General features: G+C 37.9%; 1 protein-coding gene across 1 annotated transcript; it reads left to right on the top strand.

The window, feature by feature from the left end:
- The first annotated feature begins 22,624 nt into the window (after nt 1-22,624).
- On the top strand, nt 22,625-59,515 carry EMC2 (ER membrane protein complex subunit 2). The gene is made up of 11 exons (XM_086880335.1): nt 22,625-22,796; nt 29,285-29,398; nt 30,050-30,114; nt 34,412-34,497; nt 37,280-37,337; nt 48,132-48,217; nt 48,382-48,441; nt 50,956-51,037; nt 52,188-52,298; nt 53,183-53,287; nt 59,107-59,515. The coding sequence occupies exons 1-11, from the start codon at nt 22,709-22,711 to the stop codon at nt 59,191-59,193; spliced, it is 942 nt and encodes a 313-aa protein (XP_086736461.1). The 5' UTR covers nt 22,625-22,708; the 3' UTR covers nt 59,194-59,515.
- Nucleotides 59,516-72,089: the final 12,574 nt, after the last annotated feature.

Genomic DNA, 72,089 nt, shown 5'->3' with positions numbered 1-72,089 from the left:
TCATAGAAAGGCAGGAATTCTTGCCAGAATCAGCCAACTAAGAACAAGTGGTCATCAAAATAAGCTTCCACTCATGTCATATTTTAAAAAAATTCTGTAGAACCTAGGACAGCCTGAGAGTGCTACAACTCATGCCAAAGGTCCTGTAGCACACAGTAGCACAAAATGTAAGGGTTCAGGTTATGGGGGTGAAATCCTACCCAAAATCAAATCAGTACACTGAAATGTGCAACCTTGATAGAAACACTGTCTTCCTCTGGAATAAAATATTAGTGTTGCTGTTGATAATGCTCATTTTCCCCAAGCAAGCTGCATCATGAGCTGGTCTTAATTGAGCTCTACACTCAGTCTAATCAATCTTTATTAAGGAAAAAACAAAACAACTTCACTGTAGTTTTGGGAAAATTACGTAGTCAAAAGATTTGAAAATAAAAACGTGATTTTACAAAAAGTGAAAGCTACTGATAGGGAAAGAAAATTGAGAAAATATCTATTTAGTCAACTCCACTTATCTTGAAAGAAGACACTTGGTAGCATCTAAAACATTAGACTGACACCAGCAAATCCCTTGATTATTCATTGCAGCTTCCAGGAGGCCAGCTGCTACTTTTGCCACTGAGTCATAGGTATGAGACTTCATTACTCTTGAGTACACATGATGCCTTGCTTGGCATAGTCATAGCCATGTCATGAAAATTAATAAAAAAATATTTTTAGATCATTTATGGATTCACTGATATAACTTTCTCATTTAAGCACCTCTCATCTTTCATGTTCTGTGTCAATTTTCCTAGGTAGAAAGAACAAACCAGCTTTGCAGAAATATTCAAATGAATCTTTGGTTCTGATTATAAAAGACTATCTCTGTGGGTAGGTCATTAAAGAGTCGCTTTAGTGAATAAAGGAGTCAGATATTGTAAACCCTTCCCAGCAGCTCTAAAAGAAGAATTGTGCTTTTCCATGGTATTTTTCCACTCCAACCTCACCAGATGTAGCATACATCATATTTGTAGTTTCAAAACAGCTGTGAACACTGTGTGCCAAAATCTCAGCTGCCCTGGCATTCAAATGATATTTCACAAGACATACAAGTGGCAATACCAAATTAAAGGAACAAATAGTACTGCAGAAACATCTAATGGATTGGTGGAAGAGTAAACCAGATCAGTGGCACTCCTTTCTGTTTACCAATTCAACTAAAGTACTTACATCAAGGACTGTCCTTCCCAAAAATATCTACCTCCTTTTTTATAATTTTGGCATTGCTGAATACTTCTTTTCTCTTGGTTCTAGTATCGGATAATGTTTATTTCTTCAAATCCTATTTCAAAAATATCATCCTAGGTAGAATTATTTCTTCAGTCATCTACTAAAATCAGCTTCTTCCTGCCTTCCCAGAAATTTACCACATTGACCAAAACATGAACATTGTGATAGCCTAGCTTGTTTGTTATGTATCTGAAGGAAGACATTTATCATTAACCACGTGAAGTTCAGCTTCTCAGTCTCTCAGCAGAAGTGGAAGCAGACAAGGGCATCTACTGTAATGTAGCTTTTGCTACTGAGCAGGAGTTACTTCCAAGACAAAGAGTCAGGAGTTTTTGGAAGGGTATTTGTTACTTTTCTGTGCTATTCCTACATGTATAGGAGCAAGATCAATCTCCATGGAAGAGTTTATTTCTTTTTGGCATCTGGGTAAGGCCTAGCTCCTCCAGTGCAGAGCTGATTAGCCAAATTTACCGGCAAGGGATTGTTGAAGAGTTGCATTTATTTAATCTTTAGACAGATACTGTAGGATGAGTTCTGCTGCAAATCTTGCATTATGTAAATCAAAAATTGCTTGTTAGCTTGAGATCATGGAAACATGAACCAAAAATCTGACGGTGATCATATCAGTATTTAAAGTCCTCCAGAGAGCAGGCAGTCACACAGCTCTCTCCCTCATCCTCCTGCTTCATCTTTTGTGTTGTGTGTAGCCTGCATTCAGTCTGTTGTCCCTCTCCCCCTCATTGCTCTTTGGTGTCAACCAGAAGCCAGCTGGCTGGTCCACCCTTCTTGAAGTCAAAGTCACTCTGGTGAGTACCAGAATAACACAGAACTCCCTCCAAGAGGCCCAATGGCTGCCTTTCTCCAGTCAGGCACATAGGACCTGCCAATGAATCCAAATCATCTTGTTTTACAACCACAGAATGGAATACAAATGCCAGAGTCGATCTGTTGATAGTTTTTGTCTACAAAGTCTGTGAGACAAGGCACAGCCACCTCCCCTTTTCCTTCCCCGTTGTCTGTTGTGTGCACACCATGCAGCGGGAAGATTCTGCAATACATCTTAATGCACTTGAGCTCATCCAAATGCTCCATAAGGCAGAAACTGAGGATGGGAATGGAGATTTGGCAAAGCAAGCTCTGGAATCACCCTTTTCAGAGCCAGACCCTAAGATGGAGGTGCATGAGCTGCCCATGAAGCTGAGCAGCTCACGATGGCTCTAGTGGGCAGCAGTGGGTTGAGTGAAGGTTTCCTAGTGAAACTCATAGGTGCAAGGAAAATGCTACTCTCAATGGAAAGATACAACCACTGACTTACCAGCAGTTCATATCAAGTCTAAGAGCAGATGAAAAAGCATATTCATAGTGGAGGAATGAAAATGTCTTATATCATGGGTTCCAGTTCTTCTGCTAGATGTCCTTTTCTCCAAAATATTCTAGTGACTGCCACAGCAATAGATTCAGAATAACTCACTGACCAGTTTCCAGTATGGCTCGATGTGAACTTCAGAGTGGGCAGGCTGGTTATGGCTCAGTACAGCCTAATGTGGCCACAGTGCCCAGGAAGGTCTGGCCCTTTCCCCTAAATACTTGGTTCCATGATCCAATGTTCAGTTATAGCTGCAAATGGGAGTTGTTACTTTATGATTGCTGGTTGTATTTACTTCGAAAAAAAAGTGTTTTAAGAAGATAAGTGTCTAAGATAGTGCTGCAGCTAATGGTCTTACGATGTGGTTTGTGAGAAGAAAGAGAGAAGGCTGTTCTCAGCCAGGATCCATGGCCAGAAAAATCTTTATCCCAAAAATTCAGGACAGGGATGAACAACAAGCAGCACATGAAATTAGCATACACTCAGAAAAGTGCTTTAAAACATCTTCTTGCAATGAATTGTTTTCTCAGTTAGGCCTACTATGAAAAATGTAGACTTCTTTCACCCTTTTCCTCCCTATCAAAAGTTTTACATGGGTTTTAAGCAGTGATAAATACTACAGTTGCTATAATCCCTTAGTCTTGACTGATTTCTATGTGTATTGTATGGGGTACATTATATGCTGGCTTTCTGAGGCTGGTTTCCTGTCATTAGTCAAACATCATTTCATCTGGAGGAATGGCTGAACTTGCAGATGAAAGGTAGGACTGATAAAAAGGACAGGGCAATCATGTTCTCACCCTGGTGAAAATCAGGAGGAAATTCAATTCAATATAATTGATCAACATTTCCACCAGTGCCACTTAAAGCAGAATGTAAAGCTAAATGCAAATGCATTGTTTTACAGTGGTAATTTTGCACACTAATAAGAAAAAGTGAAATAATAAAGAAGTCCTGTGTTACACAGGGATTACTCTGTAATCAGTATTTCTGTTTTTCTTTCAGGTAGTTTTTCAAATTCTTAGAAAATAAATTCTCTTTCATCTTCTACATGGTTTAGCAGAGAAAATGGCAAAAGATGACACCTGGGACCTCTCCTACTTTTTTGGTGCTAAGAATTTGGAAAAACCTTTGGACAGGAGGTCATGAAAGATGCTGTCAGAAAAGTTTAAAATTATGGAAAAAAATACGTGGTAGAATATTTGTCTGAACACATTCATAAATCTAATACCTTTAGCCCTTTAATATAATGGTAAGAGTCAAGGGCCTAGTTAGAAATATTTACTTGAATACATTTCTTCTTGCCGGATACAGTGATTGTCAAATACACAGAAATGTGAGTGCTTTCTGGGAGGACACTGGGGTGGTCTGAAAGACACTTTTTACTTTCCCATCTGGCACAGGGCTTAAGAGGGTTAAATGCATAGCCCTGCTGAGCCCAGATCTGTGACTATCCGTGACAGTAACAGCTTTGGTCCGATCAGACTGTCAGTGGTGTCACAGTCACATTCCAACTCTGTCATTCTGCACTGAAGAGCAAACTGTTGACAAAAGTCATAGGAGAAAAGGCATATGACAGGATTACATCTGATTTGACTGCAGGGACTTTTTATTTTGTTGATTTTTATACCACTTCAAAACTTTGTGTGTTAGATAAAAGATGTTGAAAGGCAAATGAGTAAATCAGATTCTGTGTATGAACTACTTAGTGGAGAGACTGAAAACACTCCTACTGGGGTTACAGCAGATACTGGCATTGATACTGCAATAAACCCTTCAAGGATTTCCCTAGCACAGGCTTCCCAGGGAGCATGGCAGTATCTGTGCTTAGGAAGGGTTAATAGAGCCTGGCACAGCTAGGGTGGAGGGTAACTGAAAAAGAAGACATTGCAGGCTATGGCTCCTGGTGAGAAACATCTTTCCTGGAGTGTGCTGGAAGTCATGAGGCCAAAGGCCAAATGACTTCATTCTTCTCAGAAGAGGCCATGACACACATCCTGGAATGGTGCATGGAAATTTCAAAAACATCTTACATGGGCAGAGGCCTCCTACAAACACCAGGGTGAGCTCCAGAACATTTTTCACTTAGGTTTGTCAATTTAATAACCTGACACATCTCTCTGAACAATCAGGGGTTAGATATTCAGCTAATACTTGTAGGTTGCCCCAATACAACCACATAGTTTCATGTCTCTTTCTACACTCCCTATAGATCATCCAAACAAGCTTTTTTACCCATTTAGTGAATTCTAAATGTCAACCTGTAGAATTTCAAGTCTGCTTCTTGATAACCTTGATAAACATGCACATCTCTTACACAAAGGAGGATCCCTTCTTAGAACTGATGTTTTAAGGATTAAGTTACAGAGAAACTGCACTCCATATGGGCAACACAAAATAAAACCAAATACAACCCAAAGTGCAATAATGTCAGAAGAGAAATAATTCGAATGAGGTGACTTGTTACAAACTGCAGACTATTTGGAACAGAAGTCCAGTCCAACTTCTTTCCCCCAAGTCCTGGAAGGCTTAAAGGCTCAATTAGTTATGCTCTGTACAATGCTGTGAGATCCTCATGTAGTGGTCTGTAAAACAGCAACTCTTTCATCTTCCACCACAAAATCATGTATTTATGCTTGTATGGAGAACAGAAATGAGGAGCCACTGGAAAAGGTGAGAGGGACATGTAGGATCTTGGGTATTGGTTAAGGTCAATAAGTAATGAGTGTATTATACAATTATTTCTTTCATAACGTACCTCTACTTTTAATGAAAACAGGGTAGTGTAGCAAATCACTTCCTTCAGTGGAGTTATGCCATTTTGTACTAATAGAAGTTGATGGACATTCCACTTTCTTAACAAAAAGGCATACTTTTTTGGGAATTCATAATCTGATAATTTCTAGGAAGAATAAATGGATTTGTTTTTTCAAAGTCTGTCAATATGACTACTACAGTAAACCAAAACAATTATCTAAACATTATGCTCTTAGAATGTAATTCATATACATCTACATAAGCATTTAAAAAAATAAAGAAAAAAAAGAAAGTACAAGACTCCATCACGTCCATGAAGAACTTCAGTATAATAACTGATCGGCTTTGGAAAGCATAGAAGCCCATGCAAAGGAAAAAGTCTTTGTTGGGTAAACTCCTGGAGATTTTTTACAAAACTTTACAACACAATACAATCTAATTTTTTCTCTGTTTAACAGTCATCTAATGACTAGTCCATATAAATCCATTTTCTGTTCTGTCAGTGCTAAGTGTGCTCATTTGGTGGTGAGAGCCCTGAAGCTGTAGTCCACAGTGTTTGAGGAGGCTCTCTTTTTGGAAGACAGACAGGTGGGAGACAGCTCTGTAAGGTTCACTGCAAATTCCAAAGCCCCTCTGAGTCTTTTATGTGGGAAGAGTTTTATCTGGAAACTTGAAAAACAACAGCAGAGAGCCTGGCACCAGCCCTGGGGGACTGGAGACTCATTTCTCCAGCTCAAAGGCACAAGAAAGTCAAGCTCTTACTGGGAAAGTATTTCTTATCTCTCAAAACCCTGGAGTTGTGGTTTTGGTTTGTTTTTTGGTTTTTTTTGTGTTTTGCTGGGTTTTTTTGTTTTGTTTTTGTTTTAAATTTATCTGTATATTATGATACATTTTTCAGAAATGCAATCACATCTAAGCAGAATGAGCACAGTGTCTTCTTGTGTTATACAGATTTTGAAGCTGTGTGAGATTTGTAATAAGGTCAGGAAACAGTGTGAGAAAATTACCTGCAAGTACTTGCTCACCTAGAAAAAAAGTACTGTCAAGTTTGGCATAAAGCAATGTTGCAATGTTCCCAGAAATACAAAAAGCATTTGTTTTGCCTTGCTAGTGGAGCAGGAGCCTAGGAGTGAAAAACTAAGGGGAACCCCCAGCTACTGGCAGCTGTTACACTTCCATGACTTCAGTAACAATTTAAGGCAGCTGAGGGTTTCCCACATGGGTCCTTGCTCCCTGCTCTGCTACTGACTTGCAGCCTCAGTTTACTAATTCATGAAGAAATGGCTGCAGTAGTGTTTTTTCATGATTAATCAGCAGTTCCCAAAATATTTGAATATCATAGTGGAATAAAGCACTAATAGTTTAGATCAGTTTTTGATGTGGTATGAAAATGAGGATGTTAATACTTCTGCTTCAGATCACTCTTACAGTTAAAACCAAAAGAATGTGCACTGCCATCCTTCCTCTTGAGATAGACAAATGTATTCACCTCTACTTAGAGAAAAAAACCCTTGAAATAACCATAAATTGCTTCAGCAAATTACAGTCTAGACTTGCTGATTTGTTTTAACAACACAAGATATCAAACCCATATGCAAGCATTATTGTAAACTGCTGTTCCTAAATGCCTGTAAATGCATTGTCCTGTGGACTAAGTATCACTGCAGCCAAATAATTACTTAGATTTAATGTGGAATTTGTAACAGGAAAGGAGTATTCACTGTGTCATTTGTAGTAGTCTGGTTTTCCTCTCCCCCTGACATCTTTAGACAATGTGGCTGGGTCATCACTATCGTTTGACAGCAATGCAGCTTGCAGAAGATGAGAAGGCAATTTGTGGTTACATAACACTGACACAGACAGTGAGCTGTGTACCTTCAAAAGGGAAAACGAAACAGGAGTCAGCCTGCCTTTCATCATTAATGCTTTTTTGTGGTTGTCCAAGTTTATAATTCGTAGTACCCACAAAATATACTCATTTCCTGCAGAACAACCGCTGTGGAACGCATGGAGGATTTACCTTTGTGGTTTCCCAGTGATTGAGCTTTGCCTCTACCTGGAAGATGGTGAATGCTGCTCTGATTACAGTGGTCTTTTTCCCATTGACAGGCTGCTGTGTTTAGCCAAGCACATGTACATCAAGCACAGGGCAGTCACAAGTTCCAATAGTAATTTCCAATGAAAATAACATAAAATAACAGTGAAAATAACAGATGGAACCTTTGCTTTTCATGGGCCAAAGGTTTTTACAAACTATTAATTATAAAACAGATTGGTAAAACTCTTCAAGATTTTCAAAGCTCTGGGTAAAGTCTTCCAATTTTATTGTACCTGTGACAGTGTCTTCTTTGGCTGGGACCTACCATTTGTGTCACTGGGTAGTTAATTTTGGGAACTGGAACTATTAAATGCACAGAGAAATTGTGATACTGGATTTTTGTAGTAAATTAGTGTCCTGTAGAGTTCAAAATGAAATGAAAAAATGTCACACACACACACACACACAAAATCAAGTAAATTTGTTCCCTACAGGTGAAATGTTGCAAAGTGCATTGCAAATGGAGCAACTTCACCTGCAAACAAGGCATGCCCATTCCCTGCCCTCTGCAGTGTAGATTTTGTGGGATGTGTCTGTCTCGTGTCCCCTGTACACTGCTTTCCCAGAGTGCACAGGCAGAATGAGGCCAAGGTGATATTCTAACCAGACTGCTTCTTCTGCATACTGACCTTTTAAATGCACTGAGCAGTGTAACATCTGACTAACTGCACTTAGCTCATACAGGAGTTTCCCCTCACCCCCTCGGGATAAGGCAACAATTTTGGGGAGAACTTTGTTCTGAACATAGCAACAAGGCACTTGCAGTCTTCTTTATAAAATCACTTTTTCAAACTCACTTGGCTTTATCAAACTCAGCAGATAAATAATGTATGTCCTTCCCATTTCCTATGTGAGATCATGAGTGAGGAGCTGCCTCTTGACAGATGTCCAGTGAGTATTTTCAGAAGTGTTTTTTCAGTCAAATGTAACCATTATAGCTGTCCAGTCAATTTAACAGTGGCATCTCAGTTTTCAAACTTCAGCCAAGTTTTCCCATAGCTGTGACTAAAGAGGTTCAGTTAGAACTTCCTAACAGAACAAAAAGAGCTCTTTTCCTCTGCTTAAAATTACTTTAAAACAATATTTTTTCACCTACAGAAAAGTAAAATATGATGCCTTTCAAGCAGGGAAGGAAAAAAATGAGGACATTTTGATAGTCTGAAGGGAGGAAAGTAAAATGAAAATATGTATGGCACAAATCCTAAGAACTTTGTTTAGAATTATTACAGACACTGAGGTACAACTTCTTTTGGCTTCCATGGGACATCAGGATTTGGGGCAGATCCTTTCCTGCAGAAACAAATGGCATTTGTGTCATTGAACAAAGATGGAAAATGAGAACAGTAAGAAGGCACTTGTAATATATCTATGTATATTAGGTTTGACCTAAATTATAAATTTCATTTATGTTTACTAAGAACTTCTATCACTAACTATATGTAAAACTACAAGTAGGAAATCCACACAAATTACAAATGATGAGTTACAAACAACCTCTAGTACCCTAAGCTGTAATTTCTAAGGAACTCAGACATTCCTTCATTTTTACAATTATGAAAATGTTAATTGTCTTGCCTAGTAGCAGGAAGAATCGGGACATTAAAACACACAATCTATCTAAACATTGCCCACTTCAATATAGGTTTGACCATTTCACTTGAACTCCTGCAAATGCCTAAATATAAGATCCCATCATTTTATTAGTACATGAACTATGCTCTATGCATAACAATCTCAGGAGAACACAGGGTGACCCATAGGATCACCTAGGAAACTATTTGTGTTGGAAATAGACCATGTTCTCTCTTTATAACAAAGGTATGAGGCAAGACACAAAATTTGCACACTATAGACCCACAGGATATAACACTTGGGCAGTATTAGCATATTGGGTATTGCTTCTGATTTATGGGAAAAATATACTGCAATGCGTTGCAAACTCTTCCAATTTATAGAAATACAAATTAAATTTATATTTAATTTAATTAAGTAGGATCAAGTCCAGTAATTGCAGGACCAAATAAATTCCATACATTACCTTTGGATCTCTTCAATACACTGAACATGAACTACTTTGTGAGATCTTACTTGCCAGTTTGTCAGAAGACCACAAAACATCTTACCTAAACTGTAAGTAAATATAAACCTAATAAAATGCAAGATGATACTGAATCTAATAATAAAATTCCCTTTAATTACGACTTTCTTCTATCTCACTCTGATTTTCAGAAGCAAAATATATTTTGAGCAATTGAACTACTTGTCTCAGAAGTGATCCAGTGACAACACTTAATATATGGTGAGATTCACAGTTGCTATTTTTTTTGTTAAAATTTGAATATTTTCAGCTCAGAAATAGCTTGTAGTTCATGTAGGGGAATAAGTTCTTGTTCCTTTCCACTTAATGTCCCTGGGGTTTCAAGGAGTGATACCTTTGAGTAGAATGTTGGGACTGAAACTTTTGTTTGCTCTACTAAGATATCTCTGGTACTCACTGCAGAACTACTGTGCAGTTGAGGGGAAGACAGTAACAGCTATTATTTTTAGAAGCCATCTATTTGACAAGAAAAGTGCTGATGACTAAATAATTTGTTACACATGCACTACTCCAGATTCTGCTTGTCTTTTGCAATCAAAGCTCTCCTTGATTTGTCTAGGAAAACTGAGAGTGCAAGCACAGACAGTTCACTCCCCTAAATATTTAAGGACATATTTTTCTACTTCTCTTCCCATTCAGCAGGAGCATACCCTGGAAATAATACTTATCAGATCAGTCATGTAGTGAAAAAACATTTAATGAAAGTGAAAATTTTTCCTTTAGATTTATAATAGGCTTGTGCAGGCAGAATAAAATAATGAAAACTCAAAAAAAAACAATGCAATGAAAATCCACATTATAATTTAAAAGCAAGGATGCCATAAATCCTCTGCCATTCACAGGTCAGTATCTGAGTTCCATTCCTTTGATCTCTGCCAAATCCCTCAATTCACATTTGTTGGTAGTCTTATTCACTCTTCTAAAGGATATTCAGTGACTACATCTAAGTTAGTAAATAGAACATTTCCCAGGAAATTAAGTGCCTCCACTGTTAAATTGCCAGGAGAGCCCTTGTGATGGCTGTGCCAAGGGGAGGGAAGGGGAGGTGGGGGTAGCTGCTAGAGAAGTAGAAGAGATCTAGAAAATTGCAGAGAAAAAGGATTATCTGCATAATACAGTTGTGGGTTGAAGGTAACCACTGAGCATTCAACAGAAGTTTGTGCTATATCCAGTCACCTGCTAGGCATCGAGGAAGAGAATATTCAGAAATATGTCTGGAGTCCATAATGAAGTCAAGAGAGGCATGCAGTGGAAGAGGAGAGGAAAAATCAGGTTTGCAGATATGATCTGATGAGAAGACCCAAAATACTGGTCTGTGACTGGTAACAAGCCATTACACGACCAAGTGAAACAGAAGGTGGAAGAAAAAGGAGCTTCTGTATCAAGAAGTAGAGAAGAAATATACTGGGCCTAGTCAATGGTCACATCTTGAGTAGAAATCATCAGGATATTTAGGAGATTATCAGAAAGAATAAAAGGCACAGTGATACTCAGAAAGCTGGGAGAAGAGGAAAAAGTGGAACTTCAGATCCAGGCTAAAAGAAGGCAGGTCTGCCCTACAGAGGAGTCCTTGCTAAAGATGAATATATGTGCAATGGCAGATGACAGAAAGATAGAACTGAAAGAGGAGCACTGTGTGAGTTTCAAGCCTCAGAAGAATAGGCCAGCAAGCAAAAGGATCCCTGTAAGTACCACAAAATGTCCCCAACCCGTTCATCACTTTAGGAGCACCATGACAATGTTCCTGTTACAATAGCTGTGAAATGATTGTATAAACTTAAAGAAAATATTCACAGAAATGTTGTAAAGAAAAGAAAAAAAAAATCCCACAAAACCAACAAACCAAAAAGAACAAATCATGTGGCATGAAGCAACCACCACAGATCCGTCAGAATAATTTCTTAGAATGTGGACCAAATGTTTGCTAGGCAGACAGATTATCAGAGAGCTGGTGAATTTTCCAAGATGTTCAGGCCAGAAGATCTGCAGCACAGTGACAAAATGGGAGACATATGGAAAATCCATTGTCCAAAATGATCTCCTATCCCTTAGTCAACATGAAAAGTCCACCCATCACTCTGATATTGAAGCACATGAATTAGAGGGCTTGGACCAATAAAAGATCATGATCTCAAAGTCAATCAAGACTATCATGTGTTCTTGAAAACCTCTTGCATATTTTAGTACAGATTTGTGATGCTTGTTTAAAAGTTTTCAACCTCTGTGTAGTAAGTACTAGAGTCTGGCTTTCAGAGACTGGCAGTAAGGCAATACATGGCATAAATGTACTCGTTATTTGTCCTTTCACCAAAGAAGTCAGTGTGCAAGTGAGCCATAAAAGGTTCCTTAAGAGCCCTGAGAACTATGGAGAAAGCTTATGAGTATCAGCCTGGGAGGCATTGGCAAGACATGCAACATCTGTGTTTGGAGCAGATAAGACACACAGACCTTTGGACAAGCTGAGATCTTTATTCTCTCCCACTAATAACATTCTCAATAGGGTGCAGGTGCCTTCTGTTATTTTGAGGAATTCCATTTAGCTTCTACTGCCAGGACTTAAGAAGCCAAATATGCGCAGAGCACATCCACCCAGTGCACACTATTACATCTTGTAACAGTTGCAGAATGGTGGTGGATAATTCACTTGGAAAGCTGGAGGCAAGAAGGCATGGTTTCCAGAGTCACTCAAATGCCAATACTATAAATACTATACATATGATGATGATGATGATCTGCTTTACCTATATACAACATATGAGAAACTGGAGGTAATTTTGTTTATTATCAGAATAATATCTGAATACTGATGAACTTATTAGCTGATGTGAAAATCTGGAAAGGACTCCCAAAGGCAGTTGAGGTCCCAGTTCAAGAGACTAGGGAAATTAGGAAAGTCACACGGGAACTTTAGGGTAAAATAATTACAATTTTTTTACCACTTTATGATCAATAGCATTTTTATAGCACCTTTTGTTATTGAAATTCTTCACATTTTTTTCCTGCTTACTTTTTCTCCCTTCACAGAAAAGCATGAGGATGACAAAAAGTGTTTTACAAAAAGCAACACCACCTGTTTTATTATATGAAATGTAACACATATACTTCTTTCTCCTCTGCATATATACACCAAATAAATATAGCCCATATGGCACTCTGAGTACGTATGTGCTCACATTCATGCCACACATAGTTATCCTTTCAAGAAGTCACCTGCTAACTTGTGCTATCCTGCAAACTGGAAGCGCTCCTACTGCTGCAATACTGCACTGAAGAAGATGCTGATCTGTAGGACAGATGTTATCCCTGAAAAAATTCTAAATCTGGTAGTGTATAAAACATTGATTTTTCTGCTAAATTAAGTATTGATTTAATTGGAGCTTTTTCTGCCTCCAATTTTGAGATCATGGAACACTATTTCTAAGGCTTGTACATATTGCTTGGTGATTTGCAATATTTCAGTAATGCCTTGAGGCATTCTTTTTCATTGCAATTGCATTTACAGCAATAAACTGTTCAACAAACACTGAGTTTTATTAAACTGGCAAAATATGTGATAAAGAAATCTAAACAAGTCAGCTGTGCCAAAAATAAACAAAAGCTTTATTTTAAATGCTAAAATAATGTACAAACGAGGTTCAACAAAACTAAAATGCAGAAAAATTCCAAAACTGCAGTGTGTATAAAATTAAAGTTCAAGAGAATAGTCACACTATCCAGCTGCAGTTCCACTACAGCAGGGATTCATCATTCCATGCGTAAGGAAATCCTTAGCCATTTTCTCCTATCCATGGCCACAGTGCATTGCTCCTTCAGCTTAACTGAGAGACTGGAGCACCATTCCTGAGCAGGAGCAAATGACCCTCCTTTTTTAAAGCTTTTTTAGGGTTAATTTTCACCTGTCTGTATTGACTGGTTGAGAAGCAGAGAACAGTTGTACCAGCACAACTGAGGATACACTGTGTTCTCAGGATGACAGCTGGACAAGACAGGCAACTCTTCACACCAGCCTTGCTGCCTGATCTTCCATGTGTAAGTATGGTTTCTCTAGAAATTACACCCTCTGCAATCTTTCCCCTTTGCTTTCTACTTTCCCTTCCCATCTTTTCTCCCATGAACAAGTGTGTAAGAAGAAGAGGAAGCAATAGCCTTGCAGGTGCTGAGCTTCTTCAGCACCCATGGAATGACCCTCAGGGTTCAGCCTCCAGCCATCTGCAGCAGCACTTCCATATTTGTACTGAGCAGCAGGCAACTCACCCCACAAGCCTCCATGTGGAGGCTTTCAGTGTGAAATAAAATAGTTCATTCACTGTTTTGTTTTCAGTTGACTACATATAGTTTCTCCTCATTTCCTCTTGTATCCTGTCTTGAATATTACAAAGCTACAGTTTTCATTTTATGGTTTTATCAAGACTACAGATGCCCAACATGGGTAATGCAGAGGTGAACAGTGAAAGGCAAAGCAACTATTGTCATACTAGAAGGTATGTTATTGTCTTTTCAATCAAGTATTATAGGCACTCATAGAAACATGAGATCCATCCACTGATGTAATCACTCCTATTTTGTCTGTTCTTAATACCCTTCATTGACAAAGGCTCCATAATTTTCCCAAGCAGTCACTTACAACACTTAATTTTCTTCACTGTCTTTTTTTAACTTGGCGGGTTGCAATTCTTCTGCAAATGGAACATAGTTATGACTGATACAAAAGATCTCTTTCACTAGCCAGGGCTTCACAGCTTTCTTTTATGCTGATCATCTTGTTCAGGACCTAAATATTTCAGAGGTTCCTGACGGGAAAAGCATGGTGGCTCTTTGTGCCAGTGAAAAACTTTCTTCAAGGACACTCTTTTACAAGTCTGGTGACTGCAGAAGATACACATAAACTAAGGGGCATGGTCATTTCTTTAATCCACCAATTAATAAAAACTGGCAAATGTCACTTCTTTATAATAGCTTGAGGAACGAAGAACATCACCAGGGTGAAGAAAGAAGATGCTTAGGATCATTGTGTTGAGAACTTTATTAGAGAGATCTCGTAAAAGCGGTTTCTTCTGTCTCATTTTCCGTGGCTGTAGCAAGGCTTAAGAAAGGACAGGACATACCCCTTTAGAGATAGTTCATCTAACTAAACACAGACATTGTCAATGAAGACATCTGCAGATGAGTTACTCTTCTCAATTCCCTTTACAGTTAATGGAAAGAAAGAGCTGTGTTTGGTTGTGGTTCAGCTTATGCCTTGGACACCTTCTATTGGATGAGACGTACCCCACAAATGCCTAATTTGTTTCAATGAGTACAAACTAAACCTGAGACAAATAGCTAGTATATAGACATCTAGACCATATGTATTTAAAGCAAAGTGAGAGGAACCCTTCTGCTGCTGACTTTTAACAGGAACAGTTTCCATGGACAGAGTAATTTTATTTGCAGGCAAAATCACAGCCTTGTTTTGATTAACTTTTTTTCTGGAGCTGCAGTCCATTAACACTCACTCATGCAGATTGTAATGATGCATTGTATATTCTTTTTAAATCTTATATAACAGCTCAAGTGTGTAACAATGTAATGGTAATTAGAATCACAATCTGGACTATTATGAGGCATTTTCTGCTGGGCTGTGCTTCTAAAATGTAGTTTCTGTCATTTGGCAGCTACACTGCCAAGAACAAGCAGCAAGGTGGGGGAGATATGTAAACAATTTACCAAAGTTTCTATCCCAAATCAAAATTAGTGACAGCCAGAAGAGTCAAAATCCTCCATTTTCATCATCAATCCATGAGAAAACTTCCTCCCCTCCGAAATTTTTCTTCCAAGATCAAACAAAGAAGGCAAATTTGAGACTTCCTGGTAGCAGAGGGTGCAACTTAGGCTGCACTACAAAAAGTATCTGTGAAGAAACTCCCCCGGCCATCTCATGGAGCAGGCTCAGAGCACAGAGGTTTGCACTTGCTGAGGGGTACCTGCTATTGCAGTGCCCATGTTCTACTGCTGCTCTTCTAGTCTGTTTCTGCCTCCACAAAGAAGCCCCAAGCTGAAGAACAGAATGAAGCAAAAAGTAGATTAGCATTGAAAGAGTCAGCGAGTGTCTAAATTCAGGATTTTGTAGCAGGGTAAATACTGAAGACATTCTTGGCCCTTTAATGAATTTCATTTGATTCCCAGCTGAGCTGTTTCATATGTGTGTTGTGCTTGTGGCTTTGATAAAATAAAAACACAGCTGAGGCGGCTGCTATTAATACTGATGTGCTTTACTACTGCAATGACTGTGTTCACTGGAGCTCCTCCAGACATGCCCCACTCTTGGACACAGACTCTACTTTTCTAACCTGTGACTTGAGTATGAGAGCAACTGGTTGGACTGGTAAAACAGCAGCTAGCTGGCAGTGTGGAAGCTCAAAAAGGTTGGCCAAACAGCCTCAAACAGTTTGTAAGGAAAATGAGGCATTAAATGACAAATAATGAGGTATACATTACCACTAAGTTTCTAAAAAGCCAAGACTTGGAGAAGGACTGGAATACCTAGAAAAATCAGTGTTGAAAGTGCATGATGTGAGCAGCACATAAGAGAAATGTTTGTGAATACTAAATATCAATATGGTTGAAACCAGGAGTAAGGACTTTCCATTAGGACAGTTAGATTATGCATGAATGGGGAGTAAGTACTATGTTTTGCTTTAGGAGTCTAGGTAAGTTACATGAGCTCCCCATATTTTAATTTTCGCATCTGTAATACTGAGATGAGAAACATATACAGAATCTGGTTATTTTCCTCTGTATGGGGTGATGCCTTGCTCAAGAAACGGTGTGGAAGTCATTTCTGCCTCTGCTGAAGCAAGAATGTATTATCTAACAATGACAAACTGTCACCATCATTTTGCCTTGGCAGGCAGAATAACTGATTTCTTTTTCAGGATAAAAACACAAATCACTTTATCCATGGATAAAACATGCTGCTCTACAAAGAGATCATTTCCTCTCCAAATCCAGTGGTTGCCCAGACAAAATCATCTCAGAAACACCACCAAAATAATGAGATGTAGCTGAATACAAGGAGAGAACTCGAGAAAGGGAACGGAGTTAATAAATGAGGATAGGGGAAAGCACAGGAGAATTCTTTGTGAGACAGATATGTGGCTCTGAAATGAGAAGATTTTCAAATGGTCAGGATGTCAAGAGGGCGTTTAAGAAACATTCTGAAAGCAGACTTCAGCCCAGAGAGAGTACTGTAATTCTCTTAACTTCAGTACAATTTATTTCAAGTCAGTCAAAAAAGATCCCAAATGTATATGACACACTACTGCAGCTATGAGGAGATGATTGACTGGGCTGGGAGATGAAGAGGTGGATGCGGGACGGAACATCTGAACCTCCATGACAGCTGCCTGCTGTGTCCCCTCCGTCCCTGAAGGAAATCCATGGGACGTGCTGGGCTGCAGACCCCCAGATCCGAGCGTCTCCTCTGCCTCTCCCCAGCCGGCGCTCGGGAGCTGCCACGTCTGCTGAGCCGGGAGCGGGCCTTGCTCAGCTCCCACCGCCGCTCGTCCTCTTTCCTTATACAGGAGAGAAACACTCGTCCCCGCCGCTGCAGGCACGACATTTCTTTCTTCTGCTCTGCCCTATCTCAGAGGGGCACTGCCGCCTGCAAGCACGGGCTGCCGAGCCCTTCTGAGGAGCGAGGGCACGGCGCGGCGGTGGGGGAGAGAGAGGAGCGCTCGGTGCGCCCGGCCCGGCTGCGGGAGCGCTCCGTGCCGGGGCCGCGCTCCGGACACCTCTGGCCCCATTGCTGGCACACACCGGCAGCGAAGGGGGCTGCCTGCCTGATGTTCCCTCCTCAGCTCCCGCCTGACCCCGCAAAGGCTTCTCCTAAGTAGCCCACTTTAGCTATAAGAAAAAACAGCTTCCAAATTTAAGCCTCGGCAACATAGTGACCACAGGCACAGTTAAGACTCCGCAAAAATTCTCAGTTAAGTACGTAGAGAAGTGTCTTTAGGAGAGGAATTTCAAGGTTCCGTACACTCCGCTAGGAAACACGAAATTACGCTACCTTTCTCTCTGGAATCCGAAACTTGGATCTGCTGTGTTTGTTCACCTCGCTGCCATTTTAGAATCAGTCTCAGAAGGCTCTCAGGGTACGGTTTCGAGTATCAAGCCATAGAGGAAGTGTTGTTTGACTTGCTTAAGGATCACTAACACTGTCAATTCATCAAGTTGATTTATATTTCTTTTCCCCAGCTTTCCAAAATTGTCTCCCCTTTGCCTTTTCTCATGGCACACCGAATGATGTGATTCTGACATGTTCTCCATTTGTGATCGTCAATAGCCAGGAAGATTTATAGCCTAAGGTTAAAAAAATTCCTCTGGCTATGCTCTCCTCTTGTTCTTTAGCTTAGGAGTCACAAACAGGGAATTAATCTTAAACTGTCTGTAAATACTAGCTGGATTAAAAATTCAAAATAATACCACTTTGTTATGTATTTTTCAATATATAATATTTTGTGTTTGTTAAAATAATATGAAAAAACCTCAGATTTTTCTGGATGACTGAAAAATTTTACTTGCCAGTTCTTATTGTGGTGATGCTGTGATAAAACCTAAAAGTATGTTTAAATGTTCTGTATATATTACTCATCATAGTAACTCTCTTAAAGCAAATGTATTAATTTTTTTTTTACCTAATTTTTATCACTTTGGTGAGTTTTAAGTTGGATGTAAGAAAATATGTGAAGCTCTAACATTAATAAATGAATGCTGACTATGATAAGACTCAATCACCTACATTAAAGCACAAAGTCCTTAAATTCATTATTCAAATTTTTTGAATTCCCTATATTTCTCATCCATTTATTTAAGTGGGATAGTCCCACTTCTGGGACTGATCTTTAGCATCACTAAACAGACAGAAATATCTTTCAATGCTTCTCACATAAAATGAAGTTTGTCCATAACTTGCACCTTAACAAGCAAATGAATCATTGATTGACACAGAGGATAAATTCTCCCTTTATTCATTCACAACACACACAGCTCCTACATGTGTATGTTCTTCCTTGCATCATGGCTGTCCTGGAGTTATTTTCTCCTATGTCCTACTCACTTGAAGGATGCCACCATTGTTACATTACTACACAAATGCCCCAACATTACTGAACTAAAATGGGTTCTAGATGCCATTTATTAGGTGATGAGCCCAAATGTCTCTATATGCCCCTTATTTCATGTACAGGACACAGACTTCCATACTCTGCTACACTGGTAAGCTTCAAATTAAACTATTATGTTTTTCTTCCTTAGCAAGTATCACTTGTCTGAACAGTAATTCTGACTGGATTATTATTGAACTGACAGGCTGGTTTTACAATAAAGAGAAATGTTTTCAATAGTTAACACAGAAAAAAAAAATTACTTTTCTTTCATTTTCATTTGGTTAAATGTAGAACTAGCTGTGGTACCAAAAAAAGTAGGTGGTGAGTTGTCTGCACTTTAAAATAATGCCCTCAAACAACCTGTGCATTTACAACTTACTATGGGAAATTGGGATCCCTACCTTCCTACTTGGTTCCTGCAGAAGTGTCAGAAAATAACAAAAGAGCAGAAAATGACAGATCCAGAAAAGAGATTTCACATGACTATTCCCTTTTTAGAGCATTTTAAGCTTTCTTAACAAAACACTTTGAATTAAGTGATGAAGCTCCTTGGCATTAGAAAACAGCTTTGAAAACCACTATTTTAGTGTCCAAGAAGAAAATGCTTAATACCAAAAACATTTCTGCTTCCAACTATAACAGTATCTGGCATAATGTGATATTGTAACAGAAATTCCCGTCTCTTGGTGAGTGTGGATGGCTTTCTGCTCCACAGTAAGAGCAGAGGTATGCAGTGGAAGGGTCAGCTTTGAGCTTGGCAGAACACAGCATATGTGATCTTAGGCAAGTCATTCGAGACCACATCCAAGAAAGGCAGCAGGCAACACTTACAGTGCATAACTTCAGGGCCTGGTCTCCTCTTACAGTTCAGGTGAAAGACAGCATAACTGGGGAATTGTGTAAATCTGGCTAGGAGAGAGATCACTGAGAACAGTAACTGGACTGAGTGCCTGTGGTGTACCATCACCTGCCTCTTGCCAAGAGTTGTGGGCAGGTGCACAAGCGTAGAGCTAGATGTGCAGGGAGCCAAAGTCCAAACCCCGTCCAAAAGCTTCAAACACACATTTCTGAGCTTTCAGCTCCTTCAGCTGATTGTTAAAAGAATCTAAATTTTGGATTTATGTGCCTTGAAGTTCTGTCTGTCCCACATTAGGCACTCCAGCAGCACTGAACTCTCCAAGTTAATTTTTCTTTTTACCTCAGCTATTTCAGTCTTACCCATAATGTGCAGAGCAGGTGTGTGCTAAATTCTTTTTGCACCTGGATCTTAATCATTCTGTATTTATCACTTAACACATAGAACAAGCATATCAGTTCCCTACTCAGAGAAATGAGCAGAAATGTATAAATATTTTTGTAAAGTGCTCAGATAATACAGACACAGGCATTCTAAAATTAGATGGAAGTACAGCTATGCTACACAAGGTCTAAACAATATAGTCACTTACAAGATCAAAAACCACTTTAGAGGGACAAAAAATCAGGCACCCCCATCTTTCTAGACCACCATTTGAATTCCAGTTGAGGCCTTTTAGATGTCAAAGTTGTGATATATAATTACACTGTAGACAGTATTAAGAATTAGTAGTTTATTCTAGTCAGAGGAGGAACATAAATACAGAAAGCATTCTTTGATACTAAGGTTCATTTGTTGATGGAGCTAAGGGATTAATTTTGAGTATGGAGTCTGAATAGAAGATCTTGTCAGAATTAAATGTCAGACAATTAAGTTTGTAGTGCTATTTTCTAAAAGCCAGTTTCTTTACTATACATTAAAAATCCATCATCTTTTTTTTTTTTTTCTTTTTTTTTTTTTTTTCAATATCTTCAGCAGAGCTACATCTATTTCTTACCAGCTATAAGTATTGAAATTGGGAGCCTTATTTACTAAGAAACATTTCATTTCTGCAGCAGAAGCTGTGATACCAGAAGGCAAATAGTGGAGAGGACAGAGAGGTGGGCACGGCTGGCTCCACTCCTGTCTGTAGAACCTGCCAGGGCTTCTCTGACCCATGGTCAGAAATCCAACCCGGTGGTAGTTCATGGCCCGTGGGGTGTCTGGGGCACACAAAGAGTGTACTGGTTTTGCACAGCCTGGTTTTTGGTAGCGGGGGGACCACAGAGGTGGCTCCTGTGGGAAGCTGCTGGAAGCTTCCCCCGTGTCCAACGGAGCCAATCCCGGATGGCTCTGAAGATGGACGTGCTGCTGCCCAAAACCAGGCCAATGAAAGAGGTTGGTAACGGCTCTGTGATGATATATTTAAGAAGGAAATCAGAACAAAGTCAGGTTTTTCTCCTAATCAGAGAAGAAGAGGAGGTGAGAACACGTGAGGGAAACAATACGGCGACACCAAGGTCAGTGGAGAAGGAGGGGGAGGAGGAGTTCCAGGAGCCGGAGCCGACATTCCTCTCAGCCCATGGTGAGACTGTGGTGAAGCAGCTGAGGCCCAGGGATCCATGGGGGATGCAGGGATCCATGAGGGATGCAGGGATCCATGAGGGATGCAGGGATCCATGGGGGATGCAGGGATCCATGAGGGATGCAGGGATCCATGGGGGATGAAGGGATCCATGAGGAATGCAGGGATCCATGAGGGATGCAGGGATCCATGGGGGATGCAGGGATCCATGAGGGATGCAGGGATCCATGGGGGATGCAGGGATCCATGAGGGATGCAGGGATCCATGGGGGATGCAGGGATCCATGAGGGACGCAGGGATCCATGGGGGATGCAGGGATCCACCCGCAGGCCGTGCGGGAGCTGCCCACGCCGAGCGGGTGGAGGCCTGGAGGAGGCTGTGATCCAGTGGGAGACCTGGTGGAGAGAGCGGGCCCTGCTTCCAGGCTGGAGCAGCCTGTCCTTGGAGGACTGCACCCCGTGAAAAAGTGACCCATGCTGCAGAGGTTTTGGGAGGCCTGTGTGCCCGTGGGAGGGACTGATGTTGCAGCAGGTGAGGCAGGGATACTGCTCGTGGGAGTGGAGCCACGCCGGAGAAGTTCATGGAAAACTGTCTCTCGTGGGAGGGACCCCACGGTCTCACAGGGGAAGGACTCCTCTCCCGGAGCAGTGGAAGAAAATCTCGGTGATGAACTGACCAAAACCCCCATGCCCTGCCTCCCTGCACTGTCGGTGGGAGGATTTCCCCGACAAGGAAAAGGGAAAGGAAGTGTTTTAAGAGCTTATTTTACTTCTCATTATTCTCCTCTGATTCTGTTAGTAATAAAATAACTTCGCAACCTTAAGCTGAGCCTGTTTTGTCCTTGAAGGGTTCTCCCGGTCCTTATCTCACCCATGAAGCGTTCCTGAATTGTTTTTCCCCTCTCCGCTGCCCAGCTGTGGCACGGGAGGGTGAGCGAGTGACTCCCGTGGGTACCTGGTGATAGGCCAGAGTCAAACCCCGACACACAGAAACCGATGGTTCACCCTGGAAGGTTCATGCCCCTCTCCAGGATGCCAGGGGCAGGAAACACTGGCAGTTCTCATGCTGAACCCGCACAGGGCACCTCAGCGCCCGGCGTGTGTTCAAGGCGTACAAGCTTATACCATACGAACTGGTCCTGGACAGTTTATGCGGGCTGTAACACAGGAAATTTACCGGGAGGCTTAGTGCCACCTGCAGTTTGGGCTCAGAGGTTTTCACCCCAGTGCACGAGGCTGGTATAGGAGCGGAGCGCCGGGGGCTGGGGATCACGCGTGTCCCCGTCATGCGCTCCCGACGCGAGCAATGGCTACCAGAGCCCAAAGGCCCGGCGGGACCGGTGCCCGCTGCCTGACGCGCTGGCCCTTCGGAGGCTCCCCTCCAGCGGGGCGAGGCTCTCTCTGCCCGCCGCGACAGGGACGGAGGGGACGGAGGGGACGGAAGGAGCCCCGCGCTGGCCCGGCCGGGCTGCGCGGCGGCTGCGGGCGCCAGGCAGCCCCGCACCATCCCCGGGCTCGGCCCCGGCGGGCCGGGCCCGCTCCCGCCTCCCGCCAATGACGGCCGGGGCCGTCACCGCGCTGCGTCACGGGGCGGCCGCCAAGATGGCGAAGGTGTCGGAGATGTACGACGTGACTTGGGAAGGTAACGCCGCGCAGCCGGTGGTCCCCGCCCGGGGCAGGGACCCTGCCCGGCCCGGCCGGCCCCCGGCCGCGGGGAGGGGGCGGCGCTCCCGGAGCCCCGGAGCGCGGCGGGCTTGGACCGGCGCCGAGCGGCCGGACAGGCCCGAGAAACAGCAGCGAGGGGCGGCGGTTCTGCCGGGCGCCCGGCTCCTCGGGCTGTGAGCGGCCGGACTGCAGAAGTGATGACCTGCCCTCGGCCCCTCGGTGCCCGCAGGTCCCCCGCCGGTGACGCGCACCTGGTCCGGAGCGCCCCGCGCTGCCCCGGTGCGCGGAGGGCCATCCTCCCCTCACCTCCCCTCACCTCCCCTCACCTCCCCTCACCTCCCCTCACTTCCCCTCACCTCCCCTCACCTCCCCTCACCTCCCCTCACCTCCCCTCACCTCCCCTCACCTCCCCTCACCTCCCCTCACCTCCCCTCACCTCCCCTCGCTGCTCCGCGGGGACAGACCCCGCATCCCCAGGGCACAGCGGCAGCCGCTGCGTCGCTTCCCGGCCTTCTCCCTCTGGGTACAGCGCTCACCAGCAAAAATGGGCTCTTGGCAGGGTCAGCAGTTTGTGTCATAGCTCATCCTTTGGTCAGCTGAAAATTACCTAATAGTCTAGTAAAACTCGATCATAAACGTTTGTGGGGAAACTCCAAGAAGGTCTGAAGTGACAAAAGTTTTTGAGAATCCCACCCTCTGGGTCTTTATAGATTTCACGTCTGCTCGATCACAATGGTGATTTATTTTTCATATAGCAATACTGTCTGAGCTTTACTTGATGTTCTCAGTGGTTCTTTTTTTATAACTGGTATTCACATAGGAGCTCAAGACAGAACTCAAGCTCTTTTCAGTCTCCTATGAAGAGTAAATGAATTGTTTATAATAATAATTTTGTCCATAAAGGGGGAACCATTAGCGATGTACCGTGAGTTGCAAACATTGTAGTGTAGAGAAGATAATGCAGAGAGAAGCTGTGTGATCTTGGGTTTTCATTTCTTTACTGCCAATCTGTGAAGAAATAATTGAGCAGTGGAATAATTACCCAGTCATGAATTAGTGCTTACTTTGGTTTTGTAGCTCATAGGAGGAACATTGCATGGGATGTATTTTAGCAGATGCTAGTAACTTGCCCATTGAAACAGTGCCCATGGTGTCTTACCGGCACCTTTTTCTCTAGGATTGAAGCAAAACAAAATACAATTTCAAACATTGAGACTTTGGTTCAAATTCCATTTATCTCAGAAAAAAAATTCACCTGGTATTGAAGAAAATAGTGCTGTAACTGAATTACAAAGGATGAAGACGTGAGCTTGCTTGTCAGTGTGTCTGGAGATCACTGTATAATTAATTTCATTTTGATATTTGGTTGTATCATCATGATGTCGTTAGACTAAATGGGAAAATCTTGATTGACAATTCTTTTATATCTCTTGAATGAAGGTATGGTGATTGTGAAGCTCAGCTTGGATGGAGATCATATGGATCATAACTGGTGTTATTGTTAGATTTTCACAGAAGTTGCCCTAAACCACCTTGTGTTGAAAAATTTTCCAGTTTGGTTTGTTGTTTTTTTTTTCTTGAGCAGATGTTATTACAAAATGCAGGGATTTAGTTTTTTGGGGTTTTTTTCCTGTTGTTCTTGGGTATTGATGATGGAAAAGAGAAATGAGCTTTTTTACAGGATGGGTAACATGCACTGTGGACTTGTCTCTGTACATTCAGCCCTAGATTGTTTTGGCCTGGAGTGTATTGTTTTGCAGAGTGTATGTTTATGCTCTAATTTAGAGGCCAGGTAGGATATTCAAGCTTACTGCTTTTGGACTTGGCTAATTCTTACTGAGGTGAGCTTCCTACTCTTAGAAATAACCTCCACATTTTGTTTAGAAGAGTTCTGATTGAAAGTTGTGGCATTGTGCTAGGTGTAGACTTTTGCATATGGGTGGGATTGAGTGAAAAATTTTGGAGGACCAGCTGATGAGTTTTGTCATATCAGCTTCTCAGTCTCTTCAAGTGTACATCCAAATGAAAGGCTGGTGTGTGTTGGTACAAGGGACTGTTTCCACTTTGGAAGCATGCATTTGAAAAATTCTGTATTTTTTTTCTCTGTTGCAAGAGATGAAAAGTAAAGTGAAAAATGGGTGCTGTAACAAGGATTCTTCTTAAAAAAGATAACTTTTTTTGTCTGTGTAAGCTTTAACATTAAAGCTCACATTAACTTTAAGATCCTGGTGCAGCAAAGCTTTTCATGGGTGAAGTGATTCCAGCAGTGTTGTGACCTAGTTCCTAGCAAAGAACTTGAACACAGTTCTAGGAATTTTATGTAGCTGATTTTGAATCTCTCTAAAGTGCCTAATTTATGTGAAACCAGGTCTATGGTTGATATGTCCTTTATATATTCAGGCCTTTCTAAACAGGACATTTTATACTTACATATTGCTTAAATATGTGATTTAAAGTTAGGAAATAAGAATAACATGTAGCAAGTTAAATAGTTTGTATCTTGCTTTGCTTTTCACTCAGGTTCTTTGAGACAGATGTAGGAGTTTAACCATGGTTAAATTTTTTTAGGTACATGCATGATACAGGTGGTTAGGAAAGATAATTGAAAATGACTGTGTTTTTCAGTGTGGGAGTGTTGTTTTTATGTTTTTCTTTACTTTGTTGCTGTATCTCAAGCTTTAAAATATATTTGGAAATCTGTGTAGCAGCAAAACATCTTGTTTAACTTCATGGCCTTGTTCAATGGGCTTAGATGATCCAATACCATATTTTACAGTAAAACTTTTTACTTGAGACAAAAGTGATATGTTGCTGCTTTTAATTAAATTTTTTTTTTTGGGGGGGGGGAGGTTTTTTTTTTAATACTGGTACTAATTATCCTAGAGAAAATGGCATATTTCCTGCTTCCTTCATAAATAAAAAAACATTAGAAACTATGTGGAGTGACAGGAAGCCAGAAACTGCAGGTGTAGCCAGGGACTGTGATGTAGTAGGCTTGCACATCACTTGGTACCCTTCTTACTGGGACTTTCTTAAGCTATGTAGAATAATGTAGAAACTTTGCAGAATAAACATTTAGCATATTTTCAGTGATACATTGTAGATGAATTTTCCTGTGAGTGGAAATATTAAAAAAAGCAAGCATCTGTGCAATTTAATTTTAGGAGCCAGTTCTGGAGTACACAAGTGTAAAATTAGTATGATCTGCAAACAGGCAGCAGTTCAAGAGCTATTAAAATAACAATCAACTTCCATGGAAAATGCATCTGACACATTGTCAGAATTGGACAGAATAAGCCAGGTTTTCTTTTCTTACCCTTGCACAGCAGCATTATGGTGTTAAACACATCACACCCTACCAAAGGGAAGCAGTGACTTCTGAGCTTTTTGAGGATCTTTGAGTGCAGTCATGGCAACTCTTGTTTCAGTCAATAATTCTCCTCAGTGGATATCAAAATGAAAAAGAGAAAGGAATGGCGTATTCTTTAAACTACCTCTTTTGATATAAATTGAAAAAGCGCAATAAGTATTTTTTAAGATTTTTATTAGCTCTGAATACCTCTTGCTTAAGTTCTCTGTAACATTTAATTAGTATTGCTATTTTCCATATTAAAAATTGCATTGCTTCAATCGTGGCACTTAAAAAGTTTTCATTACCATGTGAGACTTTTTTCAAGGAACCTTTTGTCATTTTTGAAAATAACATAAAATGCTTTATAAGATGAAGTTTAACAGTGTGTATATTTCTTGCAAATGTGTATATCTGGGAACATATTATATACGAGAAGAGAAAATTCCAAATGAATTTATCAACTGAGCACTTCTATCTTTAATGTCTCCAGTCAGAGTCTACTTTAGGTGACAAACACCCTTTCTGTGGCTTAGAAGCTCAATTCATATTTAGTTTGTATAGAAAGTCTCTAGGAAGTAGGAAACAGCCTAACTTTTTATGTCTGTAATAATCTATGGGCAAATTAACTGTTTTTGATGTGCTTTTGTTGTGTTCTGAGCTGTCTTTATGTTCTTCTAGGTATTCCTAATTTTCAGTTGTAATCAAAGAGTCAGATCAGTTTACTCTGGGTTTTCTATATGGATTTATGGGATTACAGCAGGCAAAGGTGGGATGCTGGGGTTTTTTTTTAGATTGAGGCCCTTTTGACCGAGGAGTTGCCAGGGCTACAGGCAGCATCTGCAGCACCCAGCTGTGACACCTGTGCCTCATCTGCATGCACCTGCCAGATGAGAGTGCACAGATGTGGACTGTGGGTACAGATTTGGCATCTGTAACAGAGAATCAATATACACATAAGCTCTGGAAATGTAATGGCTGCTGGGTTCCTGAGTGACTGCCATGGTAGCAGCTATATGCCAAGGTGATATTTTGGAGTTTGCAATTTCTGTCTGCCCCAAAGTGGTAATTTCCTTCATTTCATCAGGTGCTTTTAGATATCAAGGACTTGAAAACTATGTGCAATGCAAAGTGGAAGTGTAGGTAGTTACAGGAGAATTATTTCATATCTGGTTGCTCAGGCCAAATGAACTGACACCTTTCTGGACAGAAAAATGAAACACAGGTTGTATCTCTTGGGTTGTGGTAGACTTCTTGCATGGTTTTAGGCAAGAGCAAACATTGTCCCAAGTGCCTCTGTTCATTAGAACTTGTGACTTTGATTTACACATTACATGTGGGCCAATTTAGAAAAACCCAAGTCTAAAACAAATGTATAAATTGCTCAGCACCAGCGTATAGGTGACAGGAGAGCTTGTAATTAAACTTAGACATTTCTTTACCTTACTTATTTTTTTCTTTTTAAATCCCTAATTGCTTCTGCCCAGCCTTGTATTGTGTCCAATATCAATCTATCTATCTAAAAAAATCTATCAAAAAAAAAAATCTAAAAAATCTAAATCTAAAAATCTATCAAAATCTTCTGACTCTTTTGATAGATTTCTTAGTAAAAAAATCATTGTTTGACAACATTGTGAAAAGCCTTGTGTAATTTTACTGCAGTTCTTAGTGTTTTCTTTCTTCTGTCTTTTACAAAAAATTCAGTATTTCTAAAATTAATAAGTTTTTAATTCATCAGCTGATGTTCTATTCTCTGTTCTATGGGTTTTTTTCCATTGCTGTAAATGTACTTGTGTGATGAATGGTAGATGTACCTTCTGTTAATATATAATTCAGACATTATTCCATTTAGAATTACCCTGGAATGGAGGCATTGATAATTTCCAAGTAAATGAGTGGGTGGAAATCAGACATCTTATTTATTTTTAGGCGTTTAGCTTGTCAGCTTTTGTGAATGTTTGCGTTCACTCACATTCTTGCCGTCTGACGTTGAATTTCCAGGGACCATCATATGTCTAGAACCATTTAACTTTGCCCATGCATATGAAATGTAACCCTGTGGTGGTTTTGGTTGAATTTCAAAACACAAAATGTAGCACAATAACAGTCTTATGAGCGATCCGAGATCACTTCAGGTAGATGGAACAGCTCTCAGTGCTTCATTTTTAACTGTCATTTATGTTAACTCTGTGTTTTGAAGTGCAAGAAAAACTGACAGTGTTTAGATCTGTTGCTGTATTTATTTTTCCAGCTGCTGTAAAGTTTTAAAAAAATATTAGCAACAGTTATCCTGGTACCTTCTTATTAGTAAAGCCACTATCTAGTAAGGAAAACTATTTTCCTTAAGTTTTCTCAAAATTTGTTCTTGTGTATAGAATAGCTATACATATATAAATGTATGTGTATATAAAATCACATTCTTAGCAATTTCCTGATCTAGAGGATAAATAAAGCTCAGGCAAGGTAGCATTCTGTAGCTGACTTGATGAATATGCCTACTCTCTTGGAGATCTTAAATGTACTCTTGAAACGAAAATCCTATATAATAGAATAAACTATTGTTTCCCTCTTCCTAGGTAAATAGTGATACTTTTTATACTTTCCTGATGTAGAAAGCCTTCACATCTATGTCTATCTTTATTGAAGCTCCTTTCTCCAGGAGTGTGTTGATTCCTTTCAGTGTAGAAGTTCTAATGGTTTTTCTAAAATTTCAAGTGAGAATTTATCAACCTGTAGCAGAAATGCAATTTTAGTGTTGTTTGTAAATGTGTGAAACTACTCAGGAGAAATCTCTTGTAGGTTATTTTACCTAACAATGCAGAAATTTTATTATTTATTGGATAGCTAGGTATACGTTTTTTTACTGCATACATTGTTGACCCAAGAGACTGCAAACTTAGAAGTTGAAGTGATTACTTTAGAGCATGAACACAGTTTGGGTAATAGGGTTTCAGAAATCTGTTCTCTACTAGGTTTTTAATATTACTATAAGTCACTTTCTTAGCTCTGTTGCTCTTTAATCCCATTCTTCAGATGTGTATATCTTATCTCTCATATGAACATTCAAATTCCATTACTGTCTGAAAATCTCATTTTTTTTTCCCCTTTGCCCACAGATATGCGTGATAAAATGAGGAAATGGAGAGAAGAAAACTACCGAAACAGTGAACAGATAGTGGATGTTGGAGAAGAGTTAATTAACGAATATGCATCCAAACTTGGAGATGACAGTAAGTAAACAATCATTATTTTAAAAGTTTCCTTTTCTGATTTGGTTTTCTTTTTTCAGTCTTCTGTTTTATTTAATAGGCTTTATATTCTCTTTCACTACATGCTGTTGTTGATTAAATATATATTACTTTCTTAGTCTAATAGACTTCCAGAATTCCATGAGTTTATTTCTTTCCCAAATGTGGGCTGCAGTGAGAACACCCATAAAAATTACCTGATAGAACTGTTAGCTTGCTGTATTAGTATTTAGACTGCAATGTGAAAACTTCATTTGAAACTGTTACTTAGATGTTATTCTGCCCGATTTTGATTGTTCTTCAACACTGTGACAGAAATTGAAGCAAGTCCTCACAGGGATCTGTCTAGGACATGGCAGTTAGGATTTTGGGAAAAATGGAGAATTAGAGCATTTTTGCCTTTCAAGATATCAGAAAGTATTTTGGCACTAAAAGCACTAAATAGCTTGAATAAGTTTTTGATTAATTCCAGCAGTTTCTTAATTTGTTTGTGTTTCAGCCGTGATTCATGGAAGTAGAAGGGGAAAAATATACAGACAGAATTAATTAATCCTGTTTACATGATAGGTGTTTCCTATTATCTTAAACAAACCCTAAACCAATTATCTGCATTTATTGTCTCTTTGTTTCCAGTTTGGATAATTTATGAACAGGTGATGATTGCTGCCCTGGACTGCAGTCGAGATGATTTGGCATTGGTAAGTTTTCAAGTTGACTTTTCTTTCACACTGTATGTTTTTGTCCTGGATATCTCTTCCAGATAGTTTTTTGGACAGTTACAGGATATTCTGAACTCCATAGTCTGGACTGGTAGAAAGAATATCTATCAGGAAATACGCAGCTATGAAGAAACTGCCACCACCCACCTCCTCTAAGGCATAACTTATGTTTAGACAGATCACTTCTCTTCCAATAGCCATGAAAATATTTACAGCTACTCTGGTATGGGCTAAAGGTCAAGAATAATATTGAAGTTGCCATATTGTACAGAGAGTGTTTGTTTATTGAAAACCTCTCAAATTATATTGGTTTTCTGAATGTTTTGAGGTAAAATGACCCATCTTACATATCACATTATATGTTATGCTGGCTGCCATCAAAGAAATCACTGACATATTGGAGCAGGTCTTCAAGACGTACAAGGAGCTGGATAGCATAATGTGTAAGGAAAGGCTGGGAGATTGATGTTAAGTCTTAGGAAAGTCAAGAAGGATTTTTGAATGTATACTGATGGGAGGGAAGGTATAAAGAAGGTTGGCACATATTGTCATAGGTGTGCAACAGAAGACAAATGTGGGACATAAGCTGCAACAAAGGAAATTCTACTTACCTATTAGGAAGAACTTTGAATGCTTTATGACAAGTGACACATTGAAGCTGTGGAATCTCCTTTGGAAATACTTTAAAATTAGATTGGGATATGGCTCTGCACTCCCTTGGAAACTGGCTCCCTTTTGAGTGAGGATTTGGAGCAGCTGACCTCCAAAAGTCTTGCAATCCAAGTTATTTGGGGATTGTTAATAAAAGTATTGTTAATAGATATTTGAGTTTTGTCAATTTATATGCGTTCAATTTATATGAGTTTTGTAAATTTATATTTAAATTTATTTGAATGATATAAATAACAATTGAGATAGAATTAGCTTATTTTGAACTGTAACCTGTTTGTTAGATTAAAAACAAAAAAAAAGCCACTGAAACAAATGACCAAAACAACTCAGTCAGTTTAGCTAATCCTTTAAAGGCAAAAACAGGAAAAGGCAAAAGTTTGTCTTACAGGAAAATTTTAATCATCTTTTCACCCCTCCTTCACAAAACAGTCAGAAGAAAACAGACTTACTTTGTGTCCTGAAAGCCATCAAGCTTGAGCTTATTCTAAGTAAAAAGCCATTTCCAGGGCTCCAGGTCTTTCATGGCAGTTACTCCTCCAATGCCTTGTTCTCTGTCAGATGACAAAATACGTCATAAAATCTTTGAGGTTCATGTGATGTCATTTGGGTAAAACTTAGTGCAAGGGGACAGATTAGAGGATGAAATTGGGAGAAGGGAAGGTTGAAAGTAGGCAGAACTAGACAGGGTTTTATATATATATATATATATATATGGTGAAATTAAATATGCTGGAAAATATAGTACAAGACTTTGAACTAGTGAACCCACTGAACTTCCCTTTCTTTTGTCCCTCAGAAGAAAATACTGTTGTAGTATAGCTGTTTGTTTAAAGAAAAACAAATAGACTTACTGTTTAAATAAATACACTTCTGTGTCCTGAGTTATATGTAAAACAGATTTGGTCTTTATTTTCAGGGTCTTTTAAAGAAGACTTTCACAAAATTGTTGACGGAGCCAGTGTTGAAAAATCAGTTGTGAAACAGTCTTTGTTTTTACTAACCCTGGCAGGGAGTTTGAATTTCAGTGTCTGTGCCCTTCAAGGAATATTGCTTGAGATGAGGGAATGCAACATTTTATATGCATCTCAGAAACGAGATTAAAAACATAGGTGGAAACATAGAGGGTTTTTTTTAATTTTTAATTTAATTGATTTATAATAAAGAGGTAGTTAATTCAAACAAGTCGACATCATCTATGGCATTTTACTACAGCTGTAGCTCCAAAGCAGACAAACAGTTTTGTCACTTCTAGTTTTTTAGCAGTGAGCTTTTGACAGCTGGGATGCATTTTGCTTAGGGGGATAGATGTCATCTGCTCCAAATGAGAAGCTGAGGTAGCTTTCAGAGCAATTTCTCTGACTTTTGGTTTTTTTATTTTTCTTTCCTCTATTTATTATTTTCTGTCCTTTCTGTCCTTCTCAAAAAGCCCATGTGTAATGCATGCCCCTGCTGCAGTCAGCCATTTAGTTCACACAGGTGGTTTAGTGCTATCACCTATTGTTGGCAGCACTTGCATTACTAGTTTTTTATCTGCTGAAGTCCAGCTTTATGTTTCTCTGCCTTTGTCTGATATTTAAAAAGTCAGAAAGTAAATTAAATAAATTAAGTACATGTTGAAGTTTCACATGCAAATTACGTTTGCTACTGTAACAGAGAATTCTGAAAGAATTTCGCAAGTAGATTATTGACACGGGGCAAAACCAGTCCTCAATAAAATAAATTACTATGAGGGTTACTGGTCCCATTTAAAAAGAGGACATTCAGTGCTGCTGAGTCCAGAACATTTTGAAGATATAGTTGATGTAGTTTATTTATGCGCTTTTGGTTTTATCGGTGTTACAGTGAGTTGTTAATGCTTTATTACAGCTTTTCCTGTCACTTTATTGTGTCTGATAGCTTAATCTACAGGAGTAGATTAAGAGAGACTGCTGTGTTTGGTTGGGTAATGGTTGTGTAGTGAGATCTAATGTGAACAATTCTGATCTTGCATTTCTTCTGCACTTTACAACTACTTTCATATTGTCAATGAGGATTTTTTAGATGTAAAAGTCCATCTACAGATTGTGGACTTTAATATTGTAAATATTGCTATTTTTGTTACTTGGTTTGTTTGGGTTTTTTTTGAGAAAAATAGTGCATGTGTTCATAAAAATCACTATCCTTCAGGTTTCACTGATCACTGGACCACAGGATGGATTTATTGTATGCAAAATTTCTTTTTGAAGTCTACAAGGTTGTCTAGGTTTTAAAAGCTGGAGCAAATCTACTTTTCTGGAGTGTTTTGTAAATTTTCCTGTCTCTTAAGAATGGTCAGAGATTACTTCAGACATCTTGTAACAAGCTGCTAAATACATGTGATTTTTTTATGACTAGAGCAACAGCAGTTCACGTAGATATTACTCAATGAAACAATTTCTATGCTAAACCTGAGCCTTTCTATGTGACATTTTGTTGTAAAGATCTTGGTTCATTGCAAATTAAGTTGATTGGGATAAAAATAATTGTTCTTGCTTGAAGCTAAGCGTCAGAGCTTTGGTCACTGTTGCTTTTCTCGCTTCTATTTCTTAGCATCTGGGAGAGATGTGAGTATTCTCTTGGATGTGCTTTAGCAACCTGTTTATCTACAGAAACAAAGAGGGATCCTACTAATTGTTACTGATCTGTAAAGGAAAAATCCACTTTTTCCTTTGACCAGTGGATTTGATGATATGGAGCAGATCATGTAGATGGGTATCTGCTAGACCTTTAGGTCTGAAGAGCAAGTTTCTAAGTTGAGTTACATAAATAGATGCCTGGAAGAGGAAGATTCAGTGTGAAGCTTTTAACATGATGCACACCATCGGTCTGTTTTTAGAGGCTATGGTCTGTCCTGCCTCCCAATGTCATGACTCAGAGATGAACTTTACAGTGCTATTTAGCTGCATTCGTGGTTGGGTTACGAGTTTGCTGTGGGGAAGTTGTGACTCAGCCCCTCTACCAAACATCTTCTGCCAATCCAGAAAAATCTGCCTGTGATGAATTCTTTTTATCCAGCCCAGGTGTCTTATTGATTTCAAGAGTTAAAATTATGCCTCTTCTGCCAGCAGGCTGTACCCAAGCCAGTGGGAAACATTTTCTTTGGATTTCAAAGTTTTGTTTTAAAAATAAACACAGAGCATTGTATTAGCATAGTTTGTTTCATTGTGAAATATCCATTTATTAAAGAAGTATCACTTGAGCTCTTACTGTCTTTGTTTTTTTTACTGTATTGTGTCATTGTGGGGCAACTAAACAGAATTCAAATTTTAATAATATCAGAGCTGTTTTAGTAGGTGAGTGTAATTTTCTGGGCAAATATCTATTTCCAAGAGGACTTGACAATCTAATGCCCTGTATGGAAGATACTTTTTAAAATTAGTCATCTAACAGAATTTCAGTTTCCAATCTTCTCTTTATTAATGCTTTCATTTTGTAATATTGCTTATTTCAAAAATTAGTATTTACTTTTACTCAGAACTGGTGTGGCAGGTAGTTGAATTACAATATAAGGCCTTTTTTTTTCCTGTTCTTCTAGCTTCTGGGAAAATAATTATATTCACAATAGTATTTTTGGTTCTTTGTATAGTTTTGTCTTCAGGAGCTGAGGCGGCAGTTTCCTGGGAGCCACAGAGTTAAACGATTAACTGGAATGCGATTTGAAGCTATGGAAAGGTAAAGCTTGAATTTTAAAAAATGTACTTGCTGTTAGAAAACAATGTTTGCTCTTTCTTAGAAAAGCATTCAGCCATTACAAAATGGCAAAATAATGTTGGGCAGTTTCTGTATAGCAAGTAACAGTGTGCACGATCATTTTAAGATTTTTAGCCATTGGTATTGCATTTTTGCAGGTACTGTGTTTCATTTTTGCAATCTTCCCATCAGAGATCATAGATCAGAAGGATATCTTACTTTACAGCCTAAGTCATTATGCAATAGAGCACTGCAAGTTTTTTGGCAAATTTTGTGTGGTCTAAGTTTCATCTGAGAGAGCTAGGGCAGCATATGAAAATCAGTGCCAGTGGTTTTTTTGCCTTAATTCTTCTTTTATATTCCTGATTACTGCAGGGTGTAGCTCTTTACTCTTGTTTCTTCAGTGTGGATAAATTAACTTAAAAAGGATTAAATCTATAGAGTTTGTTATAGAAACAAATAAAAAAACGTATGGAATTGAGTGGCAGAACATAAAAATCAGACTGACTTTTTGAAATATCCTGTAGAAGGGCTATAACTTACTACGTTTAACAGAAATTACTAAAAATAGTGAACAGATTAAAACTTGACAACTTTCCAAATGAGTGATCTGAGGATTTGAGGATGACCTTTATTGTACACATTCCTCCTTGGATACATCTTTGTTGTCAGCATTCTGTTCTATAGCAGTTTTCTTGGATGTTAAGAATGGCTTCCAGTGCCTGTGAATGGTAGGAAGTCTGTTCCATGCCACATTTTGCATACAGAGTTGATGAGTTTCGAGCCTTTGGAGCATCATGATAAAAAGGAATTAGAAGTACACCCTAAATGCTTTTTTAAAAGACACTTAGCATATGTTCTTAATCCAATACATTCTTGCAAAATTAGCTTTGAAAATGGCATTTGATACGAAACACTGATAAATGTCCATTGCTTGAATCAACAAGAAGGAATAAATGGACTCCACTCAGTGGAGCTGTCTCAGAGCAACCAGATGCTCTATGTTTCAAACACACTTTATATAAAATGCATATTTTTTAAGAATTTCCATTAAACTTAGCTCTCTTGCCTTTATTTTATATTGGGTAGAGAGACAGAGAATGACAGAAGTTTTTCCCAACTCTATTCAGAAGTACAATAGATCATAATTCAGTTCAGGCTTATGTGACTACATTAAAGATGTTATTGCATGGGAACTGGTCTTTGTGGGAGATGACTGCTGCACTAACATCATGTGTGGTTTTAGCAATGAAGCATTATTGAGCTAGAGCTTTCTGAAAGTGCTAATCACAGTTCTTAACAAAATGTCTCTGTCAGATCAGATCCTTGAGATTAGAGTATCAGGGAGCAGAGAAATTAACAAAAACTGAAGTTTCATGTCCGTAGTTCATGTCATAGTTCTCCAGAAGTCAGAGCAGAAAGAGGCTTCAGCTTGGGGTTTTGAACAGGAACCCATCTGCAGGTACCCTAAACATTGTTCTGGAGAAAGCCTGTCTGTCTCCCCTGACTATGAAAGAAGGCTAGAAAGATTCAGGCTGCAGGCATCATGTTCACTTCAATTGAAGTGAACTTCTTATTAAATTCCAAGTGACTTGTAGGGTCTAGGGAGGATCTCCTTTCCCCAACAGGAAGAGGAAATAGTGAAGAACATCTCCATGGACTGACACATCCCTGTAGATACTTGCTAATAAAAATAATAATGTTCTGGAACTTCACTGTGTAAAGCTGGGATTATGGCCATCAGATTCAGTCTTCTAAAATGCATTTGACAAAGCAGCAACTAACAGAGAACACAAATACAGCATTTTACAGCACATCTGCTCAGGTCTGTAGCAGTCACCTTCTACTCGTTTCTGGTTTTGTGCTTCCTTTCACACTGGTTCCTGTGCCTTATGGTAGCTGGAGTGGACAGCTGAGCTATGGTAATGTCAGCACTGCTTGGAGAACTGTGCGAGTGTGTAAATGAGTGATGTCTAAGGTGATGTCTAAGGAATGTGGAGCGTCAGAAATCAATCAGCAGTATCTCTGACAAACTACCTGTCAAACTACACATGAAAACACGATGTATGCCCTAGTTCTGTGGTGATAGCACAGCAGCTGTGTAGTGAAATGTGGTTTGAATTGAATGATTTCATTTGTTGAGGCTGTGTACACAGCTGACTGAACACACAGAACTGTTTCCCAGAAAGTCTGAAGTGCTCATAGACCCTGAAGTAACCTGTTTCAAGTACACTTTAGATAGCAGAATAAATTGATAAACAAGTAAAAAAAGTGGGAAATGGTGGAAGACATTTTTATTACAGCCTTTGATAGACTCCTATCTTTCCAGTTTGCTGTATGCAGCTGTTTATACTTTCTAAAGTCACAACAGATGGAACTTTACATGGAGTTTTTAAGTTACAACAATGAAGTGGAATGTCATTATTTTGGAGTTTCTGTTTCTTGGGAGATATGAAAGGGTGAGTAGGGATGTGATGGTTGAATCTATTGGGTAGAGATAAAGAGAGAACAGGAGAGTGAGAGTCTGGGTGTAAAATATCTGTGTTGCTGCTGAAATGGTATTTCATGAAGCAACTGGTGACAAAAAAAAAATACTGCTTTTGATACTTAGCACTCTCTCAAAAGAATTTTGTATAAATATAGTTTGCTTAGTATATTATATTTCGGTATAAAAAATGCAGGAGGGTTATTAACTATTGCAAAGAGTCAAAAAGTCAAAAGTTCTGTCTTAGCAGAAATGAATGTGAATGATTTCTTTGTACAGGTATGATGATGCTATCCAGTTATATGACAGAATTTTACAAGAAGATTCAACTAATACAGTAAGTTTAAAAGATAATTCTAAACTGCAGTAATGTGTTGTTTGAAACCGTGACTATTTTCTGTTTCAGTGTGGAAAAATGTGTCTGTATTACTGTATTTGTTTCCTTTAGTCTTCTGTTACAATAACCAATGTTACCTTCATTTCATGATGGGAAGGTGTGATGGAATACCTGCTTAAACATTGATTTAAGAGAGAGATTGTAACTAGTGATATTTCCAGAAATCTTAGTAGTGTTTAGAATTGGGCCTTTCAAGTCTTTCATTTCCCAGAATATCCAGTATTCAAAAGACTAATATAGTCTGCCATGTGTATTCTGTGTTCCTAATGCATAATCTTACTTAAGATTATACATTAAATCTATATACTTAACATTATACACTGAATAGCAGTTATTTTGATTTATGTCTGTGACACTTTAGTAGCTCTTCAGTCAAAATGCATGAAGCATGCCAGTTGTATAAAACAAAGTCTGAGACAGACTGTACTGTTCTTCTAAGCATTTTTTGAATGCTGTTTGTAAAAGCCACTGCGAGCTATTAGCTGCCAAAATAAAAGTCTAGAGAACCTCGTAGTAATATATTCTCATTGGTATTTTTTTCCCACAAGGATAAAACTTGAAATATGAAGAAACTATGTAGTTTCAGATTTTTGTATGACGTAGATGTTTATTGGAAAGTCAAAAAATTATTATTAATCATTGAGGTTATAAGTGTTACTTGGTTTTGAGGAACTGTCTACTGGGTAAACTTCTGTGTAAATGTAATACTTCGGCTATTGCAGATATTTTGGCAATCTTGCATAATCTTACTAGGTGTGTGTTGAAGCTCTACCTTTCCTTGGTCAGTTTATTTGATGTGGTTTGCTATTCAGGAGGGGAAAACCCACAGAAACACAGATAACTGGGATTAACTAGGGTATGCCAGAGCTGGATATAGATCATGTGCCATCCCTTAAACTAAGTAAATCATTAAAAAAACCTCACCAAACAAATTAAAAAGCAAGCAACAACAGTAAAAAACCACCCCAAACCACCAGAAAGTTATTTTTGAGGCAGCACATCTGGAAACAATACCAAATCCAGCACTTGGAAAACAGTGGTAGCTTAAAGTCCGTCTTTTAGCAGTGGTAGAACTCACAGATTTGTGCAAGGATAAAAGGAACTATTTCAGTTCTTCACTCTTCACTTTCCCTGAAATAGTAGGAGCTTGAACTCAAGAGGTTTTGAGCACAAGATGCATAGGTGTCCACAGTAAATGGTGGGTTTTATCACTGCATATCCCAAAGGGTTTAACACTAAATCTTAAGTCATGTTGGACCAATATGTAACCCATTTGCAGTGATATCACAGAATGGGTCACCTTGGTGCATGTTTTATGACCTTTTGCTGACACCAGTGGAAAATGGTGCACCATATTACAGTGACTTTTATGGACCACAGATCTTTGAAGTATGCATTTTTGGCAGTTTTACTCTTCACTATCTAGCTAACATTGAGTGCTTTGTTGGATGGCATTACAAAACAAAATTATATATTTAAATAAGTAAAACGCATGATTATTTCTTTATTTGAGTTTTCTCCATAACCAAATAATAAAGATCCATAAACTTGTAATATTAGAAGCATAAGTTGTGAATATTAGAACAGTTGTTGAATTTCTTAATTCTGATAATAGAATTGGAGAATATTAAATGCAAAGGAATGTTCCTTGCTGTATAACTAGAATTTGTTGGGTAAGGCTTGCATGTCGTGAGTGAAAGTTAAGTAAAAAGTTTTGATAAATTGTCATGTGTAGATTTCTTTGTGTCATCTACCTGCTAATTATTTCCATGCACACATGTGGCTGCTGTAGGAAAATAAATATTTCAAGATTTTAGGAAAGCAGCCGTTGCTGAGCTTGTCTTGGCATTTACATAACTTTACAGAAATTTCTTCTGATCTGCTGACACATGGAGTTACTTATATACATTAAATGTTTTGGCAAGTGCTTTATGTGAAACATAGACATTTGTTCACACAAATCATGTAAAAATCATACCTTGCATTGACTGATCAAAAAGTAGCATGGAAAAAGTTTTTTCCAAAAAATTATTTCTTTTAGACACATGGCAGAATTTTCCATTATAAAAAATAAAGTTTGAACTCAAATTATGTAATGGACATTTACACTTTGGTAAAAGTGAGGTTTTGTTGCTGAAATTAAGATAAGAAGTAGTTACTTAATTTCTTAGGATAGAATTCAAAATAGTCTTTATTTTTAAAATATGATCATCACTAAGTTCTGTCTCACTCTGTGCTTACTTGCTGAAAAAGATGACTCATTTGACAATGGAACAGTGTTAATGTCACCTCAGAGATTTCGTTTCAATTTTCAAAGCATGTAGATGTTGAGTAATAGTCTCTTTTCTAAAGATTTTAATGAGTGAAATGTGACTCTTGTGAATTGCATAACTTGCATACATTTCAATAGGGTAAGAATTGGAATCTCTTCCATTCTTGCTTACTTTGTTTGAGATGATGACATGCCAGAAGTCAAGCTGACAGATTACTCTTATTAAGGCTGCATTGTATTTTCTATCACAGGGCACTTTTTATTAATTAAAATTTCATGTAGTGTCCAATTGAAAATGTTTCTAGTGATGCTGCACAGTGACTGATACATTTTTAGATCTTCAGATAAAATGCTTATTCTGTTTCTCAGAACAAAATAAAAGAGAGTTACTGGTTTTCTAGTAGTGTTGGTAGAAAGGGCTTTTTTGTTTGTTTTTGCTCTTTATGTCTTTCATTGAGAAGTAATTACTGTGTTTTGCTTTGGAGGAGAACCTTTTAGTTAGAAAGCTAAATATTTTTTGCCAGTTGGGCTCTTCTTGAGGTGGTCTGTCCAGTAGTGCAGAGAAACCTGCTGATGAGAAAGGAAGTTGGGTTCACGTATTCAAGACTTAGACTGGTTCCTGCCACTCCGCTGTTATCCTAGTGCACCTGCAGTTTCTTCTGATTATTCAGCTCAGCCATCAAGAGGATTGCAGAGCACTTACTCAACACTTGGGGAAAGTGAGATAAGGCACATAGCTGTGCCTTAATTCTATTCCACAGAAAATATGGAGTCTTTTTTAGGATAATTCTTCAGCTGTTTTTCTTAACACTTTTTCAACCACGCTTTTTATTCAAGACACTCTGTAAGCTTCCTTACCTTAGGACATGTGGATAGTCTCATTACTATCATGGGTTTAGAAATATAGTTGTTTAAATGAAGACTTTAAAATTTTAATGGTAAGACAGTGTTCTCATCAATTCTATTGTTTATAGGAGTGAACAGGAACAAGTGTATGCATATGGTCACATGAAGTTGCCCTTTCTCTTACTATTTTGGGATTATTTTTGTAGATGAGCTGGACATATTTCAGAGAGGCACAGGAAGTGGTTGAAGACCTCTGGGAATCGGGAATACTAGAAGGATTCAGATCAAAATCTTACTATTGTGTAAAAGGGCAGTAGTTACATACCATGAATATCTGAGTTCATCACTTTCTGTGACTGTGTGTTGTTACTATCTTGACTGTATAGGTGATGTTTCTTTCCCTACCTCCTTGTCTCCACTAAATAAGATGAGAATAATGAGCCCTGAATTTGAGCACTGGATATCTGTTTATCATCTGAACTGTGATAATTCCTTAAAACTGCTGCAGTAGCTGTGAATTCATTTTTAACAGAGATCTCCTGTGAGGATCTTGCAGCTTTGTACATTTATCTACAGGATGCTCTGAGTTGCAGAAGGGAAAACTGCTCACCAAATGAAGCATCTACTAATGGGGAGAATTTTCTGAGGTGACATATATATTTCCTTAAATATATTTGCTGTACTGCCAGGAAAGACAGAACTAGACCTAAACAAAATTGTGTACAGAGGTAGTTTTAAAGGGGATAAAAACAGATAGCTTGGCTCTGTCTGACAGGATGGAGTTGGTGAGAGTTGTGAAGATCAGAAACTGCTACTTCAGTTAGTTCCCAATGAGAACTGATGGGTAAGCTGGGAATGCACTATGTGGTCCTAAAAAATGTTTTTTTTGCCTTTGACAGAGCATCATATACCATTACAGGGTTTTTTTTGTTTGCTTGTTTCTTGTTCAGTCATGATCAGTGAAGTAAGAAAGCAGAGTGTATTCCACCATTTTTTCCCATGTTTTGTCTGTGTAGCACTTTTAAATGTTGATGGAGATTTTGTATCTTGAAATTAAGTATTTGAGAACAGAAGAGCAACTGTACTGCAGTTGTGGCAGAAGTCTGTTTAACTTGTTCTGTGTCTGGCTTAGACTTACTGCAGATACCAGAAGTGTGTAAGAGCAGGGCAATGACAGTATGTTGAGGTTTGTTCTGCCAGTTTCTGTTCATCTTCATGTTGCAGTTTTACTGTACCAGAAGTGATAACTCTGTTTTTAACGGCCCTTCATGAAATTTCTGCACAGATTTATTTTTAAAATTGCTTAAAGTTTGCCATGCCTACATCTACAACGTAATTGAGACATTAAATGTTGTATTTTTTTATTGGATTGTGCAAATCTCCTGTTTGTGGTTTTTTTTTCCTTTCCCACACCTTCAATCTAACAATTTTATTTAATACCTCTGAATTTGTCTGTTATTGTCAGCAGTTATTTTCACTTTATTAATACTCATGACTTCAGGGATCTTCTCCACTTTTTCTTCCCTCTAAGCTAAGAGGCCCTAATGTGCTGCTGTTCTAGTTGCCATTCTGTGCCGTAAAACTCTGCTGCTGTTCTCTGTGTCACTTCTATGTTTTTTCCTGTATTTGGATGAGAAATGAGAGGACTGAACAGCAGTCAGTATTAAAAATGCAAGAGCATTATGGACTTAAAAAGTGATGCCACGGCTGTGTCTCTTGTGTATTGTTTTCTGATAACTCAGTATCACTGTATTTTCAGTTTGGGGTTTTGGGGCAGGGTTTTTGGATTTTTTAAGATGGTTTCTGAACATTGAATTATGTTTTATAGAACTTTTTATTGCAAATACAGTATCTCCCTCTTAACAGGACAAATTCAGACAGTTTTTTTGTGTACATTCAATTAGTATTGTTTGACCCTATATGCAGCCATTTATGTAGATTAAATTTAATGGGTTGTTTTATTGTGCTGGTAAAAGTATTCATTATGATTCATTATTGTGAGTGCTATTCTTTGCTGTTGTCTTTTGTTCTTTATTCTTAAATAAGTCCTTATCAGCATTTAACTTTACATCTCTATTTACGTCACTTATTAATTCTCTTGTTTGATCTCTTACCAGGAGTGCTGAGCAGTAGTTTTCAATACAGGTGATTCTGGGAGTCTCAGTGCAGAGAATTCTTTTTCTCTATTTTATATTTTTCGACTTATCCACATTCCCCTATTAGGTAGTGGTAACTAGTTTCTTTCAGAGCTTTTAGCTTCAAGTTGAGACATCTTGTTGAAATTATTTCTTAAGTCAAAGATGAGTCTTACATGGATCTTTATTCACCTACACTTTGAGACTCCTTGAAGAGCTCCACTAGATAAGAGAAGACTTACTTTCCTCTGTGTAAACTGTTCTTACTTTTTGCTGGTATGTAACATTTTTCATGTTACCCAAAGCCAGCCTAGGCTTTAGCTTTTTAGCTCCTGTCAAATTGCTCTGTGCTGGTGTTAGACTTTATAGGTTGTTTATTGAATACAAAAAGTTACGTTTTGTTTTGCTATGTTATCCCAAAAAAGGCAGCTTCAACCCAGTAGCTCTGTGCCTGCCTAGGTTTGCAAGCTTTAACTGTCTCGCATGACTAACTTTGAAAAAAGTCTGAATTCTAGTAAGAATAAATTCATTATTGTGGTTGTTTGTGATTATGTGCTATTTTTGACATCTGTGTCATTTTTTCTCTCTATCTTAGTTGTAGTTGTTTACACTTCTGTTTTGATTTGCATACTGTAATCTGAAGGAAAATGTTTCAATGTATCAAACTCTTAGACCAAATACACATTTTCTAAAATATTAAAAAGAAAGAAAAAATTATTTTTAAGATGAAAAGTATCATGTGTTTGATGCTTTAGTAGTTACATAGATAAGGAATTATTCTTCTTCTGCCGATCTCAATCCTTAAAAATTTTCTCTTGATATGTTTTACTATTGAAGAAGCTGATAAATGTTCAAGTCCTCACTTCATCTTGAGTCTATTTAATGATAATTAAAAAGAATCATAACAAATGGAGTTCTTATGCCAGATTGGGAATTATTAGTCTTTAAAAGAAATACCTTACAAGGGTTCACTCCTTAAAAAATTTGTACGTACTGAAGTACCTTAGTCCATATGTTACTGATTCTTTAAGTATTTCTTTAAGATGCATATATCTTTCCATTCTGAATTATGGATTTACAGAATTAGCCAATATCCATTCTAGTGGTTTGCTTTAAACTCTGGAAAATTGAGGGGGAAATCTGTGTCAAAGTATCGGCATGGTCAAATTCTGTAGATTTTGTTACAGCACTGGCGGTTTTGCATTTTCCTTTTTACTTAAGGTGGAAGAAGGAAGAAGACTGAATTAATTTTTGTATGAGGCTTGTTCTAGAAAGTCTTACTGTTGTGATGTGAAGAACTGAAATGTACCCCTTGAATGCCATTTTTTAAATCTTTATCAACATAATTGTGACTATTTTAGTAGGCGTCTTAAATTTCAAAATAATTTCAAGTCTCTGTTTTAAAAAAATAATTTCTCAAGAATATTCTTGAAAAACAACAATTGAAATTATTGTTGAAATTAAATAACTAATTTAATTATTAATCTAGATTAATAATTAAACTTGAAATTAATAATGGAACAGACTCATACTCTATATTTTGCAGTTTTTCAGTATCTGGCAACAGATCACCTAAAAATGAGTTTGTATTTTGAGATGTGAGGTTTTTGGTAAAGAGGGCCTTTAACATAATAAAACATGAATTTGCCTGGTTTTCTTTTATCGGCTGGTTGTAAGGCAGGTAATAAATTGGAAATATGATATAAATGCTAGGTAAAGCCTCTGGAGTATTGGTGCCAGTCTGTCTTTACTCAACAAATCGCAATTTTTGTATGCTAAAGTGGTTATTAGTGTTGGCAGTGGTTTTGTGCAGTAAAGCATTTTGTTTAATTTGTATGTAAATAAAGAAAAAAATGATGCCATGAGTGTAAATTGTTGTTAGTTATGCTTCTGTCCTCAGGAGTCTCGGGAAAACGTGTGAGCCCCAGCTCCCAGAGCAGCACTTGAGCTGACTCACACAGTGAGCTCAGGGGCAATATAAAGGAGAACAAGAATTAGAAGTTTACAGCTCACAAACTGTCCCATGTTTTGGTTGTAATGCCAGCCTTTTTGTATATATTTTTCTTAACATATTGACTTCTGGAATTATTGAATTTTATTTTTTTTAAAAAAACTGATAGACTTTATGATTCAAAGAAAATTTGGAAATAAGAAGTCAGATAGCCGAGTAGTCTATGAATACCATTAAGAGCAATAGTAGTTTGTTTTCATGTCTTTATTTTTTCACCTGTCATATCACTCCTCTGAATCACAGATCTACTGAACACCTCTGTGCATATCTCTTGGCTTTATGATTTTATTCATGTGATAGAAAAATTTAGAAACTGCTTTAAAAACAACTCTGCATCCTCACTGAATTCTTTCCAGTGCTTTTAAAATAACTTTCAGAAATTCTGTGCTACTAGACGTTTTGTTCTTCCTCAGTATGTCAGCACTGTTTTGAGTGGCTGAGCCTCTCTTTTGTAAACTTGGAGTTCTCTGTAAATAAACTTATCTCCCAGCATTTTTGAGGGTGAAGAGTGCAGATTCCAAGCCCAGATGCTGTGATATATTTGGTGATGAGGAAGGTAGATTAAAAAAGGAAGTTTAAAATGTTGTAAAAGTGTAACTTTGAAGAAATTTCATTGAATTTGGTGCAGCAGGGAGATTCTGTCAAATGTATATTTAATTCATTTAATTCTTGAGTGCTACCACCAGAATATGTTAATTATGTCGATTGCTTTTGTCCTTGTTATTTGATTGCATTAGATTACATGCTTGCTATATTTAAAGATCACTTCTATTTGTGACTAGAAGTAGTTGTAGCTTTTCATTAATTAATGTCTCAAGGCACCAATGGTTTATGTTACTTTGGAATGCTATGGTTAAGAAGTAAAGCAGCCCTGGAAAAAATCTGTTTCCAGATTATTGGAGAACTGATTTGGATGCAATTGAAGGATTTGCATTAGAAACAGAGAGGAGAGTCAGTTAATGTAGACTGTTCCTGTTTGCCATTGCAAAATGAGTTGTCATATGCATTGATTGATTTTATATATTTAATAGGTTATTTTAGTTCTCAAGGATTTACTTTAATTAGGCTCTTGATGTCTTTAAATTTTGAAAATAACCCAGTTGTTAATCCAAGAGTTACATTTAAAAAGCTACATTTATAAAGTCGATAATCTGTTACCTGGAAAAAACCCTTCTGTCTTCCTAGGCTGTAATTTCTTGCTGCATTCCTTTGGCTGTGCACACTGTTACCGCCACTTTCCCTCTTTTCATGTTTCAGGCTCAGTGGGCAGGTCACTGGGCTGTGTATAATGTCAGCTTTGGGTAGTGGGTTAACACTGCCCTGGTGTTCCCACCATAGAAGGGGGTGACCTGCTTTACAAGCGCTTTGAGAACTCCATAAAATGTGACAGCAAACAATGGTTTTGGTTGGGGTTTTTTTGGTTGTTATTTCGTGGTTTTGTTTATTTTAGCAGCATGATAAGCATGTGGGATTATTCTTTTTGAATTTAAAGAAAATAATTATGCTGTTATCTTTATTTTTATAAAAACAAAAATAAAACAGAGAGTGTGTTATTGTTACAGTGATAAAAGTGTCAGCAGTTAAAATTTCCAGTTACGGCTTTTAGCCAGATGTCTCCCAGTAAAAGTAGAATGATGTATGTAATTTCACAGGTTGCAGTTTGACAGAGAAGCAGTGGAAACCACGCTGCTTGTGTTCTAATTTGGCCCCTGATGAGTCTTCTCTCTGCCTGTGTCTTACATTTAATCAGAAGGGTGAATTTTTTTTTCCTCACTTGAGTTGTTTTCACTGAATTTCCATTGAATATGTGATTGTAAAAGGGGATGAATTAAAAGGAAAGAATTTAGTGTCATAAGCATTTTTAGTTTTCATGTTTTGGTGCTTGAACTAATTTACCATTCTCTTGTTTTGAAAGCATTTGATTTGTTCTAATGGATTAAAGGATATAAAAATATTTAGGAGAGTAGTTACATTTAAAACACTGTAAATATACAAGAACTCTTGCAGGATATATGTGACTGTGAACTTAGGGTACATCATGAGCATGTTGATTTCAGAGCTATCTGAAATTCTGAAATTGTTTAAGATTTTTTTGAAGAGTTGTCCTGTCAAGGCTTCTGAAATGAGATAACTAACTGTATAAATTCTTTATAAAAATATGAAATAGGATGAGAGCTATGAAGGGGATAAACAGTAAGACTTAATTACTAGAGAAATGTGCTTTATATTTTTTTCATTAATAATATCTCATGGAGAAATGACATAGAAGAGTGTGTGTGTACATGTAGATGTCACAGACACCAGATCATCTGTTGTCTCATATCTGACCACAGTGGTTGTGGTCACCCAAGAGCACAGGGATTAGAGGCAAGGAAGGAGGCTGATGGCATTCCTTTTTTGAGTTATGTTATGCTGGAGTTGTGTTTTCCTTCCGTTCTGTCAGATTTCTGCTCTGATGACTTTCGGGCTGGCTGAGATGTGCTGTTTGCTCCCAGCTGGGAAGATTCCTTTGCTTTGAATCACACCTCAAGTGTGTGTTGATACTCGGTTTGAGCATGGTGTTGATAACACCAGGTCACAGGTCTGATCTCTGTAAAGACCATTCTTTTAAGAGTTGGACTCAATGAGATCCTTGTGGGTCCCTTCCAGCTCAGAATAATCTGTAAGACTGGCAACACCTACAGGCCTGAAAACTGTAACCAGCATCATTCAGAAGCTAGAATAATGGATTAAAGTACATAACAATCAGCTATTACAGTACTCTATATCCTTCCCCCTTCTGGTGCCTGACAACTTTCAAGGACTTCAAAATATAAATCCATTATAATTCTTACAACTTATGTAGTTTAAGTTGAAATACATTTTCTACCCACATATCAAAGTGCTCAGTTTTTGCCATTGAAATGGTTATTTTGTATTCCTGTTACATTGCAGAGCCTACTTTGTGCTCCAAGAATGATGAGAGATGATTCCTTGTTTAGGAAATTGGTGTGTATTTAGCATGAGTTAAAGGTGCTATTCAGCACTCCAAGAAGAATATTTCATAGTAGCTGAAAGCCCTATTTATGCAGAGGCAACCAAGATACATCTGTGGGGTTCTCTAGGACTCAGTCACCATTTCTTCTCTACAGTTGTGGATCTTGTGAATGACAAGGTGGGGGTTGTTGGAATGGCTAAAGATTAGCATCCCCTGCTGTTTTGTAATTATCAGAATCTGGACAGTCATTTATTTGAATGAAATAATGCATACAGTTTGTGCCTCCAAAGAAAAGCATACATAATGTGATTGTAAGAAAGGTTTTCAGTCTCTCAGTGGGATGTCATAGGGTATGTTTATAAACTTCAACTAGCAGTGTCTCTGCAGTGGAATTCCACTGGTATTGAGATAATAATTTGCACAGTCAAATTGCTTTCCTTACAAAAACCCAGGGAATTATGAGGCCTAATCCTTTATTAATGTCAACCCATAGGCAGCAAGAAAGCGTAAGATTGCCATTCGAAAAGCCCAGGGGAAAAATCTCGAGGCCATCCGAGAGCTGAATGAGTATCTGGAACAGTGAGTGTCTTACAAGAATACAGATTGTGTTTTGCTATTCTGTTAAATCTTTTTAATTAAAGTGGAATTTGCATTTAATTTACGCTTTTGCTTCAGTGCTAGTCATTTACAGAATTCTTTGCACATTCTTTTTTTCCTTTTTCCGTCTTGTGTTCTCTATATAGATTTGTTGGTGACCAAGAAGCTTGGCATGAACTTGCAGAACTTTACATCAATGAACATGAGTAAGTTGTTTGCTAAGTCCACATAAAAACTATTAATTTGAAACTCACTCTGTGTAAGTCAAAAACCTCAGTGATTTTTTTTTCAAGGACTCGTGTTACAAAGTATGCTGTCTCATTTCCAGTATGCTAGGCCTCAACTGGAAATAATTACCAAGCTTATTTAGCTACCAAATACTTTTAAGAAGGTGTTTGTTTTTCAAACAAAAAGAGTTTACTTTTTTACCTGTATATCTCAGTAATTTTTAAAAATCTGCTGTTTAAAAGAAGTGGTTTGAGTGCAGCAGAGAACAGCACTTACAATTTTTTATTAAAGTTATGTATTTTACTTGTTAGAGATGTTAAATTCTTTACTTCTAAAATCAGTTGATCACAGGAACCAATATTCCAATTTTCTTTTAGCATACCTCTCCCAGAACTTTTAGTAACCTTTGAAAAAAAGCCCACAAAGCAAAACATGGATCCAGAGTTGGAGGCATCTGGTCGCCTGGGTACAAAACCCGATGCGATCAAGAATGCTGAATGTTGTAGTAACTTGCTTATTGGATATTTAATGTTTTTGTTAGCTTTTTTTATTGCTGTAGTGACAGGAGGAAATCCCAGTGTGAGAGGATTAGCTCAAAGCCTTAGTGCTAGTTTTCTAATATCACAGCATTAATTCAAACCTCCACCCAAATGCCTATCTTTTTTTTCCCCTCTTTCTTTGGTTCTTCAGCCCAGCCTGAATTATATCACATTGTTTCCTTCTTTCCTTTTCAGAGGGTGGTAAAAGAATCAAATTGTCAAGGAAGAAATAGCCATTCTCACTGTGAGGAAAAAAATGGTTCTCCAGTCACCTCGCACCCCATTCTCAAAGAAAATAGTTACTAAACTCTTTTAAATTATGACTTCAGGAATAAGCTAGAATTCTGATACCCAGACTTCCATTTGTTTGGGGAAATCCACCAGCCACTTTTCCAAGAAAATAGGTACTAAAAAAAAAAAAAAATTGGCTAGAAAGATATTTAAGCTTGTCAAATCTTTCAGTACGAAAGTGAGTGATAGAGTGGTGCAAACATACGTACTCCATTATTGGGTTGGGGTTTTTTTGCTATAATCTTTATTATGAAATTGTGCAATAAAACTCGAGAAAGAAATTGCTTTTTCTTGTATTTGTTTTGGTCTGTAATTTTAATAAAAAGCAATATGTAGAATTTTAGTTCATGGAAAGAATTCACTGTCCTCACTATACTTCCATGAGCATCGTTATTATTTTGATAATAGGGAAAAATTGGCTTCTTGACTAAAAGCAGCTAAAAGTTAAGTTCTAAAAAAGAAAGCAATGTATCAGTTTATATGTTTTATCAGGGTCACAAGTCACAGGGCTTGTGAAATCACCATGCTCTCATTGTTGTTCATAAACACACATAGATGTACAAGGTTTGCACAGTCCTCAGTTCTACCCTGCTCTGCAATGAGGACTCTGTCTTCTGCTTTAGGAGAATGAGGTGGCTTCCATTTAATCTCCAGATCAGTAAATTATGTATGTTATATTATTATTGTATTGTTATGTTATTATGTAATTATAAATTATTTATATAAATATAAATTATAAAATATGACTATCATAACATCCACTGGAGAAAACCACCATGTATTTATTTTAGGATATGAGATTTTACAGATAATATGGTTTAATATGGTCTCATAATTTCTAAATTGCTTTTACTGTGATATTAAATATCTACCCACACTGTCATTATAAACCTTGTATCTCTGAATTCTGGAATCTCATCACATAAAGTGTGCAGTAGTGCTATCACGTATCTCTAGACGATGCAAATTCTGCAGACAGTTCTATTATTTGAAAGATTATGAAGCTAAGATTCTTCTCAATAAGCCTGCATTTTGAGCTTTACTTCTTAATTCTTTCTGAAAGCTTTTGGTAAAAAAACTCAAGGACTAGCCTTTTTAAATGATAAGGATTTGCCCATTTGGAGAGGTCTGATGCTATTTTCATACATAGATTTGTATTGTTTGAATTTTAGAACTTCTTAGTATGTTTTGGTTTTTTTTATCTCTGTTCCGTGGTTGACCATTGGTAGGTAAAGCTAATTGACAGTGTAAATGCTGTGATCAGGAGCTGCATTTATGAATCCTAAGGTAGCTGAATTTTCATAGGAAACAAAATAATTATTTTGTAGTCTCAGTTCAGTCTTACAGTACCTAATACTATTTTCTACTCATCACTCTTGCTGATAAGAAATGACACTTACTAATAAGAGACTAGTTTATTAAATGCTTTTCATGAGCTGTTCCATTTATGCCTAAACCATTAGATTTTGTGTATTTTCCCTCTATGATGTAAAAATAGTAACTTGATTCTGCACATCATTTTAAAATGAAACATTTTTATTAATTGTGTATCATGTGATTTTATGGGGGGGGAAGTAGGACTTTCATTGTGCAGTAAAAAAACTGGAGCACAGAGCTGTGTACTTGCGTTTCATTTTATGACTGTTTTTTTGTACTCCTCAGCTATGCAAAGGCAGCCTTCTGCTTAGAGGAGCTTATGATGACTAATCCACACAACCACTTATATTGTCAACAATATGCTGAAGTAGGTATTTCAGAAAAATCAATTATGTTTGATTACATTTTCTGTTTTTATGTTACAGAAGTGGTGAAAATGGTTTCTTTAATTTTTCCCTAGGAGATTTGAAAGAGTTCACAGAGAATGCTAACATCTCATAGAACTGAGTATGTTCTGAAATCTGTGTTTAATTAGTTAATCAGTGACTCAGTCACAGTGTGACTAAGCTAAATATAAGAGGGCAGGAATTATTGAAGATAAAGCTAATTTTAAATTAACTCTTCTTGTTGAAGTTTTTATGCACTTTTCAAATTGAGTGCATGAGATGTTAAACCTTTCTACAGCAATGCTGCCTAGGAGGTTATGATATATTGGCTGTTACTATGGACTCAGATCTTGGAATCCATATACCAAATTCTGCCTGAAGGAGCACTGGTGGAAGAAAGATTAAAAAAAACTAGAGGTAAAAGTTAGAAATTTTAACTCAAGGTTTTAGCCATTTGAATTAATTTTTTTTTTCCAGATTGTATTTTTTCCCCTAAATTATATTGTTGACTGCTTAGAATGGATTTAATTTGTTTAGTTAACATGGATAAAATTGGGTTGACATTAAGACTTAGCCTAAGTAGCTTTCTCACAGAAAAACTTCTAAGCATATCTTCTAGCATTTATCCCTGTTTTTGTTGATTTAATATCTGGGAAAATGAATAGAAAAACAATGGAGTAATCCTCTAAACTTTGTGTGCTATTTTGAATACATAATGAAAGGCATTGTGTTGTTTTGGGAACTCTTTTCATGCATGCTGTGGGAACATAATGTCAGTATGGATTTCTAGTAGTCAGAATTTAGATTTAAAGTTTGTGTTACTTCTCATAAGAGGCAATCGCAAGGTTTCAAGTATTTATAGGTGAAAAATATTTACATTTTAATCTTGTAGCTATGCAGTAATTAAATTAATGCTGGGTTTTTTTCCTCATATAGTTAAATATTTTTAAATATATATATTGTGAAGAACTTAGACTTCTCCCAGGCCAGCATTTGGCCTTTGATATGACTCGCCTGATTTGAAATGTCATGTGAAACAAACTTGGATGAATTTTTGTAATATCATTGCTTCAGAGAAAATGCCTGGAGTATGAATGACATGCAAGTTTCAGGCACTTACCATTTTTACAGGTTAAATACACTCAGGGGGGACTAGAAAACCTTGAGCTGTCAAGAAAGTATTTTGCACAAGCACTGAAACTTAACAACAGAAATATGAGAGCTCTGTTTGGACTTTACATGGTAAGTATGATTATATATTTTCCATGTTATCATTCTGAATATGTTTATGCATGTATATTACCCTTTGCCATTTGCTGTTTGTTTTTTTCCCCCTGATTTTTAGCTTAATAGCTCAGATTATTAACACTGCTTTAAAATATGGAGTATTTTACATACATTTGGAGTATGGATAATTTTGTGCTAGTAACTACGCCTTAATGAAGTGCTCTTAACCTTTAAGTCTTGCCTGTATTTTCAAAAGAATTATAGTTATTGGCACAGGAAAGTAACTACTTGAAAAAGGATTTAAAGACATGCTCCTCTCTAGAGTATGATGAACTACTGAAAAACACTAGCACAGTAGCAATGACTCCTTGCATAGTGGATTTATTTATATAAGTAAAAAACTCTTTGGTTCTTAAGTAATATTTTTTATTCTTTCAGGTGAGGGTGGACATATTTTATGTAGAGTCTTATCTGCTTTTAAAATGTGTTTTCTGATGCTACAGGGAAACATTTCAAGTTTTTAATGGCAGTTTGGACATACAAGTGATATATTTTATATTGTCTATGGTAACAAATTGAATGTAGAAAATTAATTCATAACTCTCACTTTAGGAATAGCGAATTGGATTAGCTGATCATGTCCAGCTTTGGTTCTTAACTCAGTACAGAACCGAACTGAAGTCTAAGGTAGCTTTAAGGAGAGCAAACAATAGTTAAAACGTTTAGCTAATTCTTACTGAACGCTGTTTGCCAGTAACTTTTAAAATTCTTTTTGTCTTTTTCCACTGTTACTGTGCATGGGGCTTAGATTGTAAGGATGATGATTGTTCTCAGCTTATTTTATGCACATAAATTTTATAATTATGCTGGGCTTTGTTTCTATTTTATTGTATTCCTAGTCCGCCAGTCATATTGCTTCCAATCCAAAGGCAAGTGCAAAAATGAAAAAAGATAATATGAAATATGCCAGCTGGGCAGCAAACCAAATAAACAGAGCATACCAGGTTAGTACTTCTTTGCTTTATGATAGTCTTTAACATGCTCTATAGTTCTTTTCTGGACTTTTATCAGCTGCTGTTCAAGAGGTTAAATATGACATGTAAATCAGCATAATCTGCTTGGATTTTTAACATTCTCCTGGAAACCTTAATAAACCTTAATTAATATAAGGTTGATATTTTACAGTTATTAATTACTATCATTTACTTAATAGCCATAAACAGATTTTTCCTATTAACTTTAACTAAATGTACATTACTGTAATACTGACCTCCAAGACTTGGTTCTACAGCTATTTTGGTAAAACTTGGTATGTCTTAATTCTTAGAGCAACTTCATTATCCAATTCTGTTTTACTAGAAAACAAATGAAAATTCTAGAATTCTTATTTTCTTGAGTTTACTCTAACCTTTCAAAATTATATTTAATTGCCTTAGTATTTGTGACTGAAGTTGGTTTTGTGTAGTTTTGTAGAAAAAAAATGCTCATTGAGTTGTGAAAATGTAGACTTTTTAGGCCATAATCAAAGCTTGCTGAAGTCATTTGGAGTATTTTCAACTTTGTGAAAAATTATGTGTGAACTTTCATATTTCCTATTGTATTAGAAGCCTCTGTTTCTTTCTGTAACAATGAACGAGAACATGGTTTAGCTCACAGGCTCTGCTGTCTGTATATCCTGAATACGTTATATCAATTTGATTCCCATTTGATTCTTTTACAGCTATTCATAATGATCTGCCAAGAAAAGTTTATTTATAAGTAATCCTGGACATCAACACCATACTGTCTAATTCTCCCCACTTTTTTTTTGAGCAAAAGTATTGATATTAAATGCAAAGACTTTGTATACACGTAACACTACTTTCTCTCTGCAGTATTTCAGTACTGGAACCCAGTATTTAATTTTTTTTTGTTGCTACTGATTCACAGTTAATACTGCCAAATGGCCTTTTTACAAGCACCATCTATTAAGGAATTAAATTAGATTTTCCTTTTACAGCCAGTGCAGTTTTCTTAATACATACTGCATTTCAGTTCCTTGCCAAGCGTGCAGCTTCATGTGGCTGATGTGTTTTTGATATGTCCAAACTTAGAGATATTTTCCATTTCTCCTAATTAGCCCTGTAGCTTCTGACTGTACAGTGAAGAACATTGTATCCCTGGGGTCATAGTTTAGCATTTTATACTTATGTGCCTAAAGTTTATTTCTCTTCTGCTCGTTAAATCACTCTGCTTTTCATTAATAAACCATTTACCTGCTCGTGATGGTAAGGTGTGTATGAATTAGCTGCTTTGTCTGATGTTTCATAAATAACCAGGACTTCTCTTGACTTGAAGTATGCCTGACATTCCTACGAGCACAGTGCAGATGGAAAACTCAAGTATTGCAGGATTAAAACCAAACCAAACCAAACAAACCCAAAAAAACCCAAAGCAACAACAAAACCCCAAAGAAACAAAAGAAAACCTCTAACATAAATCCAACCAAAACAACCAAACACCACAAATTCATAATTGACAGAACAAAACAGGTTTTAAAAGATGTGTGAATTTTTAGTGAAAACCAGTATTCCATGTTTCACATCTTAGTAAAATGAACTGCTCAGATTAGAGTGGATTTGCACATATTTTAAGTAAATATTGTGACTGGAGTTCAAAGTACTGGTAGAGACTTGTTAGCACTTCTGGGAAACAGCCCCTTTCATGGTACATTGGGGTAGAAATTTAAATCCAGCGTTGGCTGTGGATTGGCCTAGAAGACCTGGAAATAGGCATCTTCTGGTTCTAAATATAGTGGATGTTTAATTATGACAGTTTCTAGTTAACTGATTCACATCTAGATAAGCACACCTGGTTTTTGGGGTTTTTTTTCTTTTCCTTCTTTTCTCTCCACATGGCTTTCTCTTGTCATCATAATGTCTCTAATAAAACATGAATTTTATTAGGAGTGGTGTGGTGCTGGGGACATTTTTAAGTGCAATGGGGTTGGGAGGGGGGTTAGTTTGTTTTTTTTTCTTTTATTTTGAAATTTTTATTACTGTTTCTGTGGAGTTCTTTTGGATCCTACATTAAGCATTTTTGGTTGATACTTACCAGAACAGGACATGTTAACACAACTAACATACATACATATATATATAGCCTACTTTAGCTGCTCTTGTTAGCTGTTTGTGATATAAAGTGAAGAACACTGTGTGTGATTAGAATCTTAGGGGAAATTCAGCTCTTGGGAAAATGAAAGCACAAGCTCAAGCCTGGATCTGGCAAGTAAATGGGGTGAATACCCCCATTCCTCTTCCCAGAAGGTGCACAAGGAGCTCTAGTGAGCACAGCTGGACAGGACATCCCTATCCCAACCCTCCTGACCTTGTTACAGGGCTGCAGAAGCATTTAGCTACTCCAGTCTCTGTGTCAGAGACTGAGAACATCCAGCAGCTACAGCCAGTGGTGTTCTGTGATGCAGTGGGTGGCAGCTCCCCCTATGAGTCAGTGTTGATTTGTCGTGCTCCTTCCGTGAGCTGAGCAGTTGGAAATTGTCACCATTTGGACCTGAGGATGAAACCTTGGTCAGTTGTGCCAGGAGAAGCCATTACAGTGTTCCAGTCTTAGTGGGAGGATATGTCTAGACAGGTTTTAAGCTGGATATTTATATGATCTCTATAAATCCTTCCCACTTTCCTTTCATTATCCACCTGTAAGTGCAGTAAGAGCCTTAAAAGCTTGTTGGGTTTGACATTGACTTGTTTTATTGGTTGGACATTTTCATACTGCTAAATGAAATTTTTCTGGTGGTCATGTTCTAGAAAGCAAGATGAATTTATAATCCTGATTTGGATGTCTATACAAAGTATATGAATTTGTGACTTTAAATTCCAAGTAATTAATGCAGAAAGTTACTTTTGAGCAATTGTCTCGCAGTGAGATCTTCCCTTATTTCCAGTTTGGATTTGAACTTGAATTACCAGCAGCTTGCTCAGTGACTTTGGAAAACTGCCTTTATTTTTTCAAATGACTGGCTATAGTTGTTTCTTAATTATTTTTAAAATTTATTTTATATACAATTTACTTGAAATATTTTTACTGGTCCCCTTATTTCAATTTATTCTGTCATTCATGCAGTGTGCTTTGGCACTTGATTTTTCCTTTTCCTCTGCATTCCTCTGTGAAATCAGAGAACTTCTTAGTTTATTGTCATTTAAAGAAAGCAGTGTTTGAGTAAAGAAAGAAAATCTTACTTCACCAATGTTAGTTAGACACTGCACCTCTGTCTTTACAGGAAAACATGGTGATAAAGAATAGTTAAAAAATTCTGAAATGCACAGATACTTTTGACACTCCAGCTAGTTAATATACTTATTCTGATGTAAATATGTAACCATGCATGCTGATTAGTACCTCTCATTTGTGTCTAATCCGGGAGAAATGTAAACTTCTTCAGGAAGACAGAAAGGTTTTTTGCTAGGGCTGCTGTACAGAGCTGGAATTCCTGGCTGCTAACACATCCTCTGGAAAAAAAAAAGTCATTATGCTCCAGGCTTCTTAAATTTAATAGACTGGGTGGAAAAAAGACCCAAATAAAATTTAATTTTAATATTTTATTTCAGAAGTTAGTGAAGTACTCCTTATTCAAAGAATTAGTTTTAAGTTTATTAGTATTATAAACTTACTTTTGCCTTATGGCTGGGAAACTGGATCATTCCAACTGTGCAGACCCTGAGAAGAGCTTCTGTCTGTTTTAACTGAGGACATGAGTCACAGTTACTTTAACACCAAAACAAAATAAGGCTACCTGGTGCTCTTCAATTAGGTAATTGGTTTAGCATGTTCTCTGGTAGAAGCATTTCAGAGCGAGTTTGATTAATGCTCACAGAAATCTTTAATGTGATCCTACTCATAGTAATTTTCCAGATACATGCTTCTTGGGTATATTGCTAAACTCTTCTGTGTTAGCAATCTACATGTTATTTATGGCTCAAGAGAGGTGATTTTGTTACTAACCATTTGGGAAACAGAAAATTAAGTCATGATTTAAGAAATGGATTCCAGCTCAATCAGTCAAATTGCTGTGTAATGGCTGAATAGACAAAATAATTGTTCATCAGGGCAAATTTGAAGTGATTACATTTCCAAGTGTGCTTCTGGTTGTTATGACGCAGAGTTGATTTTATTTGTTCAGCTTAAACTACATGTCACTATCCTGAAGGCAGCCTCTCTTGAAATTAGCAAGTTGCATTTTTTTAAACTAATGTCATATGTCAATTTTGCTTCCAGTGTCCATGACGAGAATAAGTAAAATTTTTCTTATTTTGAAGCTTTGCATACTTTCTGTGTGTCTTGCCAAGTGTGATTTTGACCACAGTATATTTAGGCTTTTGTGCTTTTTATTGACATTTCTGAATGCTTTGACTTTGAAATAATATTTTCCTTGAAACTTTTGACTTGTGTTTTTTAAACTCGCTTGTTTTTGTGAAAGGATTTGGAATTTCCGAGTGTCTATTTAGTGTTAACAAAGAGAGGATATTTTATTCAATTGGATATAAGCAAAAGTGTCTGCTTTCACCTTGGAGTGGGTTAAGAAATCTTGGATTTTCCTCTGAAGTTGACTATTACATATCATTGTGGAAACTGCACAACCTGAAGAATGGGTTTATATATATTACTAGAAGGAAAACCTGGTACACTAGTTCATCACCTGGAAATATAAAACATCAAAATACGGTGTTTTCAATACATCTCTAAGCAGTAAATTGTTGTCACAGTAACAAAATTTCTCCTAACTGTTTGATTTGAAATATCTTATCATTTACTTTGCCAAAACTATTTTTTTAAAAAAAAACTCAGTGCTGATTGGGAATCACAATGCTACATTGTAGCCTGGGGGTCAAAAGCAGGTTAACAGGTCCTGCAGCTTGTTGCTGGTGTGATATTACCTGAGTTTGATGACTTAATCTTTCTTAACAGGTCATGAAGAGTTTGCTAAATTAAGTTAATTACAAGAGAGAAGGGACACATTATAAATCAAGAACTAACTATGCAAGACACCAGTAGTATTTGAAATAAAAATCTTCAAGTTGAAAATTTATTGAGTGTTTAGATGTTAACATTTAAATAGAGAATAGGTTGTTTTAGTAGAAGCAAGTTTTAGTTACTATTTCTGTAATTTCTTTACCTCCTCTCCCAACCTGAAATGCAAAACTTTTTAGTGTAGGTGTATAAAAAATGGTTAGGAGTTTCATTTGACTGAAGACCAACCTGGTCGATAAATCCCCTCTGTTACATATGGCTGATGAGTGATGGGAATTGTCAGTATCATTAGAAAAACCCTTCTGAGTTCAACATGGGGTGGTCAACATTTCTTATCCTTCTACCCCTTCCTTTCTAAAGCCATTAGTAGTATTCATTATCTTTCAGTATCTTTCTTTCTTATCGAGACAGACTTTATTCCAAATGTTTTCTGAAATTGCTGTTTTAATAGTAGGCTGCAATCAAGTACATCATCCATCATAGTTGCTTTGAACCACAAAATATAATTATATGTTGTCTGAATTATTTTATAGCAAATTTTCATAAGTAGAATTTTTTATGTCTTGCTTTAACAGAAAGTATTCTTTCTTTGCCTCATAGAAGATGGTGTGTGTATATATATATATATATATAAAAACTTATATTCTGGTTAAAATTCTGAGGTTTAATTTTGTGCTTTTAAGTTTGTGGTAAATGGAGTTAATTATTGGTATTTGGTGTATAGAACTGTTATTTTCATAGGATTTAGACACAGAATTTCAGATATATGACAAATAACAATCCTTTCTTTCCTGTTTAGTTTGCAGGTCGCAGTAAGAAAGAAACTAAATACTCTTTGAAGGCAGTGGAAGACATGTTGGAGACCCTTCAAATCACTCAGTCTTAGCTTGGCACAGAGATCTAATATGAAATTTTCCAATACCACACTCAACCTGTAATGACCTGTGGGTTATGTTACTCTAGTGCTGTTAAAAGTTAATTTTGTATTGATTACGTGCTATATAAAATAACATTTTATGAAAAGTAAAATGCCTATTTATTGCTGCTATAAGAAATGTGATGAATACCCACTGAAATTAATAACTTATCCACGTAAACAACATAAAGAAATGAAGTGCTGCACATCAGTCTCCTCAGATTTTTGTATGTACAGTACCTGCTTCTAAGCCATAATTTGTAGAAATAAACTTGTTAAATGATTAAAAAAATACAGTGACTTATTGAACTTGCAAATGGAAATCAGAAATTTATATATGTAGATTAAGAACATGCTAAATATTTTTCTTATTCGCATATTTAAGAGTAAAAACACGCTACAGAGGTACACTTTCTGGGAAATACATCACATAATGATTATGAGTACACTTTATTGGAGAAGAAGGTTTGTAAAGGGTTTCTTAATAAGTTGGTATCTACTATAGAAATGGAGAAAACTTACTCGTGGAGTTTGCTTCAGAGGTGCTGTTGTACTGGCTTAAGGCCAAAGACATTATTCTCTGTGGCTTTGTGGGCAAATGCTTCCATGTCCACACAATTTTCTGATCAGTGTATGCATATTCCCTTTTTCCTTCTCTGTGTCCTTTCTTATACATGTATTTCACATGATGAATTTCAGCTGGGGCTCTGTGCGGGTCTCTACTGTTCTGTGTCCCTGCTATGGGCACCCTTTTGCTGTGGCACTTTGGCTTTTCCACATGGAGCAAGGGTGCATGCACTGAGAGGGTGACATGTGAGCTTGTTCAGCTGCCTTGCACTTACTGGGGATAGTGTTTGTTACACCATCAGCATGAAGCATCTACCACACTGTAAAACTGTTCTCTTTGTCTTTAGGCACTTGTTCATTTACTCAGATAATTAGTCGAACACCCTAATTCAAGTATTTTGCACTTCTGGTCATTTTGGATGTTGTTCAGATGTGTTCTGCAGCTGTTCGGTTGCACAGCTTTACTACAGCTTCAGTAAGAACAGCAACCTACCCTTGGCAAATTCTAATACCAGTATTGCAATGTTGTTTTCTTGGCTGTTACAACCATCCAAGATGATTAGACTTTCAGATTTTTTATTGCCTAATCTATATAGATGGATAGGCTAAAGTCTGTGTATTAAAATGTCTTTATTGTGATCCTGGACTTGATGTAATAAAACACAGCTGAGTTCCTTCTTAAAAACAAACCAGCAACAAAAACTTCCTTCAGAGCTTGAAAATTTGTATAACTGAGATGTTTTTTGCATGACACTGGGCCTTCAAGAAACATGTAGGATCTGACTCTTTTTCATGAAGTAGGTTGGAGTGTGACAGAATGGATGCCACGCCATGAGAATTAATTGTATGTGGAATCATAAAATAGCTTAATTCACTGCTGTTGAAATACAAAACTGCAAATACTGCATAGTGTTATATTAAATCATACAATGCTAACTTGGGGAAATAGTGAACATCCTTCTATAATACTAATTCACAAACTGGCCCCAGAACAGTACGTGTGGCTAGATTCTATGTGCTTTGAGTGGAAAACATACTATAGTTGCTCCTGTGTATTTCTGTTGTAGTCTTTGATTGTATGAGTGTGCCATCTAGAGTTTTAAGCCCTCATTAATGTTTTTTTCTGTTGTGCCTACATTTCGTATAACTTGGTTGCATTTTAAAATTAAAAATGGTGGGAAGTTGTACTGAAGGTTAAAATTACTTGGTGCATAACATTTTACCTCCAAAGTATTAAAAACCAGCAGTGCAGAATTTTTGTGTAGCAGGCATCTCCAGCTGAAATGTTTTTGTATATAGAGCTTTATTCAGAGGCAGCTTTTATATAGATGTCAGACTTGGGTATTTAGTATATCAGTTTCTCTGTGAGGAAATTTTTTCTGTTCCTTGTTTTCAGTTATTTGATGACAATTTTCACATCATTTGGCTGCTTAGCACCTTCTCATTTTCATTACTGCTTAGCATCTCTTTGAAATTAGTATTTACCACTCTGATTTGTGTTCGTATTTTGGCAAAATTTCCACATAGTAGAGCTTACAAGTCAACCTTGAAAATATTTTTGACAAATTTTTGTTTACTTCAAAGGTTAAATAAATTACTCCTATGAAAATACATGGGCAGTCTCTGACAGAACTATTGAACTGCAGCAATGGAAATTGAGAGTATTTTCCATATTTAGATTTAAAAATAAAGTTTAAAAATCCTCTGTAGGGGAAGTAACTGCATGCAATGCCCTGCACTCTCAGCAAGAAAGGACTTACTGAAAAGACAAGCTGTCATATAATATGATCTTTGTAAAAGTAGTTTTCCAGTTCTAGTAAATGGTTTTGTAATGTTACGGATGCTGTGTTGCATTAAAGAATAGGTTTTCAGAGAATGGGTTACTTAATTAACAAATGAATTTCATTATGTTCTGTATTGTGCTCTGACAGTGACAAATGCTACACAAAAATATTATCAAGCATTCAGTCTCCTCTTTCCAAAATAAAAGGCCACGTTTTCATATTGTTTCAGTTGACAGCAAAAGTTTGGGACCTCTGCAGTGCCAGGCCGTGTAGCAATGACTGTGTCTGTTTTCTCAGCCATACTTTGGTAATGGGCTTGAGAGGGAGAGCTCAGTGTTACCTGATGAGGTAAAAGCCATTGAAGAGCCACCAAAACCTCCAGTTCTACCTTTGTGGTACAAGTTATTGGTGACTTCTTCCAAACCTTTTGGCCAAATGTTACACAATTCATATTATGTAGCTGCAAAAAGCACATCTTGTTTAGAATATATCCCTAAATCTCTTCAGTTCAGTGCCCAGAATATCTTGCAGTTGCTATTGGAAACTCTGTTATTAGTCAACGGAGGACTTCCTCTTGGCAGTGCTGTATTTGTAATGGCATCCATGTTTGCTAGTCACTGCATTTACAGTGGAACTTGTATTTCAGCCAGCTTTAGAAGGGAGGGGAAAAGGAAAGCAAATTAAACTTGACTTACTGGCATGAATTTGTTAGCTTCTTGTTACTTGCACTCGCATCTTCCAAGAACACCAACTGTAGCTGCAGTCAGGTTTGCAATAATAATTCTTGTAATTTAAGAGCTTCTATATATTCAACTCTAAACTCAGAACTCCGTTATAATCTAAACCATAGAGATTCCAGTGGAACAGTGCTGTGTGATGTGCACATACCCCCATATCTAGGAAAGGACTACACCCACCCTCCTTCAAGCTAGTGTCAGAGGAGAGCATGAGGAGGATTAGTACAGTTCTTGACTGTGGTTTTGTCTAGAAAATTCATGCAGCTTAGTGTTTCTCAGAATATTGCTTAGTACTTGTTCTGTGTATGAGTAGAATGTTAGGACTATTGCTTATCTACAGCAGGTAGTCTGATGTACTACTTAGTATCCATGGTAGTACAGCAGGCTACTTGAGTCTACCCAGAGGCTAGTTACCAGGAGTAAATGGGTCATTAATATTCCTCTCAAGAATAAACTGAAAAAAAACAGCCCACACAAGAAAACCCAACCCCTCCCCACAAAAAACACACCAAAAAAACTCCCACCAAAACAACAACAAAAATCCAACCAATTAAAAAAGAAACAAACAACCCCAATAACAACAACAAAAAAAAAAACACAAAAAAAAATCCGGAAAAAACCACAAAAAAAACCCCAGAAAAAAAAACCCAAAGGAAAAAAAGGAACCAACCCCACCAACATCACCTGGTAAAGTTGTTTTTCAGCTGCTGGATATGACATGAAAAAAACCTTTATCAATGCATAGGTGCATTCATAGCATGCATATCAATTCATAGGTGAGTTTATTTATTTTGCGCCCGTGATGACAAAATCCCCTGTGCAAAGCAGTGCAATCCTTTCAATGCTTGTCAGGAAGGAAAAAAGGCTGGAGAGGTACACAGGCCTGTTCAGCCCGGTGCCACAGTAGGGTTTCCACTGGCACGTTGCAAAGAACATTCCATTCACCTGCAGCTGGGATCCCTGAGCTGGGCAGTCATGGAGAAAAGGACTAAATAAGCCAGGCCTGGCACAGCCCAGGGCCTGCAGAGTTGGTGCTGAGGGCCGTGTGCTCGGAGAGCCCAGCACAGCACCTGAGCTCTGCCCGCTGCCGCTACGGCTGCGCTTTGCCATGGGTGTGCCCGCAGGACCTTGCTCCGGCTGAGGACTGTCCTGTCCTCTGCTTTACTTTCCTCCCCTTGGCATCTCCACAGCTAGAGAATATTGCAGATTTGGTTTTGCTTTGGAACTATGTGGAGGTGATGGTGCAGACGGATCAGTTTGCTGGAGTCATCCTGGCTCTGTGAACGTTTTGCACATTATTGGCATCAGTGCACTGAATGACCAGCGCACACCTAAAAGTTGGTGTGTAAGCCTTTGCCTTGGACTGAGTCTGTTCATATCCTTTGTGGGTGCTTTACAAAGAGTGTCTGAGTTGGATCCATGCTGAATGACCTGGAAGTGGAAAGATCTGTTATGCAGTTTGGGTCTCACAGTCACTGAGCCTTTGTGTGTGTGTGTGTGTGTGAAACAGCATGGGGTGAATCATTTCAGGAAAACAGCTCCAGTGAGAGGCTCTTTGTCCAAGTCAAGGGATGGTTGGAGGGAGGATGAGGCACCCTTTCAGCTTGAATGAGTCAGCAGAGATCCACTAGCTTTCTGTCCTGTAGAAGGTGACAAAATCTGCTACACTTATGCATTGCCAAAAATAATGATAGGTATTAGGTTGTGTTTAAAAAGAAAGAATATTGTACAAAAAATGTTTCTCTCCATCCCTGTGTATTTTAACTGCTTTCAATGTGTACTTGATGTTATGGTTCCTCATGACATTTGGATGGTATGTAGGCATCTGCCTCAAGGCAGTGGAGAAAGACCCATTTACAGTGACTGCTCGCATGGGAAGTTTCTGGTGTTGCTTCCATCATGGCAGGCCACAACCTGTTTGCACTGCTTGTCTCACAGATGGGGCTTGCTTAAATAACATTCCTCTTAGGATCCAGGCTGATTTTCACCAGAGAAGAAAGGATCTTTTCCCAAATTTATACATTTTTTTTTCTGTAGCAAGCTTTTAGGTTTTGGACACGATGTTTGGAAGTGAAACTTTAAACCATGCAGATGTAATCCTCCCAGGAAGAGACTGCAAAAATCAACAGTGAAGCAGTTTCAAAGAAGTGAAATGAGTGAGCAGCAAGTAAAATTAACCATTGCCTCTGTTTATTTAGATAATTGAGCTTGACACCCTGGTGTGTCTGACAAGTTAGTTTGTGTTTTTTATTCGGTTAAGTACAGATATGACACTCATAGCTGTCACTGCCCATCTGAGAATGTTTGTTTCAGTTTAGACATTGAAAACCATCTAAATGTGGATAGATCACAAGGTGGGCAGCAGTATAAGAAAACTACCCAGTTCTATCTCTTTCCCTGGATAGCTATTGCAGTTTATTCTGTTTAGATCACAGTCAAGAATGAAAACCATAACAAATTATTAATTGATCTGTTAAAAGTCAATAGCTGCACTCTGTTCAATTCTGAAATCAGTGTTTTTATTCTTTTTTAAAATTAAATTATTATTCTGTGGGCTGCTTGACCATTATTAGCAGGCTTTATTGTAAGCTGGAATTAATGTTTGAAATATTCAAAGAGAGGATGAAAACTCTAAGAAGTCTATAAATACCCTGGTATTTATGCAATTGAGATAAATTGTATATAAAATAAACACAGAATTTCTGTTTTAAACATATCAATACCACTTAGTGCCTTGTAACAATATTGTAATTGTAGTCATGCCAAGCTTTTTGATCAAAACTTCCCAGAAATGTGATGTCTATATGAAGCCAAAAGCTCTAATAAGCTTTTAAGTAAAATTTGATTTAGTTAAGTGTAGGCACCACCTAGACTTAGAAAAGAGCCTTTGCTAATACAGATAATTTGTTCCTCTTGGGAAGCTCCTATATTCAGGTAGCCATATGAAAGAAACAGCTATTAGAGCAGTTTCAAAGAACATCAAGGCTTCTCCACACACAAACCATCTTCTCAGTAGAGATGTAGATACGGTCATTTGAGAGCATCTTTGAGAGCAAATCAATACATGATCCCATCATTGGAACTGGATGGAGAAGCCTGGCAAGACACTTACATCTGATTTTCTTTAGACCTTTTTTTTTAATGTGAAGTTTGCTGAAGAAAAATGAAGTTAGGTGTTTCAGCTAACTACATAAGAGTGAATTTTGGGGGTATGAGCCTGACAGGCTGGTGGGCGGCTGGGGTCAGTGCAAGGAGCAGTGTCTTACACTGGTTCTGGGTTGATAACACCTGGGCCTTCCGTGCCAAGGCAGTAGGGCCTGGTACCCCACTCTAACATCTGTGTTGAGGATGAGAACAGACTTACTTGTGTCTTTTTCAATTTCCAACTGTCATATTCAATCTTGTGAATGCCTGTACAACAGTGCTTTTTAAAAAAACTCCAGTGATTTCCCAGTTTAGAGAAGATCAGTGATCCAATTTATTCCTTCCAGCTCTAGGCAGCATACATACAAATATTTTGTTCAAAATGAGATCCTGGGCCCTATTCCTGGATTCCTATTTAGACAACAAAATTAGGGCTGGAATTCTCCAAGTCATCAACTCCCAGTTGGCCTTGCTGGCACTTTCTTGATTCCAAATTTTTATTTTTTTTTTTTAAATCAGACCACATATTTAAGTGCTTAAGTGCTTAGACACGGATTTTATTCTTAAATTTAGGCACCATTTTTTAAAAAAAATTTGTGTCCTTCATTTGCCAGACTCCTAAGTGGAAGCAGAACAGATAGTTGTCTGAATTACCCTGGCTCTGTGTTTGTAAGCAGCTGAAGAGTAACTTTTCATGGATGGCCATCTACACGTAAGGTAGAGAAAGAAAGCAATGGAAGTGAGTGCTGACTAAAGCAGTAAGATCAACATTTTAAACAAAATTAATGCAAAAAAGACTACAGGTACAGGAAATTGTAGGAGTTAGTGAGATTAGAGGTCTGCTTGAAATATGGAAGGTGTAACAAAGTCTGTGCACTGCTGGGTTCTAGAGAAGTCCTTTGTCTTCATGTCTCCATGTCCATTCCCACAGTCTCTTGCCTGTTGCCTCCCACCTGTTCCATCTTTTGTGGTGGTTCTTTGGGGCAGGTCCTTGTCCATGTGCTGTGGCCAACTGTGACACATATGAGGATGGAGAGATGATGTCTGGGTGGTGGTTTGTCTGTTGTTTTGTCCTCTCCATTTCAGTGGTGGGTGAGACCTGAGAGTATGTTCTTTGGCAGTGAGCAAGAAATACCAGAAGACTGCCATATATTGGTTATGTTCACTTACCTCTGGTCATTTCAGGTATATGAGCCAGAGAAATCAAAAGTCCCAGAAGGATGTCTGTCTGCTGTTGCAACCCCAGTGATCAGAAGAGATCTGTGGGAACAGGGTTTCAGTGCTACCATGGGAGTAGGAGCACAAACACCCTGAATGAAGAAGACCAAATAGACGGGAAGTTGTACTACTGAGGACTGGCTAGCATGCAAGAGTTTCATTTTACAATAAAATTGAGGTTTGACTACTGTTTTTGTTCCATAACAGAAAAAAAGAAAAAGCCAACAGAAACCTTTTCACCACTGAAAAAGCCATACCCACAAGGTTTACTCCACACTGGATTACCAGTAACCTACTGACTGAGTCATTTCCCTGTGTGGTAGGAGGTGAGGGTTTATGTTGTCTACCTGATTACGAGAGACTTTGAACTTGTTTTTCTTGTATTCCCAGCAAGTGACCTATCCATCATGTGTGGATTCAAGTCTCTGGCCCTGAGATGGTTGGAAAAAAGGGAGAGCTCAGTAATAAGACAACTTCTCTTGGCAGCTTGAAAATACAAACTTTGCCTTCCTTTCATGGTGAACTTTATGTATCAGCAAACTACTGAAGTGTTAAATGAGCTTGAATAAAGTAAATTGTCTTTCAAACGTACAGATGCATCTTCAAATCTTTAATTTAGCACATTGCTTGGCACAGATCTCAAGTGACATAACTGGTGCTGGCAAGCAAGGTACATGCCATTGCTAAGGCAGATCTTAAAACATAACTTCATTTTTCTTACCTGCGTAAGTATGATGGGTTTTATTTTTTGTATTATTTTAGCAGGGTTAAGTAGATGAAGTTCCTTATTATGCTGATCTTTCTATAAAAGACATCTGTAAATGCTGTTCTTTGTCACATTAATAATGTCTTACCACTTGAGTCATTGACTCTGTGGGGTTATTCCTTTTTACCCTCCCTAGGTAGTTTAAAATATCTCTGTGAAATCTGTATGCAGAAAATAGTAACTTCACTGGAAATTATCTTTGATTAGTTATTTTTCCCTTGTGCAGTGGGAATTACTCTATATTTTTTAATGACAAAGATGTTGTGGGTAATGGTATAGTTCTGTAACCAGCATGAGGCAACCTCCCACTTCCTGAGTTTTGTTACTCACTTGGCTCTGCAACATGGCTCAATTCAGTAATTTATGGTTTTTCTCCTTCAGATTTCTCAAATGTAAAACACAATCAATAAAATCTTTTGCTCCCCAAAAAAATCATTGCTCATAGGTGTTGCTATGAAATTAATACAGTGTTTATCAGTTTTATCCTGTTTAACTTCATAAATGTTGTATTACTAGTTGGCTGATCAACAAGCTACATCTGTCTGGGGAAAGAAGTAATTTCTCACAGGTAACAAGAAATTTATGTCATGTGGGTCATTCCAGTCAGTGCTTCGAGTGACAGGAGAGTGTAGGGTAAATTTGGCAGAATTCATGTACATTTTATACTGGCTCCAGATGTTTTAAGCATTCTATGCATTCATTTTTAAAAACAGTCTTTTAATATTTGAGGTGGTTATTAGTTTTTCTGCTCAAACTGAACTTCAATATGAGTAGTTGAGGGATATAAATTAGCATGTCTTGCTAACCTAAAAAATTTATTATTTATCCATGGTTTATTTTCAATAGTTGTCAAGAGCTTTTGATCCTGTAGTATTCATTGACTATATAAAAGATAATCTGCCATTTAGATTAACAAGAGAAGTATATTTGAAATACGTTGTATGCAGATTTTTTATAGGATCAAGTGAAAAATGATAGATCACACAGTAAACGGATGTGGAATAAAGAAAAGGTCTTGAAGAAAAAATGAGAAGTGGTTCTGAATGTTCATGGGGTCACAGCTCTGTATACTGAGAGTTTGATCATCTCTGATTTAACTCAGCAGGAGTTTTTATTTTGATCTGAACATGAACTTGATGTTGTGAGTTTTAAGTCAAATATTATATTCCATTAAAATACTAATTTGTACTTTTATTAATAATTTTTAGACCATTTTAATTTATAATCATAAGTTTCTTTATATTGAAGGTGCTGCATTGCCAAATACCTTGTAATGAATGGGACACATGACAATTCAAGTGTTTAAAGTACATGGTAAAATAAGGAACTGATCAAAACTTTTCTCTTATTTTTAAACTATTTTTCCATCACAAGTCTGAAAAGTAAGTGACTGATTTTTTTTTTTGATTCTTTTTTTTATTTTTTATTTTTGATTGTCATTAGGCAACTCTGGTATAATTTATGTTAAGAGGTTTTGGCCTGTTTATGTGTGCTGAAATTTGCCAAAATTGGTAATGCGATATTCCATCTTTAGCAAGCCTATAGAGCAATAAATAATGACACATGACTGTATGTGAGTGTTGTTAGTTAATTTTTTTTGTGGTGTTCATGAAATGCAACAATCTTCCAACCCAAATTCTGCAGCATTAGGCAGCAAGTTGTACTCTGAACTAAACCAGATGCTGATCAGCTCTGTTCCTATTATCGACTTGGGGCAGAGATGGTAACCAGACCTTATTTGCAATGTTAACATTTGGAACAGATTAACAGCAGTTAGGCTGAAATGAGAAACCTCCACTTCACTGAAAAGGTTCAAAACATGTAATGCTGTAAAAATCAGGACGTCTGTAGTATGTTAGATAGGAATAAATAAGTTAACTGTAAGCCGCACTTTCTCCTTCGCAGGATGTGTTGTTTCCAGTTTATGAGTGACTCTTTGAAAGGACATGTTTATGAGCTATAGTCAGGCTTAAGTCCTGATAAACCATCTACCTGATGAGGTAAAGTATATCCAAACTTGCTGTGCCTGCATTGTGAGAGAGCCCTCCCCAGAGCCAGGCTGTACAGAAGATTTTTGTCTGGGGGACAAATCCCACATGCATTTGAGAAGTGCAGAGACTCGGGATACTTTTGACTGCCAGCCTTCTGCCACATTCAAACCCAATGGGAAATGTCCCCCAGAGGTCCTGTCAGAGTACATGGCACATGTGGTGTCCTGGACATGGCATGCTGGGCTAGGGATGTTTCTCTGTGCCTGCTTATGGTATCTCAGAGGATTCAGGGAATGCAAAAGTTCACTGGGAACTGGAGGGGTTCAACAGGACTGTGGCACAGGCCTAATGCTTTTCAAGCTGAAATTGGGCTAAGCTTCACCACCTCTTTGTGAATGTTGTGTAGATATTGCTACAAACATAAGCTTCTACAATGCATTATTTCTGGTGTTGTATTACCTTCCTCCTCTTTTCCAGTGCTTTTTTATTTGGATTATTGCTTTAGCAGGAGTTGAATAGCAAGCTTCAGTTCTAAGGAGAGTATTTCTGCAAAAGTCAGTCAGAGATGTTGCTGGGTTCTCATTGTGTCACCTGCTGCAAGGTTTTTCCATGTGCCTCATTTGAAAACATAATACTCAGGTTTGCAGAGAGTAAAAGCTTTTTGAACACTCACATGCAAGAGTTCAATTTATATGTAGTTATTCAGCACTGTCAGTACAGGTGTTGAGAGAGCTACCCTGGTAATCTTGTCAGATGGTTCATGTAGCAGCCATGTCAGCTAAGAAAATGTCCAACCACAGCTGCACACAGAGAGCTGTGCTGGGAAAAGAATCAGCAGCAAAGTGCTTTGTTCATGAGTGGTGGGGCCTGTATTGGTGGTGCTGAGCACTTGCCAGTAAGCTAAATGGGAAATCAAATCTGATCTGCTCTAATTCCATTGAGTAAACTATTGCATGGGTTTCAGTTCAGTTCATGTTGGAATGGGTTTTGGTTAAGCACACGGTGTGCCTGGAGGTCCGCACTGGAACGGTAGCTGTGCTTGGCTGTGACTTCTGTAACTTTCTACAGGTAGTTACAATCCCTCTTGTAGGAAGTAGCAACAGCCATCCCTTGTCTTTTGGGAAGGAGTAAATTTGTAATGACAGGGACTCTGCCCTGTACTGCTCTGGCCAGGTGACCAGCAAGGACATGTTTGGCCTTCTCCTTTGTGAGACAGGGAAATTTGGTCAGGTGGAATAGCAGTAGCACTGGGACAAGAACTGCAAGGAGGGACCTGGAAAAACACCAAGACACAGAACCATTTACTCCATGCAAGCTAGTTAGAGATATGATCTAAAACATGTCTTTCCACGGGCAGCAAATGAAGGGATCCTCAAAGCATGGGACAAGTGCCTGCCTGACACTGTTTCCGTGTGTGGTGGGTACATGCTGGTGTACGCTTAGACCCACACTACCCCGGGTTTTGCTCCTGGCATCCAGTCACAAAACCAAAAGTTGCCTCTTAGCTTGTGTCGGCCCAGCATGGACATGAGGCAGATTCAGGTGGATGAGTGGGTTCAGACAGCCTTGGACCTGTGCTGCAGAGGTCTGCTGGTTTTCCCTCCAGTAGTCCACAGCTGCACCGCATAGTTCCTGAGTGAATCCACTTATAGGTCACACTGGAATGTGGGTGTAGGTAAACTTCCAAAATTTATTATAAAAAACATATTTGCCTTTTCCTTGACCTTCTAGGTATTTGAGCCTTATGAAAATTGATCAAGCTGTTACTGAATTACAGGTCAGTGTGAAGCCATCCCTGGCCATGGTGTTACTTAGAAGCTTGTCTGAATTTCAGCTTGCAGCTGGACCTCTTCTGTGCTCCCTGTATTTTAAATCAGAAGGAATATTTTCAGATGCAGAAGAAAACCTGAGAGCAATTTGCAACTTACAGTATTTTCCATGTGAAGGTGGAAAAGTAGTGAAATACTGAGCTGTTAGTATTTTAAAGCATGACTTCTTTTAGATGGTGTATATCTGGGGAGCACAGAGGAGGGATTCACTTTCCCCCTCAGGTTAGCAGCAATTTCCAAGGAAGCTTGAACAGAACTATTTTATAGCACTGGCACTGCAGCAACAGGCAGGTGGGTAACTCTGAAGCATGGTGGATTTTGCTGTCTCTGCTTAAAGACTGATCTGAGGCTGAATTAAGAGTCTCAAGCATAAGCACAACAGTGCAAGGTGGTGAAGCAGGAGTAAAATGCCAGCAAATGACTGCAGCTCAGCATGTCAGTTCACACAGCTACGTGGCTGTGGTGTGGACATCTCCCACACTGAAAGGGCTGCAAAACAGTTTATAAAGTGGAAGCATGGCTTCAAGCAAGGCAGAGTTTTCAGAAGAAAACTTGAAATGACACTGTTGCACAAAAAGTTTTGTGTGCTCAGTCTTTCATGTCCTTCAAGTCTCTGCGTTTCTTCATCTCTTGGACAGAGATGAAGAAAAAAACCCCTTGTGGTTCTAAGGGGGCTCTGCTCAGATATCATTTCAGCATCCACAGGACCGGTAACCAGGTCTCATTTCTGATAGTAAAATTTTGCTCATCCTTTACCTTGTTCACTTGAAACATTTTGCTAGGCAGTGGCATATTTGCATAGTCAGCCTTCTGCTCTGAAGACAAAATCA

Source organism: Cyanistes caeruleus, chromosome 1 (genome assembly GCF_971803275.1).
Source record: "Cyanistes caeruleus chromosome 1, bCyaCae1.hap1.1, whole genome shotgun sequence".
Taxonomy (NCBI): Eukaryota; Metazoa; Chordata; class Aves; order Passeriformes; family Paridae; genus Cyanistes; species Cyanistes caeruleus.
The sequence above is the reverse complement of the archived record's forward strand: the minus strand, read 5'-3'. Positions and strand labels throughout refer to the sequence as shown.

Excerpts from the sequence above, each read along its gene's own strand:
- EMC2 (XM_086880335.1), top strand. The coding sequence starts at position 22,709 with ATGACGGCCGGGGCCGTCACCGCGCTGCGTCACGGGGCGGCCGCCAAG. Across the intron at positions 48,442-50,955 it reads CTTTACATCAATGAACATGA|CTATGCAAAGGCAGCCTTCT; the intron begins GTAAGTTGTTTG and ends TGTACTCCTCAG. Across the intron at positions 53,288-59,106 it reads AAATAAACAGAGCATACCAG|TTTGCAGGTCGCAGTAAGAA; the intron begins GTTAGTACTTCT and ends TTTCCTGTTTAG.